Here is a 72,089-nt window from a genome sequence, read left to right on the forward strand (position 1 = left end):
AGATGCCAATAACTCTATTTCCATTAGTAAAAAAAAAAAAAAGCACTAATTGGCCAGGCATGATGGCACATGCCTGTAATCCCAGTGGCTCAGAGGTTGAGGCAGGAGGATTGTGAGTTCAAACCCAACCTCAGCAAAAGCAAGGTGCTAAGCAACTCGTGAAACGCTGTCTCTAAATAAAGTACAAAATAGGACTAGGGACATGGCTCAGTGGTTGAGTGCCCCTGAGTTTAATCCCCGGTACCCCCCACCCTGTAAAAAAAAAAAAAAAGCACTAATAGTCCATGGTGTTATCTGGGAATGGAGATGCACAAAATACCTACACTGCACACGCCTAATCAACCTCTTGTAAGAAGCAATGGACTGGATATCCAGATCGTATACATGATACTTTGAAACTTTTTTTTTTTTTTTTGGAAAATAAGTGAATGTAATAAGGCTGACTAATGTTGTCGGACAAAGTAATGGGGGAAAAAACAGGTTAAACTCAGGGATTTGATTTCCCAGCTCAAGCACCATGTAAATGATAAATGTGTACCCTGAAAGGAGACCCTCACCTCCTATAGCCAGAGGGTTGAGGTTGCTGAAAATCAAATGCAGAATCGCATCTTGCTACTGGTTGAATTGTAACACACTGGACTACCTACCAGCTTATCGGCATGTCTACTCCTAAAGGGAGGACATGTACACTGAGAAAGAGTGGAACATGTACACTGAGATGGAGATGAGTGAAGAAACCCTAATGGAACTCACAAAATTGAGTCCCTAAATTCAAATGAGTCCTCTTTGTTAGTGGAAGAAGTCTCCCTGCTCCTAGTGGAACAGAAGCAGATACTTCACTCTGAGTGGCAACAGCATGCCTCCTGACAGCAGGAGGGGCCTTTCTTGCCTGAGTGATTTAACCTGAGCAAAGGCTTAATGACCTCTTCTTGGGTGGATGCTGTATAATACAGTGCTAATTCTCCTTAAGACCCACCCCGACCCAATTGTGGCCCGCAGTAAGCAAACTGGAAACACCCAACTCACCATGATTAGATGTGGAGGAAGGAACTCAAAGGACAGGGTTGGAATGTTTTAATGGTCATTTAAAATCCATTGATTCTTCTGGGAGGCTCCAAAAGACACAGCTTTCACCACAGCCGTGAGAAATGAGCTTGCATGGGGAGCCTCTGCATCCTCAGAAAGCTCTGTGACTGCTCTTCTCCATTGGCCAGAACTTTCTGTGGGAATTGGAGCCACTGAATTGGGAAACAATCCCTAGGGACTTTTCATGTGCTCAGGATAAGCTGAAGTATGACCTTGCTTTTGCCTTTATTTGGAGGTTAAGTGTGGTATAAGGAAGGTAAATGGATACCAAGTTTATGAGGGTGGACTTGTGATGGGTCATTATATTTTTGGATGAAGTTGACATTTAAATCAGTGAATTTAGAATAAGCAAATTGTCCTACATAATGTGGGTTAGCCTTGTTCAGTCTGCTGAAGACCTGAGCAGAACAAAAAGATTGACATCCCCAAACAAGAGGGAAATTTCTATCTAGCTGCCTTTAGGCTGTAAGTGCATCGACTCTTCTGGGTTTCCAGCCTGAAAGACCATGTTCCAAATTTTGGACTCTCCTGACTCTTTAATCATACATCATTTTTTATAACAAATCTTCACGTATGTTCTGTTTTCCCCTGTTTCTTTAGGGAATCCTAATACATGGGATGATTCCAATGTTGGAATGAATTTGATAATCAATAGCTGAAACCAGTTGTGCTGCTTCTATTCTTGCTAACAGAGATTTCTGTAGTAATGGAAATGTACTTTTGCCCACTCCTACAGCAATTACTTGTAAGAGATAATGGCACAGTCATAACCATAAAATTAAAAACTGTAAGACTAAGTGATAATGTAGGGGGAAATGTAGGTGGCCTTAGTAAATTTAAAGATGATGTTTGAGATGCAAGGCCAAAAGCATGATCCATAAATAAAAATAATGGATAAATAAAACAGTTTGTGAATGACGCTACTGTGAAGACAATGTCCCTGGATATGGGACAAACTCTCTGCAACGCTGATAAAGACAGGTTTCCAATTTATTCACAGAACTCTTAAAGCACAGCAGATAGTATATCTGCATTTGTTTATTATAACTAATGAACAAATGCAGATATACTATTGTTAACTAAATAACCAAGTTTTCAAGTGGACCAAAGACCTGAAAGAATTTGTCATTGGCAGTAGTGGTGGTGTGGTCTCTAAAATGTTTTCTCCATATTAAAAAGTGGTGATCTAGAAGGGCCATCTCCAGGCCTCAGACATTGCTATGTGTGGAGAATGGCTTCAGCCTTCTTTCAGCCATGAAAAGACAATCGTGAGGGCAAAAGCTCACCAAATAGCAGGACCAAAGGAGGGAAGAATCTGAGGAATTCCTTGTGACTCTCTCTTGGCCAACTGTCAAACTCCCTGAGATCTGGATTCCTCATCACATGGTATAGTAAATTAATTTATTGTTTAAAGAGCCCAAAGCGTTCTGATTCTGTGATTGGTTTTGCTGCTTGGGTTTTAGTAGTTAAGTTATAGGAGCATTGCAACCACACACTAGCAGATTCAGAGATGTCAAGTATCAAGGGTAGCTAGGTTTGGTTCCAACCCCTCTTCTGGTTTTGGGGATGATTCTGGGTATTACCTCTCTCTCAGGTGGGGAGAAAGGATACTACTGTTCATGTTCCGTGATTCTAACATTCTTCCTGCTCCCTTGGTTCATTGCCCAGTTGATGATAGTAAGTTGGAATGGCTTCCTTCCCCAGGTCAACAAGCCCACATAAATTCCTGTTCTGGGGAGCTTTGTATGAAAGATTTGTGAAAATCTGATGATGGTATAAATACTTGAAAGTAATTTTCTCTTTGTGTAAATCTGAAAAAAAGGACATTATAATGAAATACAGTTTTTTTTTCTCCAAAAGGTCAAACTGGAAGATCTTAAGCTTAGAATAAAGCAACTTGTATTCATATATTAAAGGCTAAAACACATACATAGTAAATATACCACCAGCTAATATTTAAAGATGTATGAGTTATCAGAGTCACAGTGAATAAAGCAACTACCAGAGTCCCTCTCTTCTGTTGACTTTTCCTGTACCCCTTTCCATTTATTCAGTGCTGTTAATAACTGCTCAAGGAGAGCTGCATACGAAATAGGAGCAGAGGGAGAGAAGAGTTGAAAATATGCATGGTCATCAAATTATTTTCAGGTACATTTATATATAGGAGTCATGAAAAAAATCCAACACCAACTTACCTAGGACTTAGAAAACACAGGTTCTGTCTAACGGGACTCAGACACCCTTGAGAAGTCCTGCTTCTAACCTGCTACAGTGGATTATTTCATCTTCTTAGGGACATTGTTACAGAGATGCTAATTCCATTATTGGAGCAAAAGTGTGGTGCTCACTTATGACCCTGGGTACATTAAACCCTAGTGAAGGGGGCAGACAGCTAGGAAAGAGACAGTAGAAAATAGTACATGTAGGCAGAGACAAATGTAAACTCGTAGACAGTACAAGGGTTTCAACATGAAGTGATTTTTAAGGTTCCACAAAGCTGAAATTAAGATGTAGATAATAGCACATAGATGCATGGGGAGGTAAGTATAACTGCCAAGAGGAACTTTTAAAACTAGGGATCTAGTAAGGGAGAGAGACAAGCTAAGGCAGCAAGGAGATACAGAATTCAAAGTGAGATTCTTTGTATCTTTGCTTCCTTTTCTAATCAATTTTAATTAATAGGTTTTATTCTCAAGAGCAGTTTTAGGTTACAGAAAAATTGAGCAGAAAGTACAGAGAGGTCCCTTGTAATTCCTCTCCTCCCCAGTTTCTCCTATTATTGACGTTTTGCACTAGTGTGGTGTATTTGTTATAACTAATGAACAAATGCAGATATGCTATTGTGAACTAAAGTCCTTTGTTAACATGAAGGGTTCACTCTTAGTGATTTGTAGTCTTCGAATTTTGACAAATGCATAATGACAAATGCATAATATTATGACAGAATATTCTCACTGCCCTAAATATTCCCTCTGTTCCAGTTATCCATCCCTTTCCACACCCCCTCCCAACTTTTGGCAACCACTAGTTAAAACATAAAACTTATCGTATCACCCATTTTTAAATGTGCAGTACTGGAGTGTTAAGGTCTATAGACAAGTCAAAATAACACCTGGTATTTTGCCAGAGAAATGTTAGAGTTCGTAAACAAGTCTGGATGGTGCCTGGCAAAATGTCAGAGGGAGTGGTTTGAGAAGTAACAAAAGCGAGCCATTAAGTGTGGAGATTCCTTATTGGTTGATTGATGTATCTAGTTTATGCTAATTAAGATAAGCTGTGCAAAATGTATAAATAGCTCTGTTGTCCTACAATAAATGGCTCCCATTCCTGCTGCATCAATCTACAGAAGTTATTCGTCACCCCCCGGTTATTTTGCTGCAGCTGGCCTGCGGCACTGGAGTGAAGTATATTGGCATTGTTGTGTTTGGCCCTCCACAACATTTTCCTCTTACAGAAGGAACTCTCCATTTTCCCTCCCCCAGTCCCTGGAACCGGCCATGACATTCTAATTTCTGTCTCTATGAATTTATCTACTCGAGATGCCTTATGTAAGTGGAGTCATGCACTATTTGTCTTTTTGCATTGGTCTATTTCACTTAGAATAATGTCCTTGTACAGGAGGCAAAACTTTACATGCACCCTCTTAGGGTCCCAGCTGGACAGGAAAATTAAATAGACATGGGAGAGGTTATCAGGAGAAAAGCATACAGATGTCTGTCATATACGTTTTATGTGGCACAGGAGCCTTCAAAAGGAAATGAGAACCCCCCAAAAGCAGTTAAAGCCAGGTACTCAATATATGCTCGATAGGATAAAGAAGAGTGAGGGGTGAAGATATGAGCAAGTGAAGGTCAGGTTTGGGAGGCTAAGGGTTCATTTACAGGCTTGCCTTCACTCTCAGTTTCTCCATCCTGGATGATAAGAGTCGTTGATATTTCAAGTATAGGAAGAACATCTTTCATGTTCATGAATTTCATCTGCTTTGAAGAAAGAGCACAAGAAGGGGGCTGAGACAGGAGTATCTCAAGTTCAAGGCCACCCTGGGCAATTGAGTAAGAGCCTGTCTCAAAAAAAAAAAGTCTTAAAGGGGCTGGGGTAGTACTCAGTGGTAGGATGCTTGTCTAGCAAGTGTAAGGCCCTGGTTTCAAGCCACAATATGAAAAAAATAATCATAATAAAGATAGAGAAAGCCAGGCAGACAGACACACAGTACTAAGGTTGGAGGAGGCTTTTTGCACCTATCATTTTTTAACTACTTCTTCTTAAAGGCCCATCCATCTTGCAGCAGGAAATAGGATTTTCTTCCTTTGAAGACTGAATACTATTCCATTATATGCATATGATACATAGTTTCTTTTTTAAAAATCTATTTATCCATCAGTAGGCCCTCTTTTATTGCGGATACTTGTGATTTGCGTCTTTTCTTTTTTTTCCTTTTCAAGGTTTGCCATAATTGATTTTATTTTTTCAAAAAAAAAACCCGAATTGTTGCTTTCTTTGATTTTCTGTTTCTGATTCTCTTGTTTTAAAGTTAATTATTTTAATATAATTTTATTATTCCTTTTCTTTTGCATATATTATATTTAATTTGATGTTTTTTTCTATTTATACATAGACAGAATTATATTTTCCTAACATATGTATTTAATCCTATGTTTCCCTTTAATACTGCTATTTATGCATTCTACATCATTTCACAAATAATATTTTCATTTAAAATATATTTTTTTTAACTTCAGACTTCTTCTTTGACCCATACTTTACTTGGAAGTAGGCTGTTGAATCTCCAAATGTTTTGGAATTTTTGACCTATTTTTATTGATCTCTAGCTATCTTATATAGATTTCTAATTCCATTATTAAATGATCTCTATTCTTTTAAGTGTGGTTTGTATATTAAGATGACCTCAATCTTAGAGAATGTTACATGTAAGCTTGAGAAGAATGTATAATTGACTGTTGTTTGATGAAATATGCTATAAAAGCCAATTAAATCCCTTTGATTGATTGGTAGTGTTGTTCAGTTCAAGTATAACATTACTGATTTTTCTTGTATGTTTGGTCTGTCAGCTACTGATAGAGATATGTTGAAATTTTTAGTCACAATAGTGAGTTCATCCATTTTCCTTGTAATTATTATTATTTTTGCCTCACTTAATTCAACCTTGTTTTTGCATCTGTTGTTAAGTGCATACAGATTAAGGATTATTATGTCTTCTTGGAAAGTTGTCTGCTTTCTCATTATGTAATTTTCGCTTTTTTTCCTCTGATAATTTTTCTTGTTCTGACATCTGCTTGTCTGAATTTAATAGCTATGCCAATTTTGTTTTGATTAGCATTTTTATGTTACATCTTTCACCATCTTATCTTCATTTTTTAATGTACCCGTATTTTTGTATTTAAAGTGAATTTCTTGTAGACAATATATAGTTGGCTTTTATTTTGTATCCACTCTAAAGATCTCTGATGTTTAACTGGTGTATTTAGACCATTAACATGTAAAATCATTACACATATGGTCAAATGAACATCTACCATATTATCACTGTTTTTTTATTTGTTATACTTACTCTTTGTTGTTCTTACACTATTTTTTCATTTAAATGAGGATTTTATATGACTCCGATTTCTCTTCTCTTAGCATATCAATTATACTTTTTAAAAATTTTTAAGTGATTGCCCTTCAGTTGGCAAAAGATATTTACAACTCGTTCAAATAACACTGTCCATCATTACTAGAGCATTCTCAAATGCTTCCTCTCCACACTTATGACATTTCTGTCACTCATTTATCTTATCCCCAAACTGTTATCACCCAATTCAGCATATCATCATCATCACCATCATCATCATCATCATCATCATTATGGCTATTTCTTTTGTTTGAAAAAACACTACCTGCTAGACCACCTAAGACTAAAGAGGGGGTATCTATATTCATTCACTCTCAAAAGGCCTCCTTTATGTGTACCTGAGTTAGTGATCCATGTAACTTTCTTTCTCTCTCAAGTATTGCTTTTAACACTTCCTTCAAAGCAGATTTACTGGTGATAAATTCACTTATCTTTATTTCCCCTCCACTTTTGATGAAAATTTTGAAAAATTCTAGGTTATAGGTTTTTCTTTCCCGGTGCTTTAAATATTACATGCCACTCTCTTCCTGCCTGCACTGTTTCTGAAAAGAATTCTGGTATAATCTTCTTCCCATCCTTTATAGGTTAAGTATTCCACCCACTCAACTGGATTTTTTTTTAAAAAGAATTTCTTATTGTCTTTGATTTTCTACAGTTTGAATTTGAGATATATAGGTCTAGGCTTTTTGATATTTATCCTGCTTGGTGTTCTTTAAGCTTCCCGGATCTGTGGCATTAATGTCTGTTTTTATTTTTGTAAATTGCTCAGACATTATTATTTTAAGTGTTTTTTAAGGTTCCTTTCTCTCTTATTTTTGTATCCCATTATGCATAGATCACTCCTTTTTAAAATTGTTCCACAGTCCTTAAACATTCTATTCTGTTTATTTCATTCTTTCATCTTTATTTCTCAGTTTGGGAAATTCCCACTGACATACGATAAAGCCCACTAACTCTTTCTTTGGACCTATATACTCATTGACAAACACACCTTTTTCACTTTTTCTTAGTTTCCCTCTTCCTGCTTACATTGCCCATCTGTTCTTGCCTATGAGAGCCCTTAGCAAATCAATCACCAATTTACTTTAAATTCACAAAGAACTTTTTACATTTCTCCTGTGTCTCAGTCTGTTCTGGTGTTTGCCCTGTGTTTGGGCTTGGATATGAGGTTTCTCCCAGAAGCTCCTGTGAGACAATGGAAGAAATGTTCAGAAGTGAACTAATGAGATTATGAGAACTGTAATCCAATCAGGGCATCAGTCCACTGATACAGATTAACTCAGTGGTAAATATAGGCAGGTAGGGTGTGCCTGGAGGAAGCAGGTCACTGGGAGGTGTCTGAGGTTTATATTTTGCCACTGGTGAGCTGAGCTCTCTCTCTCTCTCTCTCTCTCTCTCTCTCTCTCTCCTTCCTGGCTGCCATGTCCTCTGCAAATCCTTCTGCCCCGATGTTTTGCCTCACTCAGGCCCAGAGCAATGGAGTTGGCTGACTATGGACTGAAGCTCTGAAACTGTGAGCTAGAATAAACTTTTCCTTCTCTAAGTTATTTTTGTGGGGTCTTTTGTTCACAGTGCTGCAAAACTTACTAAAACACTCTGTCTCTTCAAAATGTGTTTTTGTCTGTCATTATGCTTTGCAATTTTTTTTTTGACTGTCAAACACATTATGTCCAGGGAAAGAACTGAGCTAAATGGCTTTAGGTATTAGGGTTATGTTTATCCAGCTCAGGGGTAGGTGGTGTTTACTGGGTTTCCTTACAGACTCCTTAAACCAGGTCTGCATTCCCCGTCTTTATACATGAAACCCACACAGGTGCTGTGAGTGGCTGGTGGAGAGGAGACCTTTTACAACCCCACTATTAGGTCTCAGTCATTCTGTGAGCCTGTGCCCTGGTCCGGCACCTTGCTTTCTACTTTCTTCTCTTTTCTGTAGGACAGAATGACAAGAGAAGCCAGATTTGCATGGTTCCCTTCCTTCGGACTCTTAAAAAAACCTCATGACTTATAGGTTTGGGGGAGACAGTTTCCCTTGGGAAAAGCATTTGTTAAGAAGACCAAAGTTCTTGCATATTTCAATTTGGCTACTTTCTCCCAGTCTTCACTGGAAGAATCTGATGAGTTTTCTGGAAATGAAACTGATGAATGTGTGACTCCCCACATTTATCTCTCAGGCTTTTATTTAGATGGAGCTTCAGCAATTCATCAATTGCAGCTTCACTCTTCCTATCAGTTTGTGATTCCAGTAGCTTCTGCTCGTGGTAAGCTCTGATGGTATGTCTGTAAGCCTTTCCAGAATTCAGGCGATGTCTTCCCCTGACAGATCTAAGAAAAGGTGCAGATTTTCACTTTGGAGGGTTTTGTGGTTGTCACATTGAAAGTGACCACCTCTAAGTTCTCGACAGGGCATACTGGTGGCTGGGAACCTCTTTACCATCCTTTGATGTGGACATCTTAAGTTACCTCGATAAGGCTTTCAGGAGAGAGATACCTTTTCTAGGTATCTTTAGAAGAAGACCAGCTACATCTAGAGGAGAATTCTAGAGGGGAAACCAGGTGTGCAGACCTGGCCTTGACCTTGACTTTTTGGGACAGCCACCAGCACAGGGTGCAGCCCCTGGATTCCCCTCACCTGCGAAATTCTCACACTGATCACTGATGTCACCATCTCCTCTGGTCTCCTCATCATTGTCATTATAAATATCATCTCCATAGAGAACCTTAATTTAATTACTTGCAAAGAAATAGTAGAAAAGAACTTCGTTCTCCTCAAAGGAAATCTGGCCACCTAAATGGCCAGAGTCCTAGTTCAGTGACTCGATGGCTGTGTGTTTGTACTGGGATCACCGGTCTCTGCTTAATTTGGGGCAATGTATTGTGATGGAGAGAAAGCTAGACCAGAAAGCAAGGAACTCAGTCCCACCCCTGACTCTGACTCCCTACTTACTTGGATGGGAGTAACTTTAGCTTCTCTGGGCATGAGCCGGTTGGGCTCCATTCTTCCCCTAGCTTCCCCTCAGCTGCCTGCTCAACAGGTGTTAGGGGCAGGAGCTGCGGAGGCCTTGGCTGATGTGCATATGAGCTTCCGTCCAACGAGTGAGACAGAGACTGAAAGAGACCAGTATGACTTAGTAGGATAAGTGTTGCCTAAAATGAGGATGTGATCTCAATCTGCCCTGGGAATAGTGAATCTTCAGGTTCAGTAGAAGTGGAGGGTAGTAGGATGGCAAAGTGGAGAGAGGTAGGAATTTCTGCTCCAGACCTGATATGGTGCATGCTGGTGCAAATATTTTGACTTTGTAATGTCATATGTTTTCTTGTGAAAGAACTCTTTTGCAGTTGTGACATCATTTGGTAGTCAATACTCCAAATAATAATATCGTATTCTTCTTAAAACATGGTCATTGTATTTATTTAAACTTACACACAGTAGTCATTTAGGTTTTCTCACTTTTCTTATTCCTTACATTATTCATATCTTTTCATTTTTTTTTCTTATTGTGATTTACCACAGATTCATCTATTTTTTGGTCTTGCCAAAGAAGTAGTACTTGGTTTTTATTAATGACAGGCCCTTATTTGCCTCTGGCCTGGCATCACTTTGCCAATTAACTTCCTGTGTGCCCTTCAAGGGGCAGAAGTGCCACATTCAGTATGAGGTGCTTTGCTATTGCTATATTTTATTAAAACAACGATGTCAAGACATCTTAATTATGGGTTTATGTACATCTTCCTCAACTCATCCTGAGTTCTTCTCTGGCAAGGAGCATCTCTGACACCTGACCCAGATCTTGCCATGTGCACATAGGTGACACTTACTGAATGCAACACTTGATGCAGGACTTTAGTCTCAGAGCGTGAAGCAGTCTCCTCGGTTTAGCAGCTTTGTGACCTTGTATAAGTTAATTAACCTGTTGGATTTCAGTTTTCTATGTAGGAAAAGTGATGCGATGCAGAACTGTAGTGCCTATGAAGCGCTCAGGGCAGTGTCTTACACAGTGAGCCTTCCGTAAAGGACAGGCATTCATATGTGTCATTTATTGAATTAATGAAGGGTAGTCCCTCTGCAGAAGGCTTCAGACTGAGACTGTCTCAGATTTTCAGGGACATGTAGAAGACAAGTGGAAGCTCTCTTAAGAGATACCTGCTCCACATGGATTCTGGCTTCCCTGGACACACTGATTCTCCTTGGGTCTCACTCCTCTCACTATCGAATGGAGCTAATAGCACTGGGTGCTAAGAGGACCAAGTGACTGAAACTAAAATGTTGAGTGGCTGATATTGAGCATCACTCTAGAAGCCACGGGCACTACTGTTGGTAGTACTGATAGCAGCAGTCCACACCACATCTCGGTGCTCTGAGGATTCAATGAGGTCATGGATGTGAGCCCTCACTACCTGTGAACCGCCCTCCTTTCTCTGGTGGAATCCTGGGGACTCCATCTTGATCAGGGTCTCTCCACTTCCTGTCCTCTCTCTCAGATGACCCGCCAGTCCCTAGAGCTCCTTCTCCATCCTGCTCCCCTTTGCTTCTAACTTTGTGTTGTTCTCTACATAGGCACTATGATTTTTTTTTTTAATATGAGAAGCACGAGGCAGTGTTCAGAGAATCTCAGCTTCTAAGACCACATCAAAAGGTTGTGTTTGATGTTTGCAAAGACCTGGGCGTTTCATTTCATGACTATTCAGTGATGGGTGATTTGACGGGCTCTTCTCTTTCAGTTTGCATCCACATGTTTGGCACCACTTGACAAGAAGAGTGCCGGAGTTTTGCTCTTTTGTCAGTGTTGAGAGTGATTTGGGATTATACTTGAAATCAAATAGCTGAGACACATTTTTCCTTTGCTTTGCTTTTCACTATACAATCAAATCAGTATTCTTGATTTACAAAACAAACCACAACATTCATCCCGATGGTAATTTACCTCATGTGAATCTCAAGTCCAAGGCAATTCTGATCCACTACATTCTAGTCTGATCTCCAAACATACCTGAGAATTTTTAGCTGGTGATATAACTTGCCACTTCCTTTTAATGTGAGGTATGATATGAGGTTATAAAAGAAGAGATAGAGTTTTATGATTCTAAAGGTAAATGAAGAGGGAAAAAAGAGTAAAATGAGGTAATACTGTTGAATTTTGAATATATGTGCATAAAATGCTAAAAAAATGACAGCAACAAAAATCTGCTCCCCCCCCCCAAAAAAAAAATAAAACAAAAACCAGACAATTGTTCTTTTTTGTAATTCCTTTCTGCTGATCCTCAGAGTTGTCTGTCTTTGGTACAATAAAGCAAAATCATGGCTAAAGAGTCAATGCAAATATCACGATTCCTGACTTCATGTAGCCTCACTGCATTTATTAAGGCTTATATTTAACATCTTGCCTATCCAAAATATAACATATGGACCATGTGGGTGAAAGTGTTATAAGAACCTTCACTTGTGTAGTCTGACTGGAAAGGCTTCAAAATAACCCAAATGTTAAATTGCTATTAAAAAAAAAGGAGAGAGAGAGAGAGAGAGAGAGAGAGAGAGAGAGAGAGAGAGAGAGAGAGAGAAGAGAGAGAGAGATTCTAACTTTTTAAAAACACTTGAAAAGGAAAGAAAGAATATCACATACAGTAAGGGCTTCCAAAAATCTCCAGGAAAGTTTACAGAGCAAAGAGAGAGGCCTAAGTATGCACAGAAGGGGATGGGGGTGATGAGTGTTGGGGCAGGTAAAGAGTCTGTGGGAAGACCCCTAAGTGGAAGGCTATGGATGTGTAAGCCTTTGAAGTCTAAGAAGGAATGGTTGAACCATTGTGCATGTATGCCCTTGTGTGCATGTGTACATGTGAAGTATGCAGGTGCTGGTGTGTGTGCTTAAAACTCAGGAGACAAGTAGCATCCTCTTCGTTAGTGCCTCAAAAAGGAAAACTCCAGCCGCACAGCTGGGGATCTAGCCTTCGTTTCTGTATGGGGTCCATAAACCTGCGTCCTTTGAAAAGGGACAGCTAACGGATTTAGGTCAAAATCCATTGGAGAGCAAAGCAACTTTTACAGTCTCTTTAATGTGTGTCTTGAAACAGTTATAGAACTGGCTTGTCTTTCTTTTTAGTAGTATCCGATTCTTTTTAGTAGAATCTGTATGGAGGGAGACTGCAGATAGGAGAGAAGAAAAAAAAATCTTCCAGAAATGAAAAACATAGCAAGTTACATGAACATTATGAATTAATGTTACCTTTTAAGATTCCATGTTTTGTTAGAACTTGAAGAGCTTTTTTTCAATGAGTTTTAGTAATAATAGTCTAATTATAGAAAACCATATTTTTTACTTTTGAAATGGGTAGAAGAAATTTTTTTAACATGAATTCCTTTTTCCGTAAAAAGGTGCAGTTGCTTCTTGAATTTTGCTTAGATAATGAATAAAATTTCAATATAGTTTTAAATTAAACCCCAGCTGTTTAAGTCTAGCATATAGGGTTTCCCTCAAACCTTTGGATGACACATTTCAAACATTAAAAGAAAGTCAGGCAGCCTATTTCAAGAGCAGCTATGTAGCTGTTGGTTTGCAGTGTAGGTCATTGCTTTCAAATACATCCCTCCCCTGACACAGGCTACTCACCCACCTGTTGCAGGTGCACAGTCTGCAAAGTACATGGGTTCTCCTGGTGGGCAGTCCTGGGTTTGCGATTGTCTTTCTCTCACATAAGCCTTGTGCCCTCAAAAAAGACATTTCATTAACTTACTTCTCTGTTCCTTTATACATAAAATGGAAATAATAATGCCCATCTACTGTGTTCTTTGAGAACTGAATGAGAAGATAAGCATTAAACCTTGGCCCATGTAACAACTCAATGAAAGATGTTATTATGGAGGGTGGAATTTTCCATTCCTTCTACAGATGGGTTCTTCAGTGAGGCTTCAGTTTCACTTTTACTAGCTTCTAACTGAAGTTTAAAAATTCTTTTCCTTATGAATAATGGCAATGGATCCCATCACCTGAGCGGGTCCTGGAGGCCCAGCCTGTGGCCGTAATCAGGTATTGCTTGAATTTGGAGTTGATGAATACTTCGAATTCCTACCTCTCTCTGAAGAGTTGACCTTCTGTCAGGGGTACAGGCCGAAGGCAGTTCTCTGCTTTTGTGAAGATGGTGATATGAACAGCCACGACCATTGGTTTGCCATCGTCGAGAGCCACTTTGGTGGACGGATGTACAGCTGAGTGTTTGCCACAGAGCCTCTCTGTCCTGTAAGCCTAAAATCTGCCATCAGGAAAAGTATCCTGAACCCTGGGAAGTTTGCTGCTATAACCTGGGTTAGGTCACTGCAGATTCATACATAGTTCTTTAGAGTTCCTTCTCAGGTAGACGGTGACCAAAACACACACACACACACACACACACACACACACACACACACACACACCCCTCAACATCAAAGCTCTAGTATGAGCCTGCTATTCTACTGGGTATAGGGGATGAAAAAAATTAAAAAAAAAAACCACAAAAACACCTGTCATTACCCTAAGGACTTTCTATTTGGTGATGGACACAGGTAAGAAAATAAGTAAATGCAATGCACTATGGGAAGAGCTGTTAGGAAATCATGACAATAGCACAAGGACACCTAACAGCGTGTCAGTGAAAATTCAAGTGTCAGTGAAATCATGTCATTATTTCTGGAAAACATTTAGGAAAAAATGCAGGTTCTTAGTCCTTGATATTAATTCACGAGACACTGGCAAGAGGCTTGGGAGAGTTCTCACCCAGTTAGACGTCATATAGAACATTTAGAACAGAATCATGGTGATCATGGTCTGTAAGGGCACTGTGCACAGGTAGAGGCCTGGGAACACTGAAAAGATAGGGATCGCTTCATGGGGGAAGAAGGGTTTGGACTGGAATGGACTCTCTTTTGTCCTGGTTTCTGCTTTGCCCTGTGGATTTATTACTTATTCGTGTCTCGATCAAAATTTTTTGACTGGATTATTTGGGAACAAATAGTAGCTGTAGCAATACAACTTTATAAATAATTTCTTAAGATCAGGTCTCTTCCTGACTATCTGATGTTGACTTTGTTGTAATAGTGTTCACAGGGACATTTCCTGATCATGCCTTTATATTTAAGAGATACTGAGTAACTTATCATAGCCTCCTCAAAGAACACAATTCATTCATTCTCTCCTTTCTCTCTCTCTATGATTCCTGAATTGACAGATATTTATCGTCTTGACTCCTGAACACTTTTTTTATTGTGAACATAACTAAAGACCACTGATGAAAAATAAGCAGAAGCTATTTATTCAGAAGGGGCTAGGACAGTAATTATTTACTATCATTCATTTGCTTTTGATAGAGATTTAAAGTTTATAGTGGAACAAAAGGAAGAGCTCCAGGTATTGAAGTTTGTTGGCCTGATTGGGGGCTGTTGGTCTGGGAGAGCTAGAGATGGGCTAAGAATAAATGGTGATTCCCATGCGATTGACATGCATCCTATTTGGTACTTTCTGGTTGGTTTTGTGTTGAACACAAGGGCCAAGAGGAGGGAAGCTCCCAGACATTGATGGATTCCTGATCATCCTGGGTTGACTTCTGCGGAGGTTGTGTTGGCTGGCTGCTGCAGGGTGTGGGTCTGTGTCCTTTTGCCATAGGGCCTGGCCACCATCCGTTTGCATATGTGAGTAGTTTCAATTGTTTAGCTCGTCTCCATATCCTCAATCATTTCAGTTGTTCTTATTTTGATGATCTTGAGTGTTATCTGTTTTTCTGGAAGTGCAAAGAAAAGTGCAGCTACAGATTTTCCATAGGTTTCTGGAAAGCCAAGGTAATAATAAGTTTTCGTCTTTTTTTTTTTCAATATCAAGAGAATTTTTTTCTTCTGTCTTGCTAGAACACCATATTGAGCTAGGCATGTTCAATTTTTAACTTAATTTTTATTTTACTTTATTTTAGTTTCGTTTGCCATTGTAGCACTAAAAGTCTATAATGGCCCTTCATCTTTATTTTGAATATAATATGTACTTAAAAAACCTACAGGTCTAAGTTTTCCTAAGTAGAACTTCTTTTCTTCTTTGATTACTTATAATGGACAGAATGGTCCTGAACCGTGGTGACTACTGTTCTTCAGGTCTTCAAGGAAAGTAGCCCCACTCCAGAACTTTTCTGAGGACATGCTCCTAGTCCACTATGTACAGAAAGAAGATGTTATTCTCCAGGTTCTGACTGGTTGAGGTGCGGGTGGTCTAAATGTTTTCTAAATGGCTATCACAAGGCTGCTGGAACAATATAAATCTATCTCTTGGGAACGTAAGTTGAGAAGTATGGAGTGGTATCAGGAGCTTGAATGGAGCTCTGATACTAGTGAGATGCTTCAGAAAGGTCACAAAATAAAATAAGAACCTGGTGACAAGGAGAAGTTTTGAGAAAGCCAAAATTTTGACTCATTGAAAGCAATGATGTTGAGAGAATATTCGAGTAGAAGTGGAAGAAAACCAGCAGTCAGAGAGAAGCAAATGAAATAGACTCAGAAAGGAGCCAAATCACCAGGGAATGGAGGCATGGGGAGAGTAGAGTGGACACTCAGATTTTTGAGCATCTTTAAAATTTTTATTTTATGCTTCACAAATAGTTATTTTCTGACTCTTTTATAAAAATGCAAATTAATGAGATCAACAATTATGTCTGGTTTGCTACTGTATCCCCTAGTGCCTGGTTTAGAATAGATGTTAAAAAATTTATGATAAATAAATACATGTTGAATTAATGAAGAAGGTTTATAATTTTATGATTCCATACAAGCTATTTTCATTGATTTTGAGATTTATTATCTAGTTAGCAGATTGTAGTGGCGCTGCAGGCTGAGTTTTTATTCTGTAATTTATAGATCATTTATAAAAATATAGATAAGATGGACTCCAGTTCTATTATTTAATGAGCTCAATATTTATACTTTTTTTTAATCAATAAAATGTCTTCTTTGTAAGTGTTCTGTGTTTGAGGAAATGTCAAAATGGTACAAGGAGTATACATATTAAGTATACTTTCCTTTAATGACCCTCTTGATGGACTAGTTCAAGTTTTTCCAAGAGTAGATATTTTTAAATTGAATACTGAGCATGGAAGTTATTATAAAATAGGACCTAAAAGAAGGTACTCGTTATAACCAAAAGCATGTGATTTTACACATTAACTTGATGAAATTTGTAAAGTTAAAAATTTAATTCTGTTGAATGAAATTGAGAATGAAAGTACAAGTGAGAATATGAATATTAATAAAATAGAAACCAAACATGGCTAAGAAGAAACTCGAATTGTGTGCGTACAAAGTCATAAAATCTGCATTATTTCACCTAAAAAGTTTTAGGGTGAATTATGTTGTGCTGCAGTAACAAGCAAACCCACTTGCCAGCAGCTTACCACAACACAGTTTATTTCTTATACAGCCTTCCTAGCCTGGTCCCAGCAGGGGTTTGCCACAGTCACTCAGGTATCAAGCTTGACAGAGACTGGGATGTTTCACAGCTTGTGTGATCACAGAGGTGAAGTGAAGAGAATGCTGTAGTTCAAATCCCTGCCCTTAGAGCTTCTGCCCAGAAGTGATTCTTATTTCCATTCATGTTTTATGACTAAAGCAAGTAACATGTTCACACCTAATTTCAAAGGCCAAGGGGAATACAGTGGGCTTAGGAGAAGAAGAACCAGGATATTTCTAAATAGCAATAACTTCCTTCCACAAAAGGTAGTTTTTACTTTGGTCATGAATAAAGATCCACAAACAGGACAGAAAGCCTAGGCACAGAAATCCCTGGCAGCTCTCCCTTTCCTTTCTGTTAACACACCTCCTTGCTTTGGGGAAATGATGTCCCTGGACAAATGCATTAGAACTTCAACAGGTTGTTCCACTTATACCCTTTGATCATTTTTTTTTTGATAGTTTCTTGTATTGCCTATTGAATTAAAGTGCTTTATCTTTGAATGGGAATGAGAAAGTGTTAGAATGAGGTGGGAAAAAAGGTCAAGTGTAACACAAAACAGGTGGGAACAATAGAAAAGAAATAAAATGACCCACCTTGATCAGTAATGACTTCTGATGTAAATGGTATAAACATGCCGGTTAAAAGGCAGAGCTTTTCCAAGGAGAGGAAACAAGAGCCAACTCTCTGCTGTCCACCAGAGAAAGCAGGTGTGTTCGCCAACTTTTTATTCCTGGGACACTATTTGAAACTTAAAAATGGAGAGGAGTTGATTTTGGCTCACTATTTCAAAAGTTTCATTCTGTGGTTGCTGGGGCCCATGATGGCTGAGAAGGCCCTAGTGGGAGTATGTGACAGGGGAGGCCTGTTGGCCCCCAGTCTCCCTATTCAAGGGCACAGCCCCAGTGACTGACCTCCTTCCACAAGGTCCTGCCTCCTAAAGTAGTGCCACAGGCTGGGACCAAGCCTGCAACAGATCGGCCTTTGGGGGACATTCAAGATCCAAATTCTAGGAGCAGATCAAACATGCACGTAACCAGGGACACTTACAAAGTCAAATGTGGATTCTCTGAACCCTCTGCTGGCCACCTTCCATGGGTCCCTACCTTAGCAGGTCTGCTCTCTCTCTCTCTCTCTCTCTCTCTCTCTCTCTTTTTTATATTAGGGTTATGATATTGCTTAAAGCTCACCTACTTCTTTGTTTTCTAGAAGCCACTCACTAACCAGCTTTTCAGTCTTATGCTATGGGCCATGAATCAAAAATTATTTTGAGAATAAAAGCCATGTGCAGATAGGTAGGTTCACCCCCAATAACTTCCCCCTTTCCAAAACCTGGACATTGCCTCAGTCTCTGTCCAATTTCTTTAAATGATTTTTTTACGTAACTGTTAAATCTTACCCAGAATTTGTAGGGGTATTGATCTCCTGGAAGCTGCTCCATCAGATCCAGAAGTGGACATGTCCTATAAACTAGTATTGACTGGCATTATTTATTGTTCATGGGTCGGCTATGTCCTCAATGTGTTTTGGATTTTCTACATATATCTACTTCCAGCAGAAATAGTAATAGTAGAAGCATTTGAAATTTAACTTAGCTTTCTATCTATAATTCATTGCTGAAGATACTTAAAAATATAGTTTTACAACTATAGTTTTAAAAACAGTCACTTTGAAAGCCAAAATAATAAAAAAAAATGCCTGTCTGTCTCATTCCAGGCAATATAATCAAAGGTAGTAGAAATTGCCAAAATTCTCATAGTGAGAGTTTGGAATGGTTTGTATAATCAATTCATATTTCTGTCACTCAAATAGTGACTATATGTCTGTCAAAATGTCTGTCTTTCCAGAGTCACTATATAACTCACAGCAAAATATGATTCAAGCAAGAAAAAAGTGATACGTTTAATCATAAGAATCCAGAGGAAACCCTAATATTTTCTGAAATATTTCAGAAATCATGCTGTTAATCCTAAATTTGCTACGTATGTCAAGAATACAAACAAGTTGGATTTTGAAAAATTATGTGTTACCATCACCTTAAAAGTCTTTTAGAGTAATTTTTTAGTCTCCAAAAGTAAGAAATCTTTCATAACAGAGGGAAAGTATGATGACTTAGTATATGATATGTATGCTACTAATAGTTAGTTTAAAAAAAACCCCACAAAAATGTATTCCTTCATTTCCTCCAAAATTTCGTTTTTAGGTTGATGCAGCTTCTATTGGACAATGTCATAGGATCATGTTATGGTTTAGCTGTGGTGTCCCCCAAAAGCTCACGTGTGAGACAAGGCAAGAAGGTTCAGAGGAGAAATGATTGGGTTGTAAGAGTCTTAACCCAGTCAGTGATTTAATCCCCTGACAGGGATGAACTGAGTGGTAACTGAAGAGGTAGAGTGTGGCTGGAGGAGGTAGGCATTGGGGCGTGGCTTTGGGTATATATTTGTATCTGGAGAGGGGAGTCTCTCTCTCTCTCTGCTTGTTAATCACTGTAATGTGAGCTGATTCCCTCTGCCACACACTCCTCCATGATGTTCTGTCTCATCTTGAGTCCTGAGGAGTGGAGTCAGCCTTCTGTGGACAAGAACTCGGAAACTGTGAGCCCTCAAATAAACTTTTCATCCTCTACAATTGTGCTGGTTGGGTCCTTTAGTCACAGCAGCAAAATATCTGACTCAAGCCATCATCAAGGAAATAGTGCCTGTTTATATTAGGGGAAAAGAAGCACACACTCTTTTAGTTTCTTTTTCAGAGTTTTATCTAGAATCATTTTTGACTCCTATCCCAGTTCTGTTTTTAATGCATTGACCTTGTTAATTAAAGGAGTTCATGGTCGACCCACCCCAACTCCTTTTTCTGTACCTTAGCAAATAGCTTTTTTGGCAGTTAATAGCCATGGCTTCTCTTGGTTTGCTTTTCTTTTCTGATGTTGTGACCATACCTTTTAGAAATACAGGGTTTTTTTCCCTTTGAAATGCAAATTCCAGTCTGTGGAAGATGGAAACCTCTTGCCCCTTGCTTTGTGATTTTCATATTGGAATGACTCATGATCAGAGGCTAGCCGGTTGATTGTGATATGCCCTGAAGATTTCATAATTAAAATGGATGATTTTTACCTATGGAATTTGGTTGAGTTGTCAATATATCCAATTACTTTTACCTTTGAAGCCAAAATGACAATGAGCAGAACAGTACTTTGAGTACCATGGCTAGATTACTTGGAAATATTTAGAGATTATTTAGGAAGCCGAAGCCTGCTTGATAATACTCTTCCCAGATTTGGCAGAATTCGGCACCCTGTGACAGTTTCCAAATTACTTGGATTTTCTTGAAGCAGTCTGGAACAGAGATATTTTGTAATAGTATATTATGGGGCAGTTAATTAAACTCAACAATGTAGGTCAGCATGAAAATAACATTAAATGTTGATCATTTCTAAGTTGAAATTATAGTCGATTTTGGTTGAAATTATAGGTTGAGCCTACAGTCCAAGCTCAAATTGGGTATCTCATCAGCGTAAATCCCTTCCCAACTCCTTTGGGATGGCAGTCAGCACCCTACCTCACCCCCGTGCATTTTGCCTTTATATTTAGGTGATTATTTAAAGAGTTTCACAGGCAAGTTGTGGAGAGGGCGAGGGCCCCACAACACCAGGGTTACAATTTGGGAGTAAAGGAAAAGGCATTCTCATCCCGTAGGTGCATAACTGGCTAAAGATGGTACTGGAATGTGGGAAATAGACAGAGAAGTCAGTTTTAGACGTCTTATCTCTAGGTCACCTATCTCTGGGGACTGGCCGATTGTTCCTGGCTTTCCCATGACAGATCTCTCATAAGCAGCCATATAACCTGCCACACAATTCAATAGAGTTTTTAGAGTAAAGTGGGGTATGTTTCATAATCACATTGCAATCGTCGATCTCAACTGGGACTCTACTGAGAACAGAGTGTAGGGCCAGGCCGGCTCTGGAGGACTTGCTTCCTGTGACCACCTGCAGTCTGATGGAGACTTCCACTGGCCCGCCTGGGACTGTGGTCTGGGCTTTCCTGTGGACTCTGAGGTGTCAGGGTGTAGTTTCAACTTGGAGCCTGTCTTAGGCAGTTAGTGCTGCTATAAAAAAAATACCTGAGACTAGGTAAATGTATGAAGAACATAGATTTATTTCTCATAGTCTTAGAGGCCGTGAAGTCGCAAATCAAGGCCATGATGGAAGCGGTTTCAGGGTTTCAGCAGTTTCTGTACCTCTGAGGTCTGTGCATTAAGAGCTGAGTTCTCAGACGGCAGAGGAGCAAAAGGGTCCTGGCTAGTTCCCTTTAGCCATTTCATAAAAGCAGTGGTTCCTTGCTGAAGGCAGAGCCCGTGTGACCACCTCCCAAAGTGCACCCTTCTTGATGATGTGGCCCTGGGGATGACATTTCAACACACATTTCTGGAGGGACTCAGACATTCAAATTATAGCATTGTCCTTGGAGGTGCAACTTGGACGAGTGAGAAAATTAACAACCGGGGAGCAAATCTTTGATCAATTGGATCTCAAAATATTTTTTTTCCAATTCCTTCTATGACCAGGCTGTCACAAAAGATAATCCCAAAAAGGGCCTCTCAAAAGACTATCAGGGAAAAATGAAAAGTCTGGCATGCTGGATGCGGAGGGATGGCAATCTCATTCACACTTCTGCACTGTATTTGCTTCATCTCTTCTTCCTTCTCTCTTTCCTTGACCCCTGACCCATGAGATCCCACATAAGCTTATTCCCTGGCCTTTGTTCTCTGAGTACCCAGGCTAAGAAACTCTGAAACACATCCATAAAATATATATTTGGCACTGTCTCAAAGGATTCTATTGAATACATTTAGTGCTTTGGGAAAATAGCTACTAGCTCTTGGCAGTAGGCCACTCTATGTTTTAGAGGTCAGGGGCTTAAGAAAATGTAATATTTATGAGACAAAAGTTATAGATGTAACGACTTTTTACAAAAGGCTCTCAACAACGGAATTCAACTGCACAGTCTTTAAAAATGCTAACAAAGGTAAAATTGGAAGTTGTGGCTTCCATACTGAAGGAAAACTTGTGAAAAAAGAGAATATGGAAAGAGGGTGACTCAGTAAAGAAAAGCATGAGGTATATCAAGCGTCGACTGCACAGAGACCACAATTGTGCAATTGGAGGCTGAGGAGCCAGGGGGCATGTGTCTTATGGAAAACAACGAATTAGTCATGACACTAACCCAAATAACTTCTGAATATAGTATTTGGGCTGTGTATTTCAGAATAAACATAAAAAAGCTCACTTATTCCATTTGAACTAGTACCTTTGTTTTTCCTAGTCATGTGTGTTTGTAATTCTGAAACTCACTCTGGGTGTTTTAGAAATGAGTGAACAAATAAACACATCAAAGACAATGGGCTTAGGTCTCCTCTGCTGAAAAACTGAGCTACAAGCACAGTCACGTGCAAATGCCGAGGATGCTGCTGTGGTTTAGATATGAAACGTCCCCCAGAAGTTCAGTCAGACAATATGGGAACGTTCAGAGGTGGGATGTTTGGACTGTGACCTCTGTAACTTCATCAGTGAATTCATTCACGGAGATGGATTAATGAAGTGGTAACTGTAGGCAGGCGGGTTGTGGGTAGAGGAGGCGGGTCACTTTGGGGTTCATATTTCATCCCTGGAGAGGAGTTCTCTCTCTCCTTTCTGGTTACCATGTCTTGAGCTGCTTTCCTCTGCCACACCCTTCTTCCATGATGCCCCGCTTTACCTCGGGGCCAGAGCTATGGAGTCAGCAAACCATGGACCAAACCTCTGACGCCAGGAGCCAACATAAACCTTTCCTCCTTTAAGTTGTTCTTGTCTGGTCTTTTGGTCACAGCAATGAAAAGGCTGACTGAAACGGATGAGAACTTCATCGTCAGGCAATTTCATGGACCAGATATGAGAATGTGTTCAAATCTAGATGGTGTAGCCTATTACACTCATTGGGTGTCTGAGTACAGCTCATATTGCTCCTGGTTGGATAATGTGCTTTACACTGAAAACAACTGTAGCACAATGGTAAATATTTACATCTAAAAATATACAAGGTGTTGTAAAAATGTTTTATAAAAGATGAAAAAATGGTGCATGAGTATAGGGCACCTACCGTGAAGGAGCTTGCAGGATTGGAGGTGTCTCTGGGTGAGGTGGTGAATGTGAAGGCTTAGACACTGCGGTACGCCACTATAGACATTTTAAACACTGACAATTTAGTCGACTCTGAACTATAGAATAATTATTTTTCCCCAGGAATAAACCAACCTTACCTTAGTGTAACTCTTTTACTTGGTAAATTTTCAATAATTTTAAACATCTTGATTTTTTTTGTAATAAAACAGCTTTAAACTCAAATATATTGTACAACTTCACAAAAATATTTCCTCTTTTTACATCCTTACTCTTTAAACATTTTTTTCTAGTTTTACATTTTATTTAAATTTATTTGTTAAAAACTAGGACACAGATGCACCTTAGCTTAGACCTTTACAGGTCAGTTTTGCTGTCCTCCACTTCCACATCTTGTGGCAATGACATGATTGAGCTGTCTGTCCCCTCCTGTGTTAGCAAGGCCTCCTGCTTGAACCCCTCCTGAAGGCTATTGTATAGTTAACCCTTTTTTATAAGGATATTCTTAAAAATCATAAAAAGCCTACCACAGAAAATGCAAAAATCAGTAAGTCCTACAAACAACCTGACATTTTTATTTACTATAAGTAACTGCACGTGCTATCCTTTTATAGGGCCGTCAGTGCAGTAGCTGTGTTTACAGCCGCATCACCACGAACATGTGAGTGATGGGTTCTGTTAGGACATTACAACAGCTACAGTGTCACTAGGTGATAGGAATTTCTCAGGCCCATTATGTTATGGAACCACCATCGTAGAAGCAATCCGTCATTGAAATGCTGCGGTACGTGACCACATATAGAGGGTTGAGAGTAAAACGAATGCTGTGGCCTGCTGGAGTAGAGGTGGAAGTTTATGCATAAACTCATGATGACACACACTGATGCATGAATGCATGTACACACACACACACACACACACACACACACACACACTCACTCACTCTACATGTTTCATAGCTCTTCAAACTGAGCAGGCCTGGGCATGCCTGTGAGCACCCAGATATGGGGTCTATACATTATCCTCAAATAAAAAGGCTTCCTTTGAGAAAAAAAAATTTGATTCTAGGATTGTGGCAGGTAGATACAAAATGAAAAATTTGACATTCTTTTGTGTCAGAGAGTAAGAAAATGATCAAATAATGTTGGAGTCATGTCAGAAGTTCCCAAGAACTTATAAAGAATTCCTACTGGTCAGTTCTGGGACAATGTGAGCCACAAAATAGTAACAGAATATTATCAGGTGAATAAAATGAGAAGTTATCAATCCCTACTGATATAAATAAATAAATGAATAAAAAGAAAAAAATTCTCTTACTGTAGAAGACTGATGAAGAAAAGACAGAAGGTTACAGTAGATTTATAACTCCCACCATGACGGTCCAACAGCCCGACATCAGCATGAGCTTTCAGGTGTTCTTTGTATTGCCACATTTTAAAATATGAGCAGACGATCAAGGGCCCCAGACCTTGGGAGGAGTACTGATTGCAAAATTACTCCAAAATCTAGAAACAAAGATTCTATTTTTTTTAAAGAGAGATTGAGAGAGGAGAGAGAGAGAGAGAGAGAGAGAGAGGGAGAGAGAATTTTTTTAATATTTTTTATTTTTTAGTTCTCGGCGGACACAACATCTTTGTTGGTATGTGGTGCTGAGGATCGAACCCGGGCCGCACACATGCCAGGCGAGCGTGCTACCGCTTGAGCCACATCCCCAGCCCTCTATTATTTTTTTTTTAAAAAGAAGTAAATGGGTAACAAAGATGACTTTTAAAATCCTCAATGTAGTTTTCCTAGAACAATCCAAGGAGATTCAGTCCACAAAATAAGTAACAAAAATTGGATGCCACAAAAAGGGAGTGTGTGTGTGTGTGCGTGTGTGTGTGTGTGTTGGGAAGATAAGAACAAAATAATCTCTTTGTAGAACAAAAAGACAAGGAAACAAAAAAAGATAAAATATTTGAGACTCCAGGGGATCAAGCCAGGGGGTTATCTAACTAATGAGTTCTACAAAGAGAAAACAAAGAAAATGTAGAGATGATATTTATCAAACATATTAAAGGAAACATTTCCCAGGGCTAGGACAATTACAAAGAAATCTCCTAATTTGTTTCCTGAGAACTAAATGAAATCTGATAATATCTAAATGTGAAGATTATCTGAATAATTTTAAAGGTGATCAGAGTCAAAAGCTAAGGAGGAAAACATGAAGCTCAGGATCAAACTGTCCTAAGAAACCACTTTTTTTTTTTGCCTCTCAGAATCCAAATTCTATGTCCTATGAATAAATCTGTACATCTAGTAAGTTCTGAAACAAACCAAGAGCGAACCTCACAGTGACTGTGATATGTCAAAGGACCCGAGAGCCCTCTGAAAGAACTGGTGAAATGAGAGTCACCAGAACAAGAAAGTAAAGTTGTACTGGATTCTATTCAAAGTGTAAAATCAATGCCCATGGGACACAGGAATTTAAATAAGTGATTGGATAAATAAATGGGAGAAGTGCATTCTAATAACAGATGCAGATGCTTCCCCTTTGGGGAGGTAGAGCAAAGTCCCCGTTCTGGTGTGTGGGCTGCATCCAGTGGCTTCCTTCCAAGGACCACATGAGAAGGGTGGAGAAGGGTCAGCTTACAGGGAGAACTGACGGCAGTCAAGGTTAACACCGGCAGTGCTGAGTCCTCCTGAGGGTGGGCACCCTGGGGGAGAAAGGACTTTGCCTGCATGGTCTTCCTCCCAGTAACCCACCCTTCACTCTGATCCTTAGAAAAGCACAAGACAAATCCCAGCTGATGCTCTACAAAGTACTTCTCACAACCCTCAAGACCACCCCAAATGAGGACAGGCTGAGAGGAGCTGTAACGACTCCAGGCAACAGAAACAAGGTCACTAGGTGAAAACTAGGGAGGTCTGAATAAAGCAGAGTCAGCCCTCCATGTCTGGAGGTTCTGTATCCACCAATTCAACCAACCTCGGATCAAGACTATGTGAAAAACAATTGCAGCTGCAGTGAATGTGTGCAGTCTTTTTTCCCTTTGTGACTATTCCCTAAACTATCCATTATAACACTATTTACACGGCATTTACTCGTATTAGATATTATAAGTAGTATAGAGATAACTTAAAGTCTATGGGGCAAAGCACATAGGTTATATGCACATACTATTCTATTTTATGTAAGAGACTTAACATCTGCAGATTTTGCTATCTACTAGAGTTCCAGGATGACTGTACAGATTCTAGTTAATAATAATGCATCAACATCAGGCCATTAGTTGTGACAAATGTACCATAATAATATATGATGTCAATAATAAGGGAAAACGTGTGGGGGTACATGGGAAATCTGCACCACCTTTGCAAATTTTCACTAAATATGAAACTACTCTCAAAATTTTAAAAGTTTATCTAGAAAAGTCCAAATCCAATGTCCCACCTGGATTGTCCCCTCTCTGATGGGGAACAGTCCTGAGATGCATGTGCCCGGAATTCTGCTTCCACACAGGTCAGACAGTTCTTTGTTGCTATTGTCTCTGGCAGGAAATTCAGAAGGTACTAGGATTAGGCTCATTTCTTTCCATTCATTGCTGTTCCTGGATCCTGAATCCTCCCCTAAATTCCCCAAAGATCTGATTATTTATTCCTAACCTGCTGTCGGTTGCCTGGGTCGCCTCCAGTTTCCTCTCACCATGATCGCCCCGGCTCCTGGCCTCCGCTTTGACCTCATTCCTGGCTCTCACAACCCGATTTATTTCTGCAAATGAATCAAAGCCTGTTAGTTCTGGAAGGTAACTTAGACCAGATAGTCAAATCCTTTTACTTTACAAGTTAGGAAAACGGAGGGTGAGCCTGAGGACTCACAGCTGGTTTTGACCTCGTCGCCAATAGACCTTTATTTTAAAATCTTTGGGGGTAAATGAAAAGAAAAGTAGTTACCTAGTTCCTAAAGCTCCTATATTAGGCAGAAAAGATAGCCAATGTTCGATTCGTTAGTTAATGTAACAGAGTGTAAAAAATGAAATGAGTTCTGACTGTTAAGCTGGAGTCTTTGTGTTTAGAAACAGAGGTCACATTATGCTTGCCAGGAAATGAACTTGAGAATGTTATGTATTTGAAAGATTTTATGACCACGTTATCTCCTTTTAGACAATATGGTAAAAAATATGTACAAGTGATTTCCAAAAAATCAGTCTGGATTTAGGGTTGTGCTTTGGGTAATATGTTTCAGGCTCTCAAAATGATATCTCCTGGAGCTTCTGCAAACTGTCCTTAGTGATCCCCCCAATAATAATAAAAATAAGCATATCTCTGAAGATATCCTACTGGTCCAAATGCATGGAATTCCGTCTCTTCTGACTGGTTGTACATTTGCAAATATCTATGCTAGCAGATGTTGTTTTTTTTTCCTTTTTCAAAAAATCCTTTTAGACCTTTTAGACACAAACAAAACTAAAAGAAGAAGGAAAAGAAGAAAGAGGAGGAGAAAAGAAGAATAAGAAAGAGAAGTGAGATGTACTACCTCACTGAAACGATTTCATTAAACCTCAGGATACATTTAAGAAATGAACAAAAAAAAATTTGAGACTGGAACTGTCTTGCACAAAAAAGTTACGATAACTTTAAAAACATTAGTGTTTCTCTATGCTCTTTGGTGCTCAAAGACGATCAGGCTGGTGGTTAACTCAGACCCCACCAAAGCAGTAAAATAGGATTATGAACACTCAGATTTCAAAGAAAAACACACTTGCATCTTCCAACTCTATTTCTGTTGATTTTTAGCATCAGGGACAAGTTATTTTGAAAATTGTAACCAGGTCCTAGAGTTTACCCAGAGCATCTTTCAATAAAGCCATAGATAAGATGCTGTGTAACAACTGCTGTCCCCACAAAGCTCACTGTGGAAAAGTCTCACAAACCTAACTGTGGGTTGAGTGAGGCAGACACAGAACCTCCTGATTCCATCTGTAGGAAGTGAAAAAACAGGCAGACCTAACCAACCTATGAAGTCAGGCCTCCGTTGGCTGCTAGGGGATGGGGAGAGCCATGCCTGGTTCTCATCCTATGGTATAGGAATTAATCCAGGTGCTGATCACACAGGTAGGTTCTTCTGGTGGAAATTAATTGAGCTGATGACATGATATGGGTGCTTGTCTCTATTTGCATTTAACATGCTTCAATAAAAAGTGCACTCAAGAAAATCAATCTGAAGTTCTTTACCTCTAGATGGATAACATTGAGCCTATGGTTCTTAGTAAAACCAATCTGAGTTCTATCAGAGGAGACTAAATTATGATTATGCGAATTCACTAAACGGCTTGCCTGAATGTGGCCTACGGCAGAGGACACTGCTCACCTCATGGTGGCCAGGAAGTAAAAAGAGAGTGTGTCAGTTAACACTCTCTCTTTGTATCAGTGTGACAAATACCTGAGAAAAAAAACTTGGAGGAGGATAGACTTATTTTGGATCATGGTTCCAAAGGTTTCAGTCCCAATATCCCACCCAAAAGCATGCCCAACGACCCAACTGTCTTGATCTAGGCCCCACCTCCTAACAGTGCCACAGGATGGAGGCCACGTCTTCAATACCTGGCCTTTGGGGGACATTCAAGATCTGAACTATGACAATCGCACTGCATCGTTTTGGGTGTCAGAATCATTTTAGATGAATCGAAGTCAGGGGCATTTTGCATAAAATGTGGAGAATTGAACCTCGATTACCTAGGACGGATGGTATAGCTCAGGCATTATTCATTCCTAAATCCACAATTTCTTTACACAATGAAACTGCTTTATGGTACAGTACTTTCTTAAGAAAGGGAGTCTAACATATATAGCAAAAGCAGGTCAAAAGCATCCTACTGTTTTTTACTATGATAGTTTCTTAGAACCTGCATGACACCTGTGATTAAATTCACCTTGGAAAGAAGTTACTGTTATCTAGGGGACACTGTATGTTTTCATTAATCCAGTTTAGCCTTCCTCAAAGCCACTGAGTGCTGCACAAAACATGAAAGTTTTGACTTGACATGTTAGTGAATAAAACTGAAATTAGCACAAATGGTTATTTAGAACTAAAAATAGCTCAGACTCTATCATTTCAATTTTTTAAAACAAAAGGCATTTAAAATTGATCTTGAAACATGGCATTTAGTATCATTACACAGTGAGCACGTTTTAGCAGGATTGAAAATACTGAGTGGATATCCTGGAAGCTCTTATCACACACAGTAGACCACAGCACATTCAAAAATCTGTCCATCATTCGGTTGTTGCTATAGCAACAACCTAGTTCCAGCTGGAGAGAACAGGATCACTGTGCTGGCTCCCAGGAATGGAAGTATAAGCTTGCTTTCCCCCATTGTCCAGCTCTAAGCCGCCATTTCTGGGGACTGGGTAGGGTGGGGTGGAGGGCATAATATCCTACCAGAAGATAGGGTTCTGGAAGACGTGAGCAGAGGGTATGTCCTTTGTTATGCCTCTTGCTTATTTGCTTAGAAGTTATGTGATAGCATCTGAGCAGATAGATGCCTTGTGATTCCTTTGGCCACTGTATGTTTTGACCAAGATCTCCTAGTAAGAAGAGCCACTTGGCATGATCTACATCTAACATTCACTCTTTCTCTGCTTCTGAAAACGTTGTGACTATCTCTGAGCTGTCATCAGGCCCCCAAAGACTCCTAAGGCAGTTCTGATGCTACCAGTAGACATTCCTGCTAATGCTGTCCAGATGGGAAGGGCTGACGGTGGTTTCCCGGCCGGAAATCTGCTCTGAGTGGTTAGGAAGAGGCCCCTTTTGGCATGCGGGATTCTATCCTGCTGTCCTCCCTTGTCCCAACATGTGGATTCAATTCTATAAGTCAGGAGGCTAGGACTAGGCAAGAGCTCAGGGTCGTAGACCCGAACACACCCAGGAGGCATCACGAGTTTCTCAGTGGATGAGGTCTTCCCTAGAAATGTATTGATTTAAAAATATCCAATAAGAAGCACAAACAACAGAAATTATTTTTTATGATGTATCTATGGGTGGTGATTATTTTTCTTTTTAATTTTCTACAACCATAACTTTTAACTTCATAATGGAAAATAATGTTGCATTATTTAAATGATCTTAATTTTTAAGCTCTTCAACTTGAAATAATTTTGAATTTACAAGAAGTTCACCAAACTAGAACTAACCTCATCAAAAGTTGACATTTCATGTTAAGCACAGAATAGTTATTAAGAACTTGTTTAATTATTTGGAATTCTACAGTAAGAAGGAACTTTTATCCCCTTCATCCATCCATCCATTGATCTATCTATCTATCTATCTATCTATCTATCTATCTATCTATCTATCTATCTACCTATGCCTTGATCAACCTATCCATCTACTAATCTAATTGTCTATCATGTGTCAGTCACTTATCATCTGCATACCAGTATGCACTGTGAGCTGTACATGTTTCATTCTATGGATTAAAATCATTTCTATAAGTATTTTATTACTTTGAGGTGCCCTCTGTGCTCTTGTTTGAGCATATCCTTGCTCTCTGGCATGTTACAGAAAAGAACATCTGGGTACAATCTATTTATAAAATATTGGAGAAAACTGTTTTTTTTTGCTTACCATTTTTATTGTTTTTAGAAATTATGCTTCACAATTGCAACTTTTGTTTAAAAATTGTATTTACAATATATCATGTTTTTTGAAAAAAAGCTTGTTTATTTCTTTTCTGTTTTTAAAACTAGTATGCACATTGTGGAAAAATTTTAAAATCCAGAAAGATACAAATAATAAAGTCCTCATTATCAAGTGCTGCTCATTGTAGCTCTTTTTTCCCCACTTATCCATAATTTTTTCTTTGGATTTTATATATTAAAATAAAAAACCCAGACTTACATAATCATCTACTTTTTTAAATTAATGTATTTTAAAATACTTATATTATTAAGATACTTATAAAAAATTACCTAATATGCTCTTTTTTGATTTTTTTCTTTTCATATTTAATTGTCAGTGGACCTTTATTTAGTTTATTTGTACACATTGCTTACAATTGAACCAGGTGCCTCACACATGCAAGGCAAGTACTCTACCAATGAGCTACATTAAATGCCCCTGCCTCACCTAAAATGCTCTTTAATGGGTTTGTAATGGTAGATTGTACAGACTCTATTGTCTTAGAAATTTTTGATGTTTCCAGGTTTTAATTTTATGTGTACTTGACAAGTATCTTTATACATAAATCTATCAGCTCAATCTGTTTATTACAATTCACATAGAAAATTTTTAAAAAATTATATTTTTATTTTTAAAGATTTTTTTAAAAGATGGGCACAATATCTTTATTTATTTTATTGATTTATTTTTTATGTGGTGCTGAGGATTGAACCCAGGACCTCACAAGTGCAAGGCAAGTGCTCTACCACTGGGCTATAACCCCAGCCCCTATTATATTTTTATTAGCTGGCTTATTAGTGGTTTGTTTCAGTATCTTTTAAATATGAAGTAGGAACTTTCCAGAATGCTAAATAAATAATGACTAATTCTCAGTAGGCTGTCAAACACAGAACCTAGTCATTTCTTTAGCATGTGTTTACCAGGATGCCTATATAAATGCATATTTTGTGCCATAGTTTGGATTTTATTCTATTTTATTTATTTTGGGGTGCCAGGGATTGAACTCAGGGGCACTCAACCACTGAACCACATCCCCAGGCCTATTTTGTATTTTACTTAGAGACAGGGTCTCACTGAGTTGCTTAGGGCCTCACTTTTTATCCTCCTGCCTCAGCCTTCCAAGCTGCTGAAATTACAGGTGTGTGCCACTGATTTTAAATGTCCCCAAAGCCTATGTGTTGAAGACTCGTTTCCCACGGTGGCACTGTGGGGAGTGGTGAAGTCTTTAGGAAGCAGGGGTCCAGTGGACGGTGCTGAAGTCACAGGATCATTCTTGAAAAGAACCATCTCTTCTTCTCCTCTTCCCTCTTGCTGGGAGGTGAGTAGTTTTGCTGTGCCATGCACTCTTGGCCTGATGTGCTGCCTTGCCACAGGCCCAAAGCCACAGAGCCAACTGATCTTGAACAGGGACCTCCCAAACGGAAAGCCTAAATAAACCTTTTCTATTTACCGGTTGATTAGCTAAGGTATAGTTATGGAAAGCTGATGGTCACAATTGTTTACTGAATCACACCAAAATAATAGTTTTATATAAAATAGTAATCTTACTTTGGCCAGTACAATTATTGTTCATAAAATGAATTGGTAGCCTTGTGAATCTTATTTGTCACCCTTTCTTTTTCTCTTTTGAACCCTTCTCCTTCCGGTCTTCCTCCCTTTTCTCCTTTCTTCTTTCCCAGTTTTTTTAAAAGGAAGAAATCAGAATTCAATGAAATATATAAATCAAGGTCTTATAATTTTCTACAAACACCAAAAGCAAAGTCCCCAAATATTTTTATTCCATTTCAAAATTTCCCTAATAACTTAAAAAAACCTTAAACTCATGTGTCTTATAGGTTATTACAAAAACAAACAAACAAACCAAACAAATTAGAATTAACACACATGCCAGGGTTTCACCTTTGATTGTAGATATAGCTCCTGTGTTGAGTTTTAAACAAAAGCATGTCATTCAGCATGCATCTAACCAGTGTTTCATGTAACATGGAATAAGAGCAACATTTAACATGATTCAACTACTTTACCCTGACTATGCTTACTGCTCAGACATACCCTGTAACATAGCTTGAGAAAAGTGAGAATTGTTTACAGTGATAGTTATTCAACTTCACCATTACATCCTAGATCTAGTTTGTTCTGTTAGAAAATACTGAGCCTCAAGTCTTTAAAACAATCCTGACTTCTATTTATAGAGTAAGCACAAATCGTCTGCTTATGTTGAAAAAAAAAAATAGACTGAATTTTTTTTTCTTTTAAAAAGGTGATGAATAGCCAGTGATCAAGATCACCTTCCCCATTCACCCCTGGTACTGGGCATACTGGACATAGCTCCCTTTCTTGTGCTGCCCATAGCTATTCTCCTTCCATGTTTATAGTAGCTGCTCATCCTTGCTCTTTGGCTACCCATGCCATGTTTGATTGCAAATCACTGGAGTTTGGCTGTAATACTTGGTTGTATCCACTCACGTGGCTCTGGCCATTATAGCTGCCCCCATAACCACCACTCAGTGGTTGGCTGCCCAGGCCACCATAATTGGACTGTTTTGTCAAACCCACCCATGCCACGATCATTTGGCTACCATAAGCACCACTGCTTGCTGTATTGCACTTTGCTTTGTCTTTTGACATCTCTACAGAGCATGTTCATGAGTTGCAAACTTGACTTCTGCTTCACCTGTCACTCTACCCTCAGGACCAACCTCAATTAGTACTGTCATAGGTTTCGGCAGTGGGGAAAAGATACATGCCATTCTAAGTAACTCTGTAACAAAATTCCCACGTATGTACAAAATGTTCCCTCGCTCTGAAAGAGCCACCACCTCCATATCTACACCCTGAAAAATAGTAATGGAAGCCCCTTTCCAATCTCTTAGTTGTAATTAAGCCATTATAATCACCGTAGCCTCCAGAGCCTCCACCATGAACACCAGGACTCATTCTCTCAAAGACAGCTCCTCTGTTGATGCTGTCATACCTTGACCAGCCCCTGGTTTGTCCTACAGATCTGGCTGCTGAATGGAATGAGCTTCTGCGGTGGATCATGAGTTCTACCTTCAGCTCACTTGCTCTTAAAGATTTCATTAGACACATGCCCTGTTCTTTTCTTGAATTTCTTTAGCGCTTTTTCAACTATTTTCTGTGAAAGATATTTAACTAGTTTCTGATGAAGCAAACTGCATGTAGCCCTGCCCCATATTCCTCCCTTGGAAGTGCACTGACCATCTTATCCCATTTGGCATAATTTTCAACCCTGAGGAGGACTGGTCACTTTCTTTCTTGCTACACCCAATCAGGAGTCCTCCATGCTGTACAAAGCCATCATTGGCCATGTTGGGACTACTTGGACCAATATATTTCAACACCCAGTCCACCTCAATATGATTTTACTTGAAACTCCAACTAATCTGTGTCCCACAATTTCTTTATCTTTTTTTTTAAAGACTATTTGATTTAATCTTCTAATTCAAGATCAACAAAAGGTTTACCCTGCAGTCTGCCTTCTCTGATGTAGATGAAACAGATACCTTGAGCCCCATTTTGAATTTAACGTCTGAAAAAAAAAGAATAGAAACAAAAATAAATGAAAACCCCAAACTATTGCACTTGATCAGTGAAATAAGTTCAGGTAAGTCTTCACCATGAATTCATCCACTCTTTTGGTACCCAACATCATCATCTCTTCAAGGGTCCTGGTATAGAAATAGATTACACATAGGACCTCAGTGTGGCCTAGAAGAAAACTCTTCATTCTTCCAGCACTGTGGATCCGAGGCGTTACCATTTACCCTATAGGCTTATGGTGCTGGTAGGGTGTTGGGGTTTTTAGCCCCTTGTTTCCTCCTGACCTGTGGGAGAGATGGGGAAAGCATGCCCCGATCAGGACGAGCCAAGAAAGGCAAAGATTGACTGGCTGCCCGCACCCAGCCTTCCCTCCTCGGAGGACAATCAGATGTGCCAGGGAGACCAGTGGAAGCAGGATCTCATTTATTGAGGAAGTACACACAACTAATATAACGCACAGGAACCAATCGGGATAAAGGTCAGAGGGGTGGAGCGAGTCCACGTGTACACCCATCCCGGAGTCTGTAAGGGAAGGCAGGAGCTGTCCACCAGGGCGGGAGAGTCCTGGACCTATCCTGGAGCTGGTCCGCCTTTTCCGTCACCACCCACAGCACCGCCTCCTGGCTGATCCTCAGGTGCTATCTTAGCCACCTGTGCGGGCCCAAGACTGGGAAGCGGGTAGCAAGTTAGCAAGTTAGGTTTCCTCCTTTCCAACGCAACATGCCCCACATGCCACATCATGCCCTACAGCAGGGTTCCAGTACCTCTCCTTTGAGGTGAAGAACAATGTTAACAGACCCCAATACAAATAATATACACCCTAAAAACAAATGTTTGCTATTAAGATGTTTATAGTTTGGTCACAAGGTAAAGAAGTGGTGAATTCAATTATTATCTACAATGTAATTAGTAGGTTTATAAAAGGGTTTACAGTTTCTGATGGTGGACAAAGAACCAGGATTGAAGAGTAGGATGGTATGCTGAGGAGGTAGGAGGTGAGGATATAGAGTTATTATATCTTAGGAAGTGTGAAAGAGAAATCTAGAGAGGAAGATTTGTAGCAGGAGAAGAGAAAGGAAGTAATTTTGGGTAGACAAGTAAGTGGGAAGACAGTAAAGTACATAAAACAAAAACACATATACATTAAGAAAAAATTAAAAAAAAGTTAAAATAGTAGAAATTGGTGGAAAAAGAAAAAATTAAAAGAAAAAAACAAACAAACAAATAATATACAACACAACTGTAATATACTATTCAGATGTCATAGTCCTCAGAATCCTAATTCATGCTAAGTACTTGGTTTCATATATGGTGAGGATGTGAGGGTGGGAGAATAGAAAGAGAGAAGAAGGAAAAAAATCTTGAAGGAAGAAACAAGGCTTGATTTGATTGGAGATCACTCTTTCCTGCTTCCCTTCTCATGCAATAGGTGGGGTTGTCTGTTGTTAGCTGGTATCTCTGCCCTCAGGATGGTGAAGGTATCCAGGGTGTCACTGGGTCGGGGTAGCCGCTCCTGGAGAGAGGGGAGAATTAGAAACTGGGAACCTGGCCAGCCTGAGTTCCAAACTGGGAGTTGCTTGCCCCCACTGAAGATGGTCATGAAGGTGACCCAAGATGGAGGCACCTGCTTTCAGTGACGGGCTGTTGGGTCGGGTAGGGCGAGCCAGGCGATGGTGTTGGATGATGAGTTCAGAGAGGAGTTCTGTGGCGTGCAGTGTGTGGCTGCTGGGTGACTTCAGAGCCCGTGTGAGGTTCTCAGGTGCAGGCAGGCTACTGCACATAGGGGACTATCTCTGTTGCTGCAGAGTCCCAATAAGGCTGCGACTGGGGGAGCCCCACATTGGTGGAGGGGTTCCACACGGGAATGGCAGCCAGAGTTCCTGCGTGTGAGAAGCTTCCAGGTGTCCTGTGTGGGAGTGGATCACATGATTTCTGCTTGGATGGGTGGCCAAAAGTTCTGCATGGTGCTGATGCTGATGGTCCCGCTCGGGTACCCAGTAATCCTGCGTGGGCAAGTAGTTGGGAGACCTCCTCTGACCCTGAGGTCTGGAGCCCTGGACTGGCATGGTGGACGTGATTCCTGGGCTGGAGCAGGAATATGGCTCACAGAGAAGCAGTGTTCTCACTACTTGAGTCCTGGTCAAGGAGCGACACAGAATGCTGCCTCCCTGTGGCCCGCCATCTTGGATTCTGCACCAAAAACCCTTCATTCTGGGTAAATTTCGCCATGGTCAGAAATTGTTTCATGATTATTAAAATATTCCTGAAAATTCCATAGGTATTAAGTTCAGAGGATTAATGGACTTGTTCAGGAGCAGTAAATTTATGAAGAGTAAGTTCTAAAGCTGGGAGTTTGGTCTTTAGAAAATAGGCAAATGAGCTAGGCTTTGGTACCCAGAGTTGAAACCAAGTTACATAAAATCTCGAGTGAATGAAGTCTGACTATTATAACATTGTTTGTTTGTTTGTTTTGGTTTGGTTTTTGGTACCAGGGGCACTATAACACTGAGCTACATCCCCAGCCTATTTATTTATTTATATATTTGGTTTCCAGGATTGAACTCAGGGGCATTCGACCTTTCGGCCACATCCCCAGCCCTTTTATGTTTTATTTTGAGATGGAGTCTCACTAAGTTGCTTAGGGCCTTGTTAAATTACTGAGGCTGGTCTTGAACTTGCTAACTTTCTGCATCAACCTCCTAAGTCCCTGGGATTTCAGTTTGTGCCACTATTCCCAGCTGAATACCATGAGAATTTTAAAGAAAGATAGAGATGTATGGATTGCGTATTTCTGGATGGCTTCCTGGAAGCAGTTGAACTTACACTCTCCCTGAAAAACAACTCAACTCTTCACAGGCAACGTTGTCACTAAAAGTGACAAAGTTGTCATTAAAAGTATGAAAGTAAGACTTAAACAACATTACCCTCACTATTCCCTATTCATGATATCTCTGTGACTAAGAGTATCACAGAGATATCATGAATAGGGAATAGTGAGGGTAATGTTAAAGAATTTCCTAAGTAATGAGCCTAGTAAAAATAATCTCCTATGACTTATTCTCTAAACAATCTTCCTTAGATATGAAGAACCATCTCATAAGACATATGAGCCAGAACCAAGTGTCAAGTCCTGAGTTCAAGTCAAAGTTTCCTTCCATTTTTATTCTAACAATGAAAAATCAATAAGACCTGAACTGGAGATGTAGCTCAGTGGTAGAGCATGTGCTTAGCATGTACTAGGTCTGAGTTCAATCCCCAGGACCAAACAGCAACAATAAATCAATAATACTGAATTATAAAGAGACTATAAGCCAGGCATGGTGGGCATGCCTGTAATCCTAGTGGGTTGGGAGGCTGAGGCAGGAGGATCACGAGTTCAAAGCCAGCCTCAGCAAAAGCAAGGTGCTAAGCAACTCAGTGAGATCCTGTTTCTAAATAAAATAGAAAAAATAGGGCTGGGGATGTGGCTCAGTGGTCAGTGCCCTTGAGTTCAATCCTGGGTACTGCCCCCATACACACACAAAGAGAGACTAGGTATCAGATATTGTCATATGAATCTTAGAAATGTGATTGGTTACGTAGATACTGTTAATAGTGTATTATCATTCATTCCTGATGAATTAATGCTTATTTTCTCTACATTTTTACTTCTTAAAATGTATATTATTGGGAGGAAGCCACCTGTAAAATTTTTTTATAATGACACATCCTATGTTCTATGAAAATCGACACATGAAACTGATAGTTTGTGAAACCCAATGATCATGCACCTAAATACACTTACGGGCCATTGCTCTAACAAATGTTGCTGAGGCAAAAATAGATGCAGGCTGAGGGCTGAGTAATGGAAGTCGTATGTCACATTCAAATGCTCTCACTCCCCCACAGAATGTGTCTTGGTGTTAACTTCATGCAGCCATACGGCAAAGTGGATGAAGATCCAATCTTCTTGCACGCTTCTGAGAAAGTCATGTATATCTAAAAGGAACAAATTAAAAAAAAAAAAAGAAAGAAAAAGCCAAGTCGCTTGTCTGCCAGGGAATGTCCCTCCTCTCTGGACCTCAGAATTCTTTTTCTGGACACGAGGGTGGATGGGAAATTCAAAGTTGAGGAATCCTGTAAGAGTATGTAAAAAGTTTGTTAAGTTCAGTGGGTGTGGTGATGGGGAGGGGAACAAGTTGATTCACCAAGTCCTGTACAGAGTCATGGTTTCTAGAACACATTCCCGAAGACAAGACTTTAAGTACAAGGTGCCACTCCTGTTTTCCCTGCTGTAAAGATGTTATCCTATTTCTGAGCTCTAAGTAGGAGCATCCACAGACACACGGTCTGACAAAACACTTTGCTTTAGTCTGTTTTAATCGTAGCTCTCTGATGAAGTCTTGGACAGAGGATGGACGTGGTGTTCCTTGTCCTCCTCCCTCTCAGCCTGTGATCCTCCCCAGCTCCTGGGCACAATTCCTGAGATAGTATGGTTAGAAAAGACTCGAGTCTGTGGCTTCTGCCCTCCAGCTACTTACAGCCAGGGATAAAGTTCATATGAACTCATCATTCCATTCAGTGGTGCCTAGTGAACAGATGTGTGTGTGTGTGTGTGTGTGTGTGTGTGTGTGTGTAGCAAATTCTTAAAGGTCAAAAAGAATCTGTTAAAAGATGTTTCTTCCTTCGCACAGTTTTGTCAGCTTTAATTTATATACATTTTTACTTATAGATGATTCATGAGAGTCAGACTTCAAATTTGAAAGCATCTGACATTTTTCTTTCTAGTATTTCCACTGACATCACTCCTTTTAGGATTGTAAGTCCCAGAAATAAGGTGATTTTGAAGAGTCTACCATGAAGTTTCCAAGCCAGACATTTAGCAACCAGAGGACTCACCTGTGAGGTAGATCTGTTTGCTGAGGAGCTGACTCAGCCCTCCCATCAGACAGGCCTGGGGGTAAGAGAGAGGTGCTGGACAGCCTTCAAGGTGAGTCCTGATTGGAATTATAGAAATACTAAATGAAGGAAAGGTGATGGTTTGATGGGCAGGTCACCCTAGGACTTGTCTGCAGAGACCTGGGTTAAGGCAACAGATCAGACACATTTCAGGGCTCCTACGGGAGATGATGGGACTTGACGGACACTGTGGGGTCAGTCCTGATGGACTTGAAGACAGGCAGTGCTGGCTCTGCAGGCTGAGAAGCATGGGGCCTCAGAGCTGGTAGAAACCGACAAGTGCTAGTGAATTCCTATTTGTCATTCTGAGCAGACACCAAAGAGAAGATGAGCCTGGGCACAGCCCAGAACCTTCTCCTCGTCCCTAATCAGATCCTCCTGAGAAGAATCATATCAGGGCCAGATGACCCATCTCTTGGCCTGATTCCCACTGGCTTCTTGTAAAGATGCAGAAGGACAACTCCAAAGAGCACTGTGTGTGTGTGTGTGTGTGTGTGTGTGTGTGTGTGTGTGAGCAAATGGTGCTCCTGTAGAACAGAGATGGACAGTGAGGGTTGTGGGTCCATTCACAGAATGTCTTAGGATATCATTTGACTAAATGAATGTTCTTAGTTCAAGTGTGTAGATAACTGTTTGAACTCAAGTTTGAACTTGAACACTTAAGGGCATGCCTGGAATCACAGAATTTCTGTTAATTTAAGGTCCTGGTTCTGTGAAAAAATAGGATACTGTCGTGGATTCTGTGGTCATCCCTCAAGACCTGTGTGCTTATTCCTGAGTGCTGGATTCTGGTAGCTCACAGTTCAGTTCCTAGTGTGTTTTCTGTTGATGAAACAGAAGGCTTGAAGCTGGAACATTTATAAAGGAAAGAGGTTTATTTTGGCTCATGGTTGGGAGGCTGGGAAGTCCAAGTTCATTAGGTCAGGGCTTTGGGCTACCTCAACGCATGATGGAAAGCAGAAGGGCAAGTGGCGCATGAGGGAAAGAAACAAAAGGTGAGGGGTGGACTGACTTTTATAACACCCTATTCTCTTGTTAAATAATCTGGTTCCATGAGACTGAGAACTAGTATCAGAAAGGCACTAATTCATGCAGGAGGGTACCTGCCCAAGCCCCAAATACCTCCCACTGAGTCCCTGAGTTTTGCGGGGGGACAGAGCAGATTCAAACCATAGCAGTTCCTCTCTGGGAATTGACTCAGTGAAGAAATTCACTTCACTTGAAGGAGCCACAGTGATCAACTGGAGTGGGAGATGGCTGTCAGAGCTTCTGCTGAAGAGTTGTGGGTGTTCCATGTCAACTGTGCGACAGCTCAGCCTCTTCTTTTGCCTGTTCTTGCTTGCCTACCTCACCACAGGAGTTGTTCCTGTAGTTACTCCTCTATAAACCTCTTGCACACAGAACCAAAGTCTATTCTCAGGGACCCCCATCTGCCACAGATGCTCTAAGATCCAACTGTGGAAAATAGGAGGCAGACATCCAATTGTAGGGTTGGTGGGCTCAGCTTTGTTGCAATACAAGGCTGTTCTTGCCTTCCAGGAATTGTCCAGGGGAGTGATTCTCAAGCAAGGGCAAATTTGTCCTCCAAGGGACATTTGGCAATGCCTGGAGATATTTTTCCTGCTCATAACTGATAGATGAGAGGGGAAAGTATTGACACTTAGTGCGTAGAAGCCGAGAATGCTGCTAAGTATCCCAAGATACAGGGCAGTTCTCTACAACCAAAAATATTATCAAAATGTCCATAATGCCAAGATTAAGAAACCTTGGTCCAAGGAATTCCCATGAAACAATTCATAGCAGAATGTTTCTAGATAAAAGAAGGTCAGAAGTTCTCAGAGTTTGTGCAGCAGAACCTTCTGGGTCTCTTTCTGAGACACGTGTGGCTGGGTCCGTCGCCAGAGTTTCTGATTCAGTAGGTCTAGGGACTGGCTAGCAGGGCCTGATAAGCTGCAAGAGCAAGTTCCCGTTGATGTTGGCATTGTTGTTCTGGGCACCCCACTTTGGGAACTGCGAAGGGAGGCAGGTCTGTCTTATACCTGAAGGGGAATCCAACACTAAGCTTTGTTTTCTTTCATCAGATATTGTTTTTATTGGGGTTATTGTTTCCTAACTATAGTCCCAAGGTAAAAGGGCCAGCACAGTCATCTTGGATAGGAGCAGGGTGTCTGGAGAGCAGCCCGTGGGTTCCCTGGGTTGTCAGATTGTCTGCAGCCGCAGTACCAAGACACCAAAGGGCATCCGTTTACAGTCCAGCAAAGAGAAAGAATGGCAGCAGCTCCAACAGGTGGCTTTTCCCCAATACCTTTCCCCAGGGAGGGGTAAGTCTTGAGGAGAGGGGGTGCCATCGGCCAAGTGACAGGTCACCGGTGAGTAGCATAATGGGGACTCAGATACCTCGTCCTGGTCTTAGGAGGCTGTGTGCAAGTGGGGGGTGGAGACTCCTGGAGCCAGCACTGTCGGAGACACCCTGGACCAGGCCTGTCCTCTGCCCTCGTGGAGCTCTGCCGTGCAGCTGGGGCTGCAGAACTGTGAGAAATCGGGGAGAAGCCAGGACAGGGTGCCTGTGGCCTGGAGATCTTCGCCTCTCCCAGGGGACACCAGAGCAAGGCTTGCTGAGGTGGGCACTTTGAGTCAAGACCTGAAGGAAGTGAGTCATCTTGCAGACCAATGAGAGAGCCAACTCTCTGGTCCAGCTAGCACAGGGAGAGGGGACAGCGTGAGACAGGAGGACAGGAGAAGTCAGCATTGGCCGTCAGGGAGGCTTTGGGTCAAGGTGGAGACCTCTGTCTCTATTCTGAGTGAGGTGGAGATTCGCTGTGGGGGTTTGGCCTGGTTCATATCATAACTAAATCGCTCTGAGAATCAATGAAAGGATGGAAAGAGGAGACATGGGAGGAGGCTACTTGTGGCTTCCCCCTCCGTGAGGAGGGGCGGAACTGGCTCAGGACGGGAGGCAGCAGTGTGGGTGTGGGTGCGTGGTGAAAGCCGTCTCACTTCCTAAAGTGTTCCGAGGGCCGACCTGTCCAAGTGGCCTGCTTTGGCCTTAGCGGACAAATGAAGGGTCAAAGAGATTCATTAGGCAGCCAGTGTTTTTAAAATCTATTGCCTCTCTCGGTTGGGATTTTCCAGAGGCAGATCCCCGAGAGGAGGGTTCACGTGAAGGTGATTGGGGAGTATTTCGGGAACTCCCAGCAGTGGAAGGTGGGGGATTTTCCCATTTAGGCCAGGACTCAGAGGTTTCTGGAATGTGAGACTCTCAGTGTGAAAATCAGGACAGTCCTGGCAAGCGGTGGCTGGTCACCTAGTGAGAGAAGGGCTGGAGAGCAATCAACATGTGCTACTAACAAGTTCTATGGGAAGGTAGCTGGCTTGACTCTTTGGGGATGAAGAGACTGGTTATTGATTTATTTATCTGGGGTACCTGCTGGGAATTGAACCCAGGGGCACTCAACCTCTGAGACACATCCCCAGTTCCTTTTATATCTCATTTAGAGACAGGGACTTGCTACATTCCTTTGGGCCTCACTACATTGCTGAGGCTGGCTTTGATCTCATGACCCTCCTGCCTCAACCTCCACAGCGGCTGAGGTCACGGTTGGGTGTCACCGTGCCCAACAAGAGGCTGGTTATTTATGCTTCTGGAACCCTCAGTCTTTCTGAGGAGCTGTTCTCCAAATTCCCAGGTTCTTTGACTCTCCCTCCAAGGGCGAAGTGGGTCTGGTGTCCCCTAAGGCAGCCGCTTCTGGGAGGACAGAGGCCAGCCTTGGAGGGAGAGGCAGGGGAAGGTAACACTAAAGGGACAGGCTGCTTCTGCTACAAATCTCCATCGATTCTTCACACTGGAAACTCTAGGATGAAAACACAGAAGGCTTCTGAGCATTTCTCTTAGACTCTAAGAAACTCTATGATGCTGTTCTGTGCACTAAGTGCTGGATACAGCTGCCACCTTGGACTCTCATAAGCAGATGAGTACAGGCAGCTGGTGGGGATGTTGCTCAGAGCCTCCTGCAGTGGCCTCTCTTCTGGAAGGAGCTCCTGCTGGCAGAGGGGAGGAGCACAGCCCGGTGGGATCTGTCAGCAGCAAACAAGGAGTCCCAATGATAGAAGTTTCGGGTAAACTTCCAGTTGAAACCCAGAGGGCACCGTGTCATCGAAACCGATTCTCTTTGCAACGCCATCAGGAGTCCTACTGGTGTTTCCAGCTATGACAGCCATTTATCATCAGCTAACCAGGTTTGTACCACGTGCGCCAAGATTCATTTGATGCCCCTAGGAGGAGTGAAATGATGTGTGTGGAAGGTAGATTAATTAGTGCAATTTGCTCCTAGTGTCACAGTAATTTACAAATCTATCGCGCCTCTCTTTCCGAGGGCAGTGATCAGCTACCTTCCTAACAAAGTATAATTTGCTTCCTTAATCGATAAAGGGCAATTATATGAATTTGAGTATAAACAACTGGAAAATGAGGATCATTATGGCCATTGTATGTCTTTGTAAATCAGGACATTTACAGAAGGAAGGAAGAAAGGAAGAGCCATGGGCACAGCAAGGGAACCAATACCCAGGGGAGATGTGATCTTGTGATGTGAACCAGGTTGGTGATTGGCAGGTGTAGAAAGCTGATTAACACAGGTTATTATAAAAAAGAACCACATGCATTTTAAGCATTTCATTTTACATTAAAACATGGAGATGCACTTATCTTTGCCAATTTTTTTTTTTAATAAAAGGCCAATGCCTTTTCGTGGTGACATACGGTTCCATGTTTTCCTTCTTGCATAAGATGCACCCTTCATGTGTCCTCCCAATTCTTGTTTCTCTTTCAAGTGGGGTGAGAAAGTGAAGTTGCTGGGGAACAGCCTTCTTGAGAAAATTTCTAGGGATTTCCCTCCCCTCTCAATCTTCTCCTATGGTTTCATCCAAATTAGAGAGCCATAATTGAAAACTCACCTTTTTCATGTCTTTCCAAAGCATAGAATTTAGCTGTCATAGAAAACACAATTTTTTTTTGCCTGCACATTTTTCTGATGCATATAGTTTTTAATTAAATTATACTGCAGCAATGACAAGAAGCATCAGCATATCTGGAGATAATCACTAACACAATTGGGGAAGAGCAGTTCTGTGGGCTTCCTGATGAGCAGGCAGCAAAGTCAGCATGAACTACAGAGGGCTGGGAAGTGGCAGTTAATCCCCTGCAACAGTTAATCCAATCCATCAGCAAAATGAAGGAATTCAAGGCCTTTACAGTGAAATTCAATATGGTAGAATGTAAAGTTCAGAGATGGTACAAATTGATATTAAAGAACAAGGTAGTCAGCAGGCGAATGACCTTGCCTGTTTAGATGTCTGAATTTTGACCTGGCAGCTATTAAAAATAGATCTGGTCAGATTGCTCAGGGAGTAGACTCATGAGGGGCATGGAGAACGTTTCTTGGGGGCTGCTTTAGAGGATCAGTATTTGTTGGGGATTGAAGGGAGAACTTAAACTGAAGCTAACGTTCATCTCAGAGGATCTCTGGATCCACGAGTGGTCCCTCTTTGGGGCAGGAGTCACACTTTAACACCAAACTCCTGACTTTTACACTGGCCAGTGGTTAGAGGAGGCTGCCCTCAAGTAGGGGCAGTTATGTTGGGTGGTACAATGACTATTTCAGGTGTTTGTTCTTGTTTTCTGGCAAAGAGTTTCAAACACTTGGAATTAGGAATCAAGAGTGCATGTGTCAATGCCATCGAAACCGATTCTCTTTGCAAAACCGTCAGGAATACTACTGGTGTTTCCAGCTATGACAGCCATTTATCATCAGCTAACCAGTTTTGCACAATGTGTGCCAAATTTTTTTTGATGCCTCTAGGAAGGATAGGAATGATAGGAAAGTCTTGTTATGCTAATGAAGTGACTCTTGGTGGTCCCCCAGACAGCTTCAGGATGGGTGCTAGTCACCTGAAAATCCAATTGTCTTAATCCATCTTGTGTTGCTGTAACGAAATACTTGAGACTGAGTATTTGGTACAGAAAAAAAGTTTATTTAGTTGATAATGCTAGAATATTAAGAATATAATGCTGATATCAGCCCTGGTGAGAGTCTCATCTGAGGATAACATCCATATGGCCGGATGTGCCATGTGGATGCCAGAGAGAGAGGAAGCAAGAGACCAAGAAGACCCCAGGCTCACTTTTTTTTTTTTTTTTAATAATTAGCTGCCCTTGGGTGCTCATCCACTCGTGGGAGAACTTCTGCGTGACCAGCATTAATCCCTCCAAAATGGTAGTGATGCTTTTGTCACGTCCTACTAGGTGCCACCTCCTAAAGATCCCCACAACTTTCAGCATCTTTACATGGTTCTAGAGGAACCAAGCATTCAGCACATACACCATATATCCATATCATAGCACCAACTATGTGATTGGAGGGTTAGAACATGGGGCCAGCCCCATCTCCAGGGAGGAGAGAGGGACTGGAGCTTGATATTACACAAATGACAAACAATTCAATCGATCACACCCACATAATAAACCCCAGCTTTCTGGTTCCTGAACACTTCAAGTGCTGAGAGAGTAGTACGCCCGTCCAAGAGGATAGGGCAGGAGAGCTCTGTGTTCTTGCTTGCAATTGATCTCGCCATATGTGATTTTTCTTTGGATTTCTTTGTCTCCTATCTTTTTTTTTTTTCCTTCTAGGCACCATTAACCAGCCAAGCTCTCTGGCACCTCCTAGGTGTTTGTGTACATTCTCACCTTAAGCTACTCTCTTTCCCCACAGGGCTATCCCTACGCTCTGGCCCTTGGGAGGGATTTCCCTTACTTTCCTCTTCCAGAACCTCTCTCAGTGGAAACGGAGTTGTAGCGGTCAGTTTCTTACTCATTCTCACATACGGAATGAATTCATCCATAAAACAAAACCGACCCTCTCCTGCTGTGAGTCATAGGGAATATTCTATGTGGCCGTAACTTTGAGCTGGAGGATGTGCATCAGTGCAACAGGGGTGGGTCACACCGGGTTGGGAACACTTCTTCATACAGATTGTTTGTATCTTCTAGCCCCGCCTAGGCCTGAACCCAGATGTGTCACTTTCATCTTAGGAAGGTTTTTCTGCTGTGCCCTGATATGATGACTTTGGGAGTCTTACGGACCCAGGTCATTTTGGAAAGTTCTGTCTGCAGTGTCACTTGGTTCCCATGATTGGGCACCTCTTTCCCTAACACTGTTACCTTTAAGGACCACCACCCTGTCTGGAAGATTATGGGGCAGGATTTCTTGCTCTGTTTGGACTTCCTGCTTGGGCCCCAGTGAAAGCAGACAACATTTTTGTGTTACCATGTGTGATTGTTAATTTTATGGGTCAATGTGGCTGGGCCATGATGCCCAGATATTTGGTCAAAGGTAATTTTGAATGTTTATGAGCATTTTATTTTAGGATAAGAGTGAAGTGTTTAAAGCAGATTTCCTTACATAATATGGGTGGTCTCATCCAATCATGTGAAGGTTTACATAGAACAAAGATTGAACTGCCTCAAGCAAGAAGGAATTCTACCATTACAGTCTTCAGACTTGAACTGGAGCGTCAGGTTTTCTCTGGGTCTGGAGCCTGCATGCTAACCCTGAGATCATGGACAGGAGCCAATTCCTTAAAACGACCCTCTCTCCACACACACACACACACACACACACACACACACACACCCCACAATTGATTCTATTTATCTGAAGAACCTTGACTGTATACATGGTCAGTGAGGTGAACCCATGTATGGCAATTCTCAAGGCCTGAAGGGGCTCCCTAAGCATTGTGCTTCCTGTCTTCTGAGAAAAAGTATGAGATGCAGCAATTTTCTTCTACCATGAGGGGTTCAGCATGTCCAGACAAGCTGTATTACTAAGGTGGTGAGCCTCTGAATTGTCATGAGATTTGTTTTCTATCATTTGGAAGGATATGATTTATCCACTTCAGGTCTCCAACGCGATTGCTATCTCTTCCTTCTCCGATATGATTAATACAGTGTCATCAGTAAGGTAGGAGGGATATCCAGATGCTCAGGTCTCCTCAGAATATTGTTTGACAGATGAGTTAATAGCCCTGGAGCTAGGCTGTAAGTGTATGCTGTTGTATGCTACAGAAGAATGCAAACTGTCTCATTTTCCTTATGAAGAGGAGGGCAAACCATGCATTTGTTGGGTCAATAGCTGCATAACATAGACTCACAAGAGTGTTGCCCTGCTCTAGCAAAGATGCCTCAGATGGCAACTGGGAAACTCGGTGGCTGAGTTTGTGTAGACAATGGCCATATTTGGTAAGGCCATTTGGAGTTTGGGGGTTTACGCTGGCAATTAATAGGGACATAATGGGGTCATCCTTGCTACATCCTACGTTTCTAAGGGTAGTACATATCTCAAATTCTCCCAGAATGTTTTAGTTAGCTTTTTCACTGCTGTGACTAAAGGACCCAACCAGAATGACTGTAGAGGAAGAAAAGTTTATTTAGGGGCTCACGGATTCAGAGGTCTCCATTCTTAAACAGCAGACTCCATCCTTCTGGGCTCGAGGCAAGGCTGCACATTGTGGGAGAAGAGAGTGGAGGAGGGAAGCAGCCTACAGGATGATCTGGAAGGAGAAAGGAGAGAGAGAGAGAGAGAGAGAGAGAGAGAGAGAGAGAGAGAGAGAGAGAGAGAGAGATTGCCAAATGCAAATATATGCCCCCAAGCCAGGCCCCCAATGGCCCACTCCTCTAGCCACACCCCACCTACCTACATTTACCCTCAGTTAATTCACTGATTGGGCTAAGTTTCTCTGAACCTTCTCACATCGTCTCACACATGAGCTTTTACATTCAAACCGTAACAGTGCAAAACGCTTCTGATATTGGTGGCAGGAGAGTGAGTCAGAGGCTTTCATCTGGCCTTGTGCACTGTGACATCTCTCACCTCATATTTCAAAGGGCCAACGTGTGCCAGCTCTCATAAACATCCTGATGACTGCTGTTTGGGTCAAGGATCCACTGGACCTCCTGAAGGTCAGCTCTGACCCAGAACTACGTTGATTACTTGGTCCTCATATACCCCCACACTAAGAGGGAGGCCGCAAGTCTCTCAGTCTCTTAACAACTTGGATAATGTGTATCATAGTCATGGAAATATTTTTCCACTGTACGATTCCTCCAGTAAAGGGTGCTTTATACTTTGAGAAAAGCACTGGAGATAGCACCAGTGAACAGAGTGGCTGTAGTGTTGCGGGGTTCCTCTTCCCGTGAACCTGAGCTTTCCTGCAGTCCTGAGTGTCTAAGTCTTCACGTTGAGGTCTAGAAACTGGAAAAGTAATCATGATGTTTTGTTGGAGCAGCTCTCCTCCTTCCTTTGGTCATCCAACTGATAGATGTTGATGCTATAGACTGAACATCACCTTGGTTGTCTAGCCATCTACCTCATCCCCACAACATGTTCTATTGCCTCTGGAGATTTTTGGCTACTGTAACCGTCCTGCATTTGTTATGAAAAGGAAACCCTATTGCTTCTGATATTTAAGTCCACCTCTCAACCTCTGCTATTTGGGATTTTATCATCCTATCGGCAGTCAGTGAGCCCACTTCTGTAGCAACATCTGCTTTCAGGCTGAGCTGCAGAACATGGTCATTTCTGAGATTCTCAGTAGGCAATGGCCCTCTAACCTCTGCTGCTTTGGTGAATAGTATCCTCCTTGCTGCTCACAGAACATGTAAGTGGGTTTCTGCCATTGCGAACATTCCCGTTCCCCTACCTATTTCCTGGGCCTTTGATCTCCTAATGCATTGTCTACCACGGTGCTTCTGTTAGATTGACTTCATGTACATGAGTCATTGTTCTCTTCAGTGTTCCTGGCTTCTGAGATCTTAGCCGGGGTGCTAAGTCCTGTGTCATGGGAGAGCACATCCATATCGGTGAATATTCTCCTATACAACTTTTCTGCCTTCCTTGATCTAGAACCTTCTAGACACAGTCCTGTAGATCAGCTCTTCCTGTAGGATAGCCCTGCAGCTTCTGTGAGGAATAGTTCTTTCTTCTCGTAGTCAGTGTAGTGCCTTCTTGGTAAGTTTACATTATGACTTCACTCCTAGTTATTGGTCTATGTCGAAGAGAAGATGTGGGGATAGGCACTAGAGGAAGTACCTGTGTCGGGCCGGGCAGAGGCTTGCTCATTGTCTTTAAGAAAGGGGGAGGGTCTTTACAGGACAGCAAAAGCTATTTTGGCAGGCTCAGAAATTTCAGAGAGATCTCATTTTCTGGGATTTCCACTTAGATATTCCCATCCCATGACTCATGGCCCCACACCTTCCCAAAGGCCCTGATTTTGAGATAGAAGACTTGCAGGGGTTGAGAATCCAACATTCTCTGAAGCTCTGCTACTTTAATAAACCTGTTCTGGGCTTGATTCTAGGCTTTTTAAAATTTTTTAATTTTTTTTTTTTTGCTTTTTAGCTATGGAAGCTGAGACTCACTCTATGTCATACAAAAGAAGACCTCTGCCTCCTAAACTAGTTAATTGATCACTTTGAACATTGCATTGTTTTTCTTTAGTGCATTGATTGCATCCACATATCTCTGCCGGATCCCACAGTTTTGTGATCCCTGCTTTCAAACTCCTTGAGCCCTGAGATGAATCTCACCCCAGGGTACTCCTGTCCCAGTTCCCCTCTGGGGAAAGTTTCCACAAGTTTGCCGCTACAGGGTGCCTGTGGCCATTCATGCCCTTCTTGGTGGCAGTGACAAGGCGTTTTAGAGCCAGCTGGCTGGAATCATCCTTATCCAAACGTCAGCTTCCCCAGACCACTCCTGGGACCAAGTCTTTAGTGGGATTCTCCAGGAAGCAGACACAGCGACAGATTTATTACCTGCATGCAGGTATTTATGAAGAAATATTTGTAGAGGTGACATCTGTTGAGTAATGAAATAAGTAGAAGTGGACAGAGGAACGAAGTGACCTTCAGAGCAGATTCTACAGGGAGCTGTAAAGCCAGGATGGTCCTTCAGATCTGTTCTTACTAGAAACGAGGCCCTGGCTTTTGATCTCTGCATTGACTAGCACCTAGAGGGAGGCTGTTCTGGGGAGAGGGTGTGGCCTTGGGTGAGGCCACTGTTTGGCCTGGGGGCAACTCCTGGGGGTTCACTCTGTACAGAGCCATGAGCCCCCAACACTGCCAGCAGCTAGAGAGAGAAATGCTTAGTCTTGAAGTTCCTGGGGAGCACAGCACAGCATCCACTGAAAGAATTTCACACTAGGGAATTCACATGATTGCATTCTTTCTTTAGAAAAACCCACCTGTCAGAAGTGAGAGAAAAGGATTAGAAAAGTTAATGGCAAGTTCTATAATGGCATACTAACAATGTCTCTATATTTATATGTTTGTATAGGAAGTACAGCAGATTTCTACCACAGAGGAATGCTAAGGTAGCAATTACAAGAGATATAGAGAAACATGAAGAACTGACAGTAATTCTGCCCAGATATTTATATCTCTAGTCCTTATAAATCTTGCTGTGATTCCATTACTAAGCAACTTTCCATTCACTGAAGCACTTTCACCCCAGGTCACTGCACATGCTAAAGCAGAAAGGCAAATCGATTCTTACTTAGTGATAACAGGTTAAACAAATTGAAATTCTTACATAATTTTAACAAGCCTCCAAATATGGGTAAGATGATAATAGATGCAACAGTAATGAGAAACAGATGGAAAGCTAATGAATCAAAGAGGGCAATAGACTTTGTGAACACTTAGTCACTCTTCTCTCTGGCGCCCTGGTGGAAAATGAAGGTGGAAGTCAGAGCAAAGTGGAGATTAAAAGGAAAGTGGGATGCTAAACAAATTTGGATTATTTTTGTTTTGCAAGGGTGATATATGAGTATACTCAGAAGTTTAGGAAATGTGGAAATTAAAAAATAAAAAAAAGTAAAAATGATTCCTAACACTATCACCTTTTAGCAAATAATTATTGTAAAGATTCCCAGTATTTCTTCTATGATGATATTCTGAATAAGTTGATTGTATTATAGACTCCTAGCTTGTTTCACTTAACATTTTACTTTATATATATTATAAAATTTTGTCATTAAAACTAATTATTTGAAAACTCTGTAATTTTTGCTTGTAGTGCAGTATTCTGTCGTAAGAAAAATATCCTTTTGTAACAGACAACCAAAAGGTTTTGGACTGAGAGTCAGGGCTCCTAAGTCCTGAAGGAGGTGCCTGTCAGGAGAGAGGGGAGAGGCAGGAGAAAGCAGAGCTGAGCGCATATGGCTCTGAGAGCCAGCTTCCTGCACCTCCTTCTCTGAGCTGCTTCCATTGCTCCTTGATTTCAGTCAGTTCCAGCAGCATCCTTTCGCCTTGCAGTGATCCCACACCAGACGGCTTCAGATACTGACTCCATGAGGAAGAGGAGGGACACTCAGTGTCTCTGGGGGTGGGTGGAAGGCAGCAGGACTGAGAAGACCAGGATGCAGATGGCTCAAGCATCAGACGTGGGTGGCCCATCCTCGGGTGCATATTCAGGGACTCGGGGGGGGGGGATCTGGGATCGTAATTTTCAAGTGTGTTTGAGCATTGAAGTCACAAGAAGGGAGAGGCCAGGCCAGGCAGTGCTTCTCAGGAGCCGTGTTAGACCAAACGCCGCAGAAGCAGAGAAACCTTTTCAGTGAAACCACATAATTACCTTGCCTCTTTTATTTTGCAGCGATTAAAAGAGAATTAAAAAAAAACCCTCCCTGTTCTTTTATAAGTCCCTATTTAAACAGTATTGTGAAGGTCTGAAAATAACAACCCTAATCATGTAATAACATCTACCCACATAAAAGCATGCCAAAGATAAGTGTATAAAAAGAATCAGTTCCCATGTGTGTATACAGATATAATTACTTATATCTTCCCTGATTTCATTATAACGTAAATCTTCCCTTCTCTTTATCCTTTAATCATCTGCTTCCACCCATGATTTAAAAACTGTATGGAATAAAGTCCTGGCCCTCAAATAAGTTAGAACCTCGGGGGGTTGTTTTATTTTATGGGAGTTGGGAGAAAAGACAGGTAAATAAATAAATATGATATGGTGTTTTATGTCATAACAAAATATGCACCAAATACAGGTAAATAGATAGCTATCGTGCTGTGTTTTATATGCCATAATAAAAATATATACAAAAACTAGTAAAGTCCAGAAGCAACCTTGCCTATATGTGTCTGGGTTTCTGGGAACTCTTCCGGGGAGGGTGAACTTTAGGTTGTTGGGTAAGGGTGACAGTGAAAATTTCAGGCAGTAAATAGGTGAAAATTGCTACAAAGAGCCTGATGGTAGAAGTCACAGCTCCTGATCAGAGCACTGAGAAGAGATGTTGGAATTCAGAGGTGACGTGTGGAGAGGATGCTGGTGGAATGCCCAGGCTTCTCTGGATTTGGGATACCAGGATTCCACACTCCTACTTGTGTGCCATGGAATTACCGGGACTGGCTTTCACTGAGTTTTCAGTAATAACATTGCATGTTTCTTCAAAGGAAAGAAAGAATCTCTTTCAGGTAAACAGGAAGAATGGTATTTAAATGACCACATCATCTGTGTCCTATGGTCAAGAAGACTGGCCATGTGACATTGGGGGCAGGTGAGATATTTATTTACCTGCAAGACTTTCCTAACTAGAATATATCCAGGTGGTTTGAGGGCTACTCTATTCTCTGAAGTGTTCTGCATCAAGGCCATTTGTGACTCAAAGTACATTTAATCCAAAAGGCCACAACAGGTCTCCTAGCTGTCCTTGTTGCACAAACATCATTAGCACCTGCAGGGACTTTCTGTGCGGTCGGGGACTTTGCCCTCAGCAACCGATGTCTTCTTCAGGCAGGTCGTAAAGAGCCCCGGCAATGGATTCTCAGGCTCCCTCTCCCAGCTGATGATTTCTTCTACGACCTCATTATGACCTGGTGAGGCTGCAGATTGTGAGAGCACACAGCACTTGTGCTGGTAAAAACTCCACCTCCAAGGTTCAGGCAGGCTTCATAGATTTCTACTCATTTTCTAAACAGCATGGGGCAGAGCTGAGTTTTCTGAAGGCATTAATACAACCCAAGTGCGTGTGTGTGGGCAGAATTGGTTTTTACTGCTATTTCCCTGTAAAAGTCTAATATTTCGGCGATGACGGTGGTGATAGCGTATGAGGAAGTCAACTATTGCTGGGCCATGGAAGACAGGCAGATGAGAGGAGGAAGAAATATTCCATTGCAGATCTTCCTCAGTTTATGTTTTGCAGGGTAGAAAAATAAAGCTCAGAAAACAAGACTGGTAGGATTTAGGCACTTAAGTTGAGGTCTATTAAAATACTGAGTCTCCTATTGTGTTGTAACAAGATATTAACTGGGTCTCTTTCGAGGATTAGAATCAAAGCAAAGAGAGGGAGAGAGTGTACCCAGGAGTTAAATTAATTTAAAACATAAGAAATAATTACTTTTCTATATTCCTATTCACCTTCTGTAATAATACCCCTGTGTCAGAGAAAAGCAGCCTTTCAAAGAAGAAAACTTCTTAGCCTCCTTCTGCCCTCCACCAGCTTCCTTCCTGGAGGATCATTCACCGTAGCAGAGACGCCAAATTGAGAGTCAGAGCAAGGTGCCGGATGGCAGTTCTGGCCCTGGGCCTTGAGCCTGGGCACATGCTTGTGTGGGGCATCAGTGTTCTCAGCCCCTCAGTCAAGGGGCTAGTCCTGGGGAATCAGCGAAATCAATGGTGAGAACCTACCTTGGAGTGACTTTGGATGATAAGGACAAACTGGTTCAAGATGTGTACATAATAGAAAATGGGAAAGTGATTATGTTACCTTAGAAACTGCAGAAGCAGAGAGAAGAGAGGCCCTGCAAACTCCACGAAGATAAAGATTTAAAAATATTTGGAGAAAAAGGGATAGTCCCAGCACTCAGACGGAACAGGGCCCGAGAGGGAGGACTGTGTGGCTCTCAGAATCAGGGTTCTCCCTGCACAATTCCAGATGAGGAGCAGAGAAGAAATGGGCAGAGAGGTGACGGCTAAAGGAGAGAATATGCAAAAGAAAGACAATGGGAGGGGAAATAAAAATGACAAAAATATATATGAAGAAAACAAAGATTAAAAAATGAGCCTGGTTCAAGCGACTTCAAAGTACAGTCTCCAGATGAGTGAAGAAGTCCTACTAAAGTATAAAAATGATGAGTGAATTGTCTTTTGAGATGCAGGCCTGATGATATTATCCTTTCTTAAAATCCCATTCTCTGTAGGAATTATTCACACTGAGATTTAATTGGAACTCCTTCTTCAGTCTCTAGCTCCTACTCTGTACCTGAGATGTGTTCGGAGATGTGGTAGACCCTACGTGATTCTCAAGAAGCTGTTCTGGGGACTACTTGTCTTTAGATCCTTTTTTCATTCTGTATGATGCTATGTCAAGAAATCAAACATTACAGAAATTAATCAAATATAGAGATATCCGTTTATCTTCTCTACCGAGACAATTATTAACAATTTATGGTCTATTTTTATATTTATATATGTATGCCAACAATTATTGTTATTGTATTTTAAAAATGATATTGTATACAGATGTGAGTTAGTTGCTTAAGGATGAAGGCACATTCTAAGAAATGCATCATTAGAAAATTTATTCATTGTATAAACATCATAAAATGTACGTATACACTGAGATGATATACCCTATTTTACCTAAGCTGTGTGCTATATAGCCTGTTGCTCCTAAACTGCAACACTGTATGGTATTTCCTGTATCAAAATTGTAGGCAGTTATAACAATGGCAAGTATCTGTGTATCTAAATGTAGAAAAGGTACATTAAAATATAAGGTGATGGGAATTTTTCAGCTCCGTTACAACCTTATGGGACTGCCATCATACATGTTGTTTATTAAGGACTTAAACATTGTTATGTGGTATCTGGCTATATATATTCATGCATGTGTGTATGTGTGTGTGTGTGTGTGTGTGTGTGTGTGTGTGTGCAATTATATGTATATATCTTTACCATTTTATCCTAACTATGGGCATTTTTCCATATTAATTCATCAAGCTTATTTCCTTTATTTAACATAGCATAAAGTATATGCTGAAGGCCTTATTTAACCCATTACTCTTAAATGTTCTTTAGATGTTAGAATTTATTTCTGTTATAAAGAGAAGCACACTTGCATATACATTTTTTATCAAATACAGGTTTATTTTCCTATTTATTTTTATACTTGTCATTCATGCAACAGCTGTATATTAAACACTTTTTATTTTTTAGAATGTCTTAAAACTCACCTGTACTGTGAAGCCTAAAATACTCAGCTCTCTAAATCAGGATAAAAGTACTGCCCTTTCTCATCTTCCCCTGGGTACATTTCTATTTCTGTCTCTCCATCCTTCTGGACTGCTAGCATAGAAAGGCTCTTACTATTGTTCCAATCATCAAACTATACAATAAAGGTGAATCCTTAGCTTATAGATTAGAAAAGTGTTCCCCTAGAGGATGTCAAAGAAAGAGAGGAATCTTGTCAAGTTAGAGTGGATTATATAAGACTAGGCTCTGCCAGATTAATCACATTTTCTTTCTTAGAAAGTTTTCTATATGATAAATATAGATTAGGGTATGAATGTTGTCAATGGAGAATATCTTGATTTCAGTGAGACATTTAAATTCTGAAACAGGATATGCTTGCAACTATAGAGGAAAAAGTGTATTCAACAATAGGCAAATTTATAACTAGTTCAACAATTTTGCCTGTAGAATAGAAGTTAATCAATCCACATCAGCTTACAGGAAATTTGAGCTATGGCATAGGATTCTGGCTCTGTCCTACCTGGAGTTAAGTAGAAAATGTCTTCCTTATGGCTCTTACTGCAAGACAACAGCAGAATTACTGTGTACAAATGCTGGTCCTGGCTTCTTGGATAATAGAGCTATCCTTTGCTGAACCTGTGGTCTCTTGATCATACTGATACGAAGTGACGTGACAGAAGCAACTAGTTATATAGCTACTCCATTTTAGGACAATTGTATTTTTTTTTCCTGAATCATTTAAACAAAATTGTTTTGTGATGATTTAGATATTTCAAAACTAAAAAAGGGAAAAAAAGGATATCTGTCAAAGTAGCCCTATTTTCCCTTATGCTGTTTACATTACTTTTTAAACTCTGATTGTTCATATCAGTGTAAATGTACATGCAATTGTAAGAGTAAGAAGTAAGACAGAGGGAACTTTTGTTTTAAATATTTCTTTCTTTTTTACTTAATTGATTTTATTTTTTTTAAATACACAACAGCAGAATGCATTACAATTATTACACATACAGAGCACAATTTTCCAGATCTTTGTATATAAAGTATGTTCACGCCAATTCATGTCTTTTTTTTTCTGTTTTGTCCAGTTATTATTTCTTCTTTTTTTATTAGTTGCTCAAAACATTACAATGATCTTGACATATCATATATCATACATTTGATTCAAATGGGGTATGAATTCTTATTTTTCCCACGTGTACAGAATGTAGGATCACATTGGTGATACAGCCCAATTCATGTCTTCATGCATGTACTTTGTTTTTTTTTTTTTTGCATTACAATTTTTGTTATATATATGTATATATAAATTGTGGTATATAATGTATATACCACAATTTTTCATATCTCTGTATATAAAGTAGGTTGACACCAATTCATGTCTTCATACATGTAATTTGGATAATGATGTCCATCACATTCCACCCTCCTTGCTAATCCCCTGCCTCCTCCCTTTCCCTCCCACCCCTCTTCCCTATCTAGAATTTCACTCACGTTCCAAACTCAGGTTCTCACAGTGGTGCAAAACCTATCCCCATCACCTCTGAGACCCTCATCTCCTTTTTATATTGTTCGCACAATTTCTTCCATTGATAGATTCTATGTAATCATACTACAATGTCACAATCAGGGAACTGAGATGGACACAATTGATGAACTGCATTCAGATTTCACCAGCTTTACATGTGCTCATTTGTTTACCTGTGCATTTAGTTCTATTGGAATTAACCACATCTATTCATTCATGAGATCACCGCCACAGTCAACTTGCAGAACGGTTCCATTGCAAGGATCTCCTGTGTTACCATTCCAAGGTCCCTCCCCCCAATCTTAGCCATGACTAAGCTATGACTTAGCTCTCCCCTCCTCCCTCACCTGACCCTTTGGCAACCACTAATCTGTTTTCCATCTGTATAATTTTTTCACTTCAAAAATGCTATATAAATAGAACCATACATCACATAACCTTTTGCAACTGGCTTTTTAAAAAAACCTCAGCATGATTCTCTGGAGAGCCATCTACTATGTGTATCAATGGTTCATTCCTTTTTATTGCTAAATATTTCATGGTATGGATGTACCACAGCTTATTGAGACATTCATCCAAGGAGAGATATTTGAGTTGTTGCCAGTTTTGGACAATTACTAACAAAGCTGCTGTGAACAATGTGTTTGCGTTTTTGTGTGAACCTGAGTTTCCATTTCTTTGATTAAATGCCTAAGGGACCAATCACTGGGTCATATGGTAAGTACAGTGATGATTTTTCTGACTTTCCTGGCTTCTGCTGACCTTGACAGATTTGAGGAAAGCTGCTGAGACATTCTGTAGACTTTCCTTTAATTTTCATTTAATATTTTTTTTTTCTCATTTGATTGGACTTACGGATTTTTAAGAAAATGACTACAGAGGTAAAGTGCCATTTTCACCACACTGTGACAAAATTGTATGCTTTTCAACATTTATTGACTATTGATGATGTTGACCTTGACCACCTGGCGAAAGTGGTATTTGCCAGTGGTTTTCATTGTAAAGACCCTTCTTCCCTGACCCCCCTAATCTGGTGATGCTATTGAGAGGTGGTAACCTCAAGAGGAAAGACCTTGTTGGAGGAAGTTGGTCATGGGGAATATGTCCTTCAAGGGTGTGTCTTGTTCCTGGCCTCCTTCTCCTGTCTTGGTTTCTGGCTGCCATGAAGTGGGCAGCTTTTCTCCTCTGTGCCCTCTTTTCCACCACGTTCTGCCTCACTTCAGGCCCAGAAACAACAGAGCCAAGTGGCCATGAACTGAAATTCCTAAAACTGTGAACCAAAATAAATCCTTTCCCCCTTTTAAGTTGTTTTTCTCAAGTGTTTTGTTCCAGTGACAGAAAGCTGACTAACACACAAGAGGCATTCTTTGAAATGAGAGGAAAACATGTGGTTGATTGCTTTCCCACAATAGGTACTTTCTGAGCTTGCAAGACTTGCGTAGGAAGACTTGTCATTTGTCTTGAGTTCACTGTAGACTTCGCAACCTTGCTGTTCCACCAGGACTGAGGGGATCCCCATTGCAAGAGACTTTCAGTGAAAAACTGAGAATGATGTGACATTTCATTATGATGCTGGAAATTCTGCAGCCCTATCGAAACCGTGAAGGATGGTGCCTAATGGAAAAGAATAGTAACTAATAGCAGAGCTGAAGGAGGGAAAGAAATTGGGTCTTTGATGACTTCAGTGAACCCATTCTTGAAATAGCCATTCATTTCTGTATTGTTTAGTCATTTTTTTTTTTTGCTTATAATCTAAGGCCTTCTGACTGTCACTACAGATGTATATGCTGAATTAAAGCTCAATACAATATGTCCTTTGGCATTCAAAGCTCATGCATTATTGATATTAAAACTACTAGTATCAATAACTATGGTTCTAAATTATTTTTTTGACACAACTTTTCTTTGAGAGAAAGTTCTTTGGATCAGTGTTTGTGAAAAGTTAGCTCATTGATCTCTTCTGCCTTCTATCTCTCCTCATTCATTTTTCATAAGTTCCTGAATGCGGGTGGTATGCTGAATTCATCTTAGACTCTGGGGATCCAAGGGTGATACTGGACATCTCCTGCTCCTATCCCTGGAGACTCATAGTTCAAGGGAGTTGATAATGATATGTAAACAACCAAAGTAACATCTGTGATGGGCCTGGCAAAGTGACAGACTTTCAGAGAAAAACACAAATGATGTGTAAGGATTTAGAAGGGGAAATTTTGTGAAGGAGTTATGAAAGAGGAAGAAAACCAACTCAGTTTTTCTCACTAGGTTCTTACAATGTATTCCTCACTCCAGATGTGTAGGGATTTCCCCATCTAGGAGGCAAGCGATGGTGTGGCGGTGGACACCGGCTGTCTGACACTGGCTACTTGGTGGTCACATCACATTCCAGAGGTGAGGTCCTCAGCTCCACAAGGCTGCCCCCCACTTCCGATGCCTGTTGCGGATTTCAGTCTTCAACATTCTGACTGGCCAGGTATAAGTTGGGGTCCCCACACTTCCTCCTGGGGTCTGATTGATTTACTAGCTCATGAAAGTCAAGGAACACATTTACTGTGTTATTAAAAGGGAATTATAAGGGAGACCACAAAAGAAACAGATGAAGAGATGCACACAGGAGGTCAGTGGGAAGGGCCGCAGGGCTGCCTTGTCCTCTCCAAGAACTTCCATGTGCTTCGCTGGGAATTCTCAGGGAATTCTCTGGGAATTCTCTCCCATTGGGTTCTTATGGAGGCTGCATGAAGCCATTGGCTATTGGTGATAATCTTCAACTCTTCTCCCCTTCCAGGAAGTTGGGGGAAATGGGGCTGAAAGTCTCCACCCTCTAATCTCACAGTGGTCTTTCCGAGACCAGCCCCTATACTTTGGGCCACCAGTCAACTCCTGAGCATACCATAACACGTATAATTTGAATTTCAAGTATTTTAGGAGCCATCTGCCAGGAACTGAGAACAAAGACCAAATACATATTACCTAATACTACAGATCGGAATTGGAAAAAGTTAAAAAAAAAAAAAGAGGAAAAGAAGGCAGAAGAGATCCATGAGCTAACTTTTCACAAAAGCCTTCTACACCGAAGGAAATGCAGGGTGGAAATGAGAACAAAATCTTTTTGGAGAAATGCAAAATCACAAAGATGTAGCTGGACAATGGGGAAGGAGTTTCACAGTGAGACAGGACGTTGGCGAGATCAGATACAATCAGACCCTGGAGACCTTTGAATGCCAGGCGGTAGCAGAGCCCCTCCTCCACCAAAGAGTCTTAATTAAGCTTCTCCAGAGACCCTCAACACAATTCTTCTTATTAACAAAATGTCAGCAAAAGTTTCTGCAAAGAACTCAATGTAGTTTGAGACTTCCTGTTTTTTTTTTTTTTTTAATAATGGCTGAGTTGCTCTGTCTTGCAAAAGCTGAATTTGCCTGCTAACTTGATGGTATATAAGAATTGTTACTTCTGCTTTCTGTGGTAAAGATGTGTGAAACCTCCATTTAGTCTAAAAAAATTGGAACAAAAAGCAACTTTCATGTAAAACTTCAAACCCCTCTTCCCACTGTATAAAGTTCAATGAATTTTTGCACTCGGGGTCCAGATTGTTTCTGTTTTTTAGGTGATAGCTGATCTGGACCACGGCAACCAATAAGCCCACTTCCTGGAAATTCCAGGTGCCCAGTCACATCTGCCCTACATCGAGGCCAGGAATTCTGTATTTCAATCCTCTTTTTCATGGGGGCATGGGGTACCAGTGACTGAACTCAAGGGCACTCAACCACTGAGTCACATCCCCAGCCCTATTTTGTATTTTATTTAGAGACAGAGTCTCATGGAGTTGCTTAGAGCCTTGCTTTTTGCTGAGGCTGGCTTTGAACTCACCATCCTCCTCCTCAGCCTCCCGAGCAGGTAGGATTACAGGCATGTGCCACCATGTCTACCTATTTTAAGCCTTTTAACAGATAAAAACTACATAATTTTTCTAAGGTTTGTCTGTCTGAAAAGGTTTACATCTGACTAGGTGAAGAAGATGGTCAGTGAGGTGCCCTTTACCCTCTTATTTTTCCTTGTCTTCCTCTTTTAAGCAGATCTGGATTTTGATTATTCATTTCATGTGGATTTTTTGTTTTAAAAATAATATTTCAAAAATGATATTTAACCTATTCTCATATAAGTACCAACACATACCATCAGAGAATACATTCTCTCTATTAGGTAACAATTTGGAATCCCAAATCATAGCTGGTTTTATATAGTCATTGACACTTGAGATTTAAAATTCCATTTCCTGCCTAAAACAAATTTAGTGGTAGTATCATTGCCTTTAAAAAATTATATATGAGATGATGTTCATGGCAGTGTTTTTCAGATAGAACATCTGGGGATACTGGCAAACCAGATGGAGGATGGATCCTCATAGATACGCCACCTAGGGCAAAACTTGAAAGCTTTCTAGAATCCGCTTTGTTTTATGAATTTTAATGCCTTTTAATGCCATTGTTGGTTTAACTTCTTTTTTTTATTGGATAATAAACACAAGGGGAAATGGTTCAGTGGGACTTTAAAGAAACCAACTCTGCTTTGACTAACATGGTAAGCAATTTATGGCATCTTCTTTGTATTTTGTGATTCAGGGATGTGCATATTATCTGAAAAGTATGCAAATGGTCTTGGAGAAAATAGGAGTTGAATAAATGTCAGTAACATACTGTACAGTGGGGTGTATGGCATCGTCCTAGTTTCTTTTTCCTCTCTGTGGCTCCTGTGGAAGAAAGTGCTCTTTATCAGAGGCGTCTCAATCACTTTCTGTACTTGTCTCTGGTGTATGTAGTCCCTGCCATACGCACATCAATGTTAGTTATTGAGCGGGTATCAATTCCTTCCTGGTGGAAGGCACAGAGTTACAGCACTCTTGGACCTACTCAGACCATGATTTGGATTTAAGAATTTTTGATGCAGGCTATTTTAAATTTGGTTTCTCCAGAGCAATTCTTTACTTTCTGGCAGTTGGATTTAATTTCTCAAATTCAGATCAGACAAATACATTTTTAAAATGGGAATCCCAAGATTACCTTGGCCCTCTTTGTGTGAGCTGGGTAACTGCTCTCATGGTTGGTTTCTAGATCGTGCTTTGAAGATATTTCAGGGAATGGAAGTATGTAGCTTGGAGATCAGAGTTAATGCTTGTAATTGGGCTCAGATGCCAGCTGGAAGCCACATTCAACTGCAGAATATAAAAGGAATGACAACTTTGGGCAATACAATTAAAATCCAGGGCCAGAGAGAAAAGTTGACATCATTGAGTTTGGGGAAACTGTAACAAATACTAAATTTAGTGGAAAACCCAAGTTTAGTGAGCTAGTGGCAAATAAAGAGCTCAAACATTTTTCTTTTCTATATAAAGTTCCATATTCAGGCAGAATATCCAGGTAACTTCCCCACAACCCTCATAAAAATGTACTACTAATCCACCCACCTCATTAGGCAGATGAGAAGAGTTAAGGAGGTTTTGACCAGAACCAAAGACATTTCTCTCCTAAATCACTTTAATTCTGGACCCTTTTGGAGGAATGGAAAAGGGTAATGATGGGGTTTGAAGGCAGACTGGGTTTCAATACTGGTTCTGCCATCTCGGCTGCAATCTCCTCTTTTATAAAAATTAGAATAGAGTACTTTGCTCTTTTTTTGTCAAAAATTATTGGGTGAAAATTAAGTGAAGTCATTGTTGTGGAATGCCCGTCCCAGGACAGAACCTAAAATAGGGCACAAGAAATAACCATGATAGTGCTAAGTGTTGAGAGTCTGTAATCTCAAAACCTGTGAAACCTGAGCTCTTGAGGCTGAGAGATCTCTGCAGTGAAAGGTTTTCTTGAGCCATTAGAGAGACTATCCAGAAAAAGACCAGGTCCTGGGACAAGTGCCTGCAGCTATCAGCAGCAGGGCCAGGTAGCCGTTGGAATTATGTCCACTGGACCGAGCTAAGAGTATTGGTCTATAATAAAAATTGCAGAAGGCATAAGATTGGACTGGAGTAAAGGAAGAGGAAGGAATAATCTGTAACATGGCTTGGGGTACTAGGCAGGCAATAAGGAAAAGCAGGAAAACATATACCAGAGCTCAGGTGAGCGGAGGTGGTCACCTCTCTTCACCTTGAATACTCTTTTAAGACCAGGCAGAGATTGGCTTTCTGGCAATCATTCATTTCTACTAGATGGAACTGGAAGGCAAGTAAAGTGGCACATCTCTTGTTTACCCCATCTCAGATCATTAGGAGCAATTGGTTCTACCTGTCGGGATTCAGGTGGAAGGGGGTCAAAGATACCCCATGGATTTCAAAAGTACAGAAGGTTTGGCTGTCTCTCTGCTGGGATTCCATGGTGTCTGCTAATTCAAAGGGAAAGTTCTGCCTGCATTTCTAAAGAATTGCAAAGATAGTTTTGTGATTTTGACTTGCTCCCCCATCATTCCCTTTTTTATTCACTGCTCCCATTTTAACTAGCAGAGTCTTGCTGAGAAAGATCTGCATAAGGAAGTTTGCTTTCACCTTCTCCACCACAGGGAATTTTAAATAAGAGCAGATTGCTGATTGAATCCTAGGCTCAAAGCCTTGCTCTTCCTATTCCTGGTATGAGCTCTTCTTCCTCCAATTTTAACATGTTGGCGTGTTAACCTAAGAGATCTGAACTATCTTTATAATAATCAGGAGTAAGTAGGAGAACTGTAGGATTTATCTTCAATTGAACTACACTGGACATGTAGGTTTTTGATTTATTGATCAAGGAGGTGAAAACAAAATTAAGTCACCCATTTTCCATTGGAGTTCAGGTTTTGTCCAGTTTTGCAAGGTGACAAGATTGTTATCCGAAATACTTGAGCCCAGGAATGTATGATCGGGGAATTCAGACAAAGCATACAGTCTTTTTCGTTGGGTGGCACGTCTTGTGTTTTGGAGGATTCAGTGAATTTGTTCTGCAGGAAGTATGAACACCATCAGCATTTTTTCATTTAACACAAAGTAGCACCGGGTAGTCAGCTTTTCCACCAGTAAAGACCCAAGAAGAACAACATAGAGGAAAAGGTTATTTGGTCCTTGAGGTTTCAGAGGTCTCAGTGCACAGATGGCTGATGTAGCTCTGTACCCAAAATGAAGCAGAACCTCATGGCGGGAAGGAAAGCAGCATCTCAGGACTTGACAATCAGGAAGGGCGGGGTGGGGGGAGGGGAAAAGGGGGAGGGGGAAACCTCTGTTTACATGGGGCAAAATATAAACCCCAAAGGCACACCCCCAGTGATCTACCTCCTCCAGACACACTCTGTCTTTCTACTGCTACTGCCCAGTTAATTCATTTCAGGGGATTAATCCACTGATTGGGTTACAACTTTCATAATTCCATCATTGAATCCCTGAACGTTCTTGCATTGTCTCACAAGTGAGCTTTTGGGGAGACATCTCCTATGCAAACCATAACATGTGGTTTACTTCTATCTTGGTGTTCAAGAACCAAAGGCCAAGATGGCAAAGTCATTGGCTGCTTCTCCAAGACAGTAGCTATTATTATTAATTATGAATATTGGAGAAATCACCTCAAATGAAACATTCAGCTAAAAAGGATTCATTTCTTGCTATAAATCCATAAGTATGTCTCAAAAACTGCCATAGAATCAGTAGCACTTTTTGAGTCTATAATAATCTCCAATCATAGTGATGTTCATTTCTTTGAATTGACATTACTTGACATTTACGCAACTGCTAATGTTAGCAAATTTGTAACTGTTTTCAATATTAAAAATAGATATTTAAAATCAGCAATTGTATTAAAGTGTAATATGTTACATTAAGTAAAACTTTTTTGAGGTTTCTTCTGAAATTACTTAAAACTTAACTTTTTGTAGGCACCCTCTTTTAATATTGAATAAGGCAATTTTAAAAATTATAAATAAAATTATTTTCCAGCTGTGGCCATGAACAGGATTGGTTCTGAGTGTCACAAACGGACTGAGAAATAATTCTTTTCAAAGTGGTAGTTGGAATAAGCACCACAGTAACTCAACTTTAACAGCCAGTCATCAACAAGATCCTGCCATATATAACAAGCTCTGGTGTCTCACAGCTCCATTAGTAAATCTTGTTAGAGGATTTAGAATACTCTGGCAGGCCTTATCTTCCTGAACCCAAGTTCAGCATTCAATTTGCAACTTTTGTGTTAAATGTGCACACCTTCTCGGGAAGAAAGTAAACCATTCCCCTTGCCCCCAGAATAGCAATATTCTCTGAATTTTACATTGACCACCATATTGGCAGCTGATCTATGTGGTATCTCATTGCCTAAATGTTGTCAATTAACTTGTTGCAGACAGTCAAGGTTAAGTTGCAGTATTTCCATTAGGCTATTTGAAGTTATTGACTGAGTAAGAGTTTCTACTTTTTAGGTGTACAACGTAATTTATAGGCTAATTAGGAAGTTGCACCCATTGTCACAGCATCAGCAATTGCCTATTATACTCTTCCTTTGTGACACTATTAGAGGCAAAACTAGTCCAGACACTGATCCTGTCTGCCAAATGGATGGCTAGACATCAGGTCAGATTGAATTAATTTACACAGTTTCCCATCTGGTGTCTGATTCATTCTGTGAAGCTGCTGGAAGCAGAGGAGGTCTACAGATGACTGCTACTAAAACATGACCATAAGTATGTGTTTTCTATCAAAAGATGTCAATGTGAACTCCATGTTTGGAAGAGGACTAATATAAACATCTTTGGCCTAACACCTCCTCACAGCAAAGGTTGTCCAACCTGGCCCATGTTCATAAAAGAGATGATAGAATTATTTAAAGCTAACCATACATATTTATAGGAGGATTTATAAACTGTTCTGATTGGAGTTAAAGATTCTAGAACAAGCCAGAATGATCTAGAGATTTTTAAACTCTAGTTGTGAGAATTTAGAGAGAGCAGGCATTTCCCCCTCCCTGAAATACCCCTGAGGGTGGAAACCCAGGAGCACACTGACAGTCTAGCCTCAATTGTGCTGCCTGCAGTCTAGCCACCCTCTGGACTTCTGCCAATTTTAGGACTCTGTTTTTGTTGATTAAAACCCATCCTTCTGGGCTGGGGATGTGGCTCAAGCGGTAGCTCGCTCTCGCCTGGCATGCGTGCGGCCTGGGTTCGATCACATACAACAAAGATGTTGTGTCTGCTGAGAACTGAAAAATAAATATTAAAATTCTCTCTCTTTAAAAAAAAAAACCATCCTTCTTACTCCAGGTGAATCTTCTATTGTATGACCCATTGAAAGTTAGTTATACCTATTTTATTAAATGGAAAAAAACCCCACAAATGAGTAAGAAAGAAGTTTTTCTAATGAGAACTTTAATTTAACTAACAGGATAATTCTAGTAAAATGGCTTTGAGGTTAATAAAGGATGACAGAAAATGTTGATCATGAATCACTAGGGAAATGCAAATCTGAACCATAATGAGATATCAACTCATGCCCATTGGAATGGTTATTATCAAACCCCAACAAAATAAAAATATAGAAAACAAGTATTGGCAAGGATGTGGAGAAATTGGAACTCTTGTGTATAGTACTGGTAGGAATGTAAAAGACTATACAGACTCTGCAAAATGAGTCACTGGAACTTTCAAAGAATTAAACACACAATTACCATATGATCTGGTAGTTTGGATTCTGGGTGTTTATACAAAGGAACTGAAGCAGGTACTAGAAGTATTCATATAGTCATGTTAGTAGCAGAATTATTCACAGTTTCCAAAATGAGAAACAAGCCAAGTGACCACTGGTGGATGGATGGATAAGTAATGTGTGGCCTATACATGCAACAAACCATTGCTCAGTCTGAAGAAGTCTGACATTGCACAACATGGATGGACCTTAAAATACTGTGTGGAATAAGCCAGAAAAAAGGATAAATATTGTATGATTCCATTGGCAGGGCATCTCTAGAATAGTCAAATTTACATAGAGATTCTATAGAGAAACTAGAATGGAGATGACCAGGAACAGAGGGTAGTGGAGAATGGGTAGATGAAGAATGAGACAGATGTTGGTGATATTTGCTCAACATTATCAATATGCTTAATGCCATTGAATTGTGCTTTAAAAATGGCTAAAATGGTAAAATTTATAAAGGTACCTTTGAGGCTTATTCAGAATCTTATAGAATGGATTTTTGTGTTACTGGATCTCGGTTTGACATTTAATTCTCTGCTTTGACTTTGATTGGGGCCCCTTTACTGGACAGGACACTTCCAAGGTTCTGGGAGAGGCTCTAGCAATGTGTTTACCATGTCATATGCTTTTAAAATTTTGCAAAATAACCTGTTTTCATCTCAGTCGATAAGGCTATTTTCGTCTTTTAATTTTCCCTCTGTTATACTTTCACTCAGATCAAATGACACTGGAGAGGCAGAAGGCAGTGTGGAGATGCAGATAAGAAGTTGAATGAGGCATATGTTTAATTTAGTTTTAGAGGGATATGTTTATGTGCTTTTACAGTCAGTTTTGTGTGTATTGTTCAGCTGCTAACCATCCCCATATAGGACTGACTCTGAGGAATGCTCTCTGGGATGACAAGATACAAGTAACGGGAGGGGTAAGAACAGGAGTGATCAGTCAAAAAGAGTCTATGGAGCCTGGCTTAGAAAATATGCAAAAGCAGAGCCAGAAGCACCAACCATGCACAGTTCAAAGAGAATCTAAGATTAATCACTGACTATGAAAACTCAAAAACCTTAAAAATGTAACTTGATAAAAGTTTCCCTGAATTTGATGACTAGCTTCAAAACTTTACATGGCATTACCAATATTGAGTCATGAAGGTGAAAGAAATTTTCTAAAACCATCAATGATAAAAATAAATTTGATCGATCAAGCTGTGAAGAATATCTAGAACTATATTAAATTCTGTATTATTTTGATAGAAAGAATTATGAAACTATGGTGACAGGAGGGGGAGGTCAAAGAAGATTCGGATAAAAATATTGGGGGAAAGCATTGCAAAAGTTGCCAGGAAAATGTGTTAGTTTACTGGATTTTAGGATGTTTTCATGTTTGCTTTTAAAAATTTGTAATTTTTCTAATTTTAAATAAATATTCACTGCCATATCTATGTATGCAGTTCTGGTTTTATATTATGATTTTGTATTATATTATTATAATGCCTAAACATTGTACAATCCTAGAAATTGGATCTACTCTAGCATGGGATTGAGAGTAGTTCTTCTCCAGACTTGGTTTCTTAGGAGTTAAAGGTTGAGAACTGCACTACATGAAAGGGTTATGATGAGGATAAAATAAGAAGTGTGAGATTCTTGCCCATAGTAGGTTTTCAATAATTGCTCATTTTCTTTTCTCTCATTAAATCTCGGTTGGTATAAATCTGTGATCTTAACTCTGACCTTTATATATTTTTTTCTACTTGGTTAATTATCTTTTTATCTTCCCGGAGACATTCTGGGATCATTACCCTCCTACTTGGTTTCTGCCTCTAGCAGAACCTGCCTCTTCTTCTTCTAATCCATCTCAGTTGGATGGCTGCAGTGAGTTTTTCAGAAAGTCAAACCTGATCTGAGTTAAAAATCTGGTCTGTTTAAAAATCTTTAATGGCTCCCTTGGACCAGAGATCAAGTTGAAATGCTGCAGTCTGGCAGTTAAATGCCTGATTTAAGGTCAGGACTTGGCTGGGAGCAGGGTCAACCTCCTGAAGGTGGGGTTCTCATTGCACAGGACCCAGGAGTTATCCAGGCTGATGGGGCTGGGCTGGCCATGCACAGGCCTCCCATGTGGTACAAAGGCTCAGGCCCCTTTGGGGAATGACAAGCAGTGGCTCTGGCCAGGGTGTGTCCAACTGGGAACTGGGAAATGTGTGGCTGGAGCATTCATCGGAGGAGCTTTCCAGTGTTGACCTTGACTGCTACCCTGGTTGGATGTGCTCCCCAAGAGTTAAATTCTGCAGGCTTGATGGTCAGAGATGGTAGAACCTTTATGAGATGGGTTAGAGCAAGACAATTGGATTGCTGGGGGCATTGTCTTCTACTGTAGATGCTGTGGGACTGACTAGCTCCTTTAAGAAGAGATTGTTGTAAAAGTGGGAACTCTGAAGCTCTCCCTTTCTGCCTGGCACATGTGATCCCTTCCTGTCACCTGTACTCTGACAATGATACCATCTTTGCAAAGAGGCCTTCATCACAACCTGAACCAAAGGGTTGCCTGACCTTGGATCTTCTACCTCCCAAATTGTGAACTAAACAAATTTCTTTAAAAGTTCCCAGCCTCTGGGATTTTATTATAGCAACAGAAAATAGGCAAAGACAACTGCTTTTTTCAAGGAATTCGGAGGTTCTTTGGATGACTAGAGGGATGGTGAAGGTACTTTTAAGTCCAGATTTCCCTTCTCTGACTTTTGAACTCTTATCTCTATCTTTGAAGTGTGTCAAAGATAGACACAATTTTGTGTGTCAACTTGGCTGGATCATCATGCCTGGTTATTTGTTCAAATTCTATTTTAGATGTTTCCATGAAGGCCTTTTATTTTTGGATAGAATTATCAGTGGACTTTGAATAAACAGATGATCCTTTGTAATATGGATAAGCTTCATTCATTAGTTGAAGACTTTAAGAGAAAGAATGAAATATCCCTAGAAAGATGGAATTGTGTCAGAAGACTGGATTTAGAATGTTACTCTTCCAGGGGATCCTAGTCTGGTAGCCTGAAGATTTGGGGTTTGCCAACCCCTAGAATGGAGTGAGCCAATTTCCTTATAATAGATCCCTTCCTTCTCTGAAGAATCCTAACTAATACACTAGCCATAGCCCAATTTAAATATTTTTCTCTTTGTAAAATGTCTCTTGTTGGAAGTTAGTCATTCTTTATCCAGCCACTCCTGAAATATTTTCTGCATAATACTGCTCAGGATTCTGCACATGATTCATATTCATTTACATCTGCATCTCCCACAAATCTGTGAGTAACTTGGGGACCAGATCTCATTCATCATCAGAGACCCTGTGACTTAACCATGGCTGGTGCTTCAAAAGGATGCTCAATAAATATTTATTGAATGAATGGAAAAAAATAAGAGAAGGGATGAAGGGCCATGTGTAGTCATCATTTCCATAATGATAGTGCATGACATAGAGCAGGCAACCAATGAACATCCGTGATAATGATTCTTACGCCATGGGTGATTACTTCCCATAGGAGCCAGACACTATTCTAGGCTCTAAAAATACAGTAGACCTGCCAAGAGCTCACACAGATTTATTTTTATTCAATTAACGGGCTCCTCTGAAGATTTCTAGAGCTAGCCTGTCTAGAGTACCTACTCCACTATAAGACCACTCCACAACAGACCTGGAGTTTTCTTTAGTACCCAAGCTCCTTGGGCTTGCAAAGGGAAGGCCCAGGTCAGTGGACTCAGAGAAAGGACCCAGAAGGGAGGGGGGCTGTTTATGGGGTTGTGACCGTCACTGATGCAGCCTCTGTTTCTCAGATTCCTCCTCAGCTCCCAGAGACCCTGAGGGTCCCCGGGGAGGAGCCCAGAGGTTCCTAGGAACTGCTTCAACCCGATGTACTTTGAAATGATCCTGTGGGCTAATCAGGCCACAAGCAGGCCCTGGGGAGAGGCTCAAGGAAATATAATAGACTGGGAGAAAAACAAGGTGATAAATCACAGATTTTTGACACTGCACAGTCGAGGGAGATGACTAGGAGCTTGTTTGTAATTTATTTCCCTCTTTAAAAAAGTCACTTCTTGCAGTGTGAACACAGGATCCTTAAAAATAAGTTACTAGCTTATTTGTCACTGCAGATATGGGCACATCAACATCTGCAGGAAATTCGAGTCTCCTGGGGAGGGTGGCTTCAAATGGAAGACAATAGAAGTCAGAACGAAGACAAATGGCTCTGATTTTTTTGGATACTGTTAGCTAATTGGAGGTTAATAGGAAGGAGATGTTCCCTCAGGACACCCAAAACAGAAAGACCTCACCTGGCCTTCTGGTGAGACTGACTGCCAGAAGATGCCCCTGGCAGGTGCCTGCAGAGAAGCCTTTTGGAAGTGATTCCACTTGCTAGGGTGGACCACAATAGGCAAATATGTGGTCGTAGGATTTATGTTACAGAGCATCCTGCCCATACCCGCCCCACACCCCGCACCCTGCACCCTGCCCACCTCGACTCCTAATGAACTGCTCCGTAAGTAGGTAAGAAACTGGAAAAATGCAGAAGTTGGAGCTGCTAAGCTACTCAGGCCACTGACAAGACACTGCTGGTGTTTTAACCTCTTCAGTGCCTGCCCAGATGCTCTGCAGCTGTTGGCAGAGTCACCAGCCCTGAAATATCTAGGGCACTTATTTTCGGAAACATGCTCTATATCCGAAAGCACTCAGGAAAGACTCGGCCAGATGGCAGAATCGTAGTCACCTGCCTCTGCAAAATCTCACTGTGCAAAGCAGTGGACTGGGTGTGATTGATCACTATAAAGGGAGCTTTGCATCTTTCCTGTTCTCCTAGACACGTCCACCCCTTCCCTCACCTCCCCCGGGGTTCCAAAAACAAATCTAGATTTTTTTCAAGGGGTTTTTAAAAAATGATCAAAACAAAATTTTATACTCATTTTTAATGGAAGGAAACATAACGGGATGAAATGCTTTGGTGCTCACTGGCCTTCTGTTAGGGTGAAGGTGCCCTGCCATGGGCTCTTCTCTTTGTCAACACCAGGTGAGCCAGCGACTGACCTTGGCTT

The 72,089-nt window shown here is 40.7% G+C and overlaps 1 pseudogene; it reads right to left on the reverse strand.

Moving 5' to 3' along the window:
• Window positions 1-33,368: 33,368 nt before the first annotated feature.
• On the reverse strand, window positions 33,369-36,328 carry LOC144251026 (heterogeneous nuclear ribonucleoprotein H-like; annotated as a pseudogene).
• Between the last annotated feature and the right edge of the window lie 35,761 nt (window positions 36,329-72,089).

Source organism: Urocitellus parryii, chromosome Y (assembly GCF_045843805.1).
Source record: "Urocitellus parryii isolate mUroPar1 chromosome Y, mUroPar1.hap1, whole genome shotgun sequence".
NCBI lineage: Eukaryota > Metazoa > Chordata > Mammalia > Rodentia > Sciuridae > Urocitellus > Urocitellus parryii.